This window comes from Cupressus sempervirens, chromosome 9 (genome assembly GCF_028749045.1).
Source record: "Cupressus sempervirens isolate cs-2001-9-10 chromosome 9, ASM2874904v1, whole genome shotgun sequence".
In the NCBI taxonomy this organism is placed as follows: domain Eukaryota; kingdom Viridiplantae; phylum Streptophyta; class Pinopsida; order Cupressales; family Cupressaceae; genus Cupressus; species Cupressus sempervirens.
This window is the reverse complement of record NC_143126.1, coordinates 167,083,882-167,155,970: the sequence shown is the minus strand read 5'-3', so window position 1 is coordinate 167,155,970 and position 72,089 is coordinate 167,083,882. Positions and strand designations below refer to the sequence as shown.

The following is a 72,089-nucleotide window of genomic DNA, read 5'->3' as shown; positions in this document are numbered from 1 at the left end:
CTTAAATTCCCTCATGATGGAAATATTATTACTATTAATCATTTCCTTTATAAACCATTGCATCCTAGAGATTGTGGTGAGATTGACTTTTATTGTCCATCTCATCCTGAAAAACCACCTGCTCATCTTGATCATCTTTATAGAAACTATCAACAACATAAAGTAGCCAAGATCATGGAACTTACTCTTCCTAAGGGTTGTTCACCTGTACTTGTCTTGCCTACTCCATCTGCTCCTTCTACTTTTGAATCTATTCATTTACCTACTAAACATGAACCCGTTGATCTTCCTTCCTTGGAACCTATGATAGTTGATTCTAATCCCTCTATTGTGTCTCATAAGACTATTTGTAATCAACATGATTATTAGCATCGCAAGAACCATCAAGCTAAAGCTAAGGCTAAAGCTTGGTCTATTACTTCGCATCCTACATCTTCTTCTTAACCTTTACCTTCCTTTGATCAAACCATGTGTGAGTCTTTGGAGGAAGCTAAATAAAGTAACACTGTGCATATGGATAAACATGATGGTTTATGTTCATATTTTAGATTCTATTAATCTAGATATGGAAGGTACTTTAGATGATGAAAATGTTAGTAGTGAGAAATTAATTGATATGGATAATAATTTTCCTAACATGCTTTCTACGCAACTTAAAATCACTCCTAGTAATGAGCATAATGATATTCAAAGTCCTTGGTTGAAACTTGTTGTGATTACTACTATAATGTATGGTGTTCCTTTCGCGAACCATCATCCTTCCCCTAGTATTTCATGTGGACAATGTGAAATGCTTGATGTGGACTTCATTCATTATGGTAGTCTTTGTGTTTTTGTGTCATTTTTTCCCAGACGATCCTTGTTGCTTCATTAAGCTCAAGAGGATAAAGTAATCACCCTATCAGATACATTCTTCTATTTGCATCTCTTTTCTTCTATATGTTGTTAAATGATATGTCATCCTTGTGCTATTATTTGTACCAATGATCTTGTATAGTCTTCTTGGTTGCTTATGATATGGTAGCATTGATTATTTTTGGTCTTCATGTTATTGGTCGAAAAAAACTCTTCTTTGTATCTCTTATGTGTTTTTTCCTCCATTGTATCGTATTCCTACCTCCTTTGGGGAATGATGATATTTTCATACTTGATATAATATTACATGTTATCATATAATCTTATTGACCCCAAAGTTAGTAGATTCCTTTGTGCTCTTTCTTTTTTATATGTGTTCATTTCCCTTGATAAGTGTCTCTTTTTAGGGGCATGTCATAGTGGAAATGTTATTTAGTGGATGCATGTATGCTTTTGTTGAAGTCATTCCTCATTTTAAAATATTTTCAATCACTTTAACATGGGGGCATACACTCTACTCATCCTTTTTCCATGGAATAAAAATATGGATTCTATGTACAACTTGGAGTACTTCAACCTTTAGTGATTGTTATGATTTCTAAGGTATACCCAAATCTATGCATTTTTATTTCATTTTTACCCCTCTCTCACTTTTTCCTTCTAGTTTATGGGAATTATTGGCAGTTCATGTGAGCTTAGTCTCTTTTTGCATATCTCTCTAAACTATTGATAGTTTGGGAGGCTTGGTCCTTGTTTTTACCATTCTTTTGACTACTAATAGTCTAGGAAACTTGATCTTGTTTTCATCCCTTAATAACACACACATCCTTATGTCTAGGTTAGATTTTTATTTTTATTTTTGGGACATGGGTTTTCCTTGAAGTTGAATCACTCAATGGACTGACTAGCATGCCACACACACTTGCTAGACCATTTGGTTCATCTTTGACAAATTGACCAGCATGCCACACAGACTTGTTAGACTATTCGACACCATCCCCTTTTCTTTTGCAAAGACCTTTCCCTCTTTTCTTTTTTTTCTTGTGTGGTTCATAATAAGGCTCACAAACCTTAGTGGGAAAGTAAGTATGCCCCTTTTTGTAGAACTTATCTCTCTTATTTATGATTTTGAATGTGACAAAGACTCAAGTCTATTGGGGGCTTGATGAATTCTTTTCCTCCTAAACCATCATAAGACTTTCTCTTTTTCTCTTGATCTACCTTTACTATGAGTTTGAGGAAACTTGTACCTGGGCTAAAATTTGGGCTAAATGTACCATCTTAAAATGGATTCACTTTCCTTTTAAGAACTTTTAGCTCCCTCTTCATAATGCCTTCTTTGAACCATGGATATGCATGTGCTTGATCTCCTTTTCTCTTTTATTCTTCCTCTTTCCACCCTATTGCTTCAGGTATCTTCTCTCTCTTTTTGTCAATTTCCAAACCAGATATCTAGGACAAGGATGACTCGGGTCAACTTATTCTGGACTAGGTCAACCCAAGTTGCCCTAGTCCCTAGAGGTTTTGAGCCTCAGGATTTGAATGAAAGGCCTCAGGGGTTTAATTTGTTTTCGCATGTTCTCTTGTTAGCTTGTATTATTTTTCCACCTAAAAAACTCATATATAAGAAGCCTTGGAGGCTTCATCTTCATATCCCATTCATTCATTCACTCAAGAAATCTAAGATCTTGCTCTCAAGTGAATATTTTTTCTATTTTCATTCAATGGGTTCAAGTACTCAATATTTTCAAGCATTTAAGCAAGGAGATTTCTATCTAGCATTGAAGGATCCTTTATGAGAATTTCCTCTTCAAGATCTAGCTTATTATTGTCCATCAAGGGAGGAGATCTATATTGAAGCATTCATCTTCTTCTTCATTGATGCATTTTTATATCCATGGAACTATGATGGGATTATGGTAGATCCTTCGTATAGTGTGGAGATACCGTACATTCCTGAGTTAAGATCTACAGTATATTTACATACAAAATCCTAACTAACAAGGGTTTCAAGAAAGATGAATCCTAACATATATCTTGTCTTTTTGTCATTTACATTTATATTTATCATTTATAGTTCATTCTTTAACCCAGGGCTCAACCAAGGAAAGCCCTCACCAAAATCTAACCACAAACCCTCTTTTTTCTGTGTTAATTTACAAGATATCAATGAAAGGTTTGCAGATCTAGAACCTACTTTTGAGATTTTTCTAGAGAATTCAATTTTAGATCATTGGACTAAGTCAACCTAGTTATAGGATGTCTTCCCAAGATGACCTAGTCCTTCAATCTCCATTTTTGGAGAGATTTTTGGGTTTTGTTCCTTTTGTCATTTTATTCAGAGATTCTTAGATGGATATTCAAAAATAATTTTGAACAATGAGTTTTAGAGCTACAATACATCTTCCTCTATGCATTTCAAGGTGAATCTTTTATATATTATTTCCCTCCATATCTTTACCCTAGATCTATATCTTAATTGGGATAATTATATACACATAGCATCTATATTTACATTATTTAAGCAATTACTTCAATTTTACATTCACATTATCCTATCAAGGGCCAAATAGTATATTTACTTGTATTGCATTCCCCTTTATAATTAAAATTTAGTATTATCACCCTTCTTTTGGGTTCTAGCTAATCTAATTGGGATCATAAGTGGAATTGTATTTGGAAATTCTTATCTTCTCTTTTTATACATATTTGAATGGCTTTGTGGACCTCAGAATTGGGAGACCTTTAGTCCTATTAAAATGCTTCTATTTTCCCCCTAAATCAAAGTAACAATGCATAGAATTGAAAATGACTTAGAAAGCATACCTAGAGTCTAGAGCTAAATTAATCTAAACCATGCTCATAACATGTATTTTCTACCGCATCCAAGAAAAAACTATGTACAAGGAGGGCATATATATGCCTCCCTCCTTATCATGCCTATGTCAAATTGGCATGAGAAGGAAGAGAAAGAGGATACCTACTTACAAAACAAGGAAATATCCTTTTAACAACAATGTGGACTATATTCATAGAAAATATATGTGACTCTTACAATCTAAGAACATAGACAAATGTTAAAAAAAAGGTATATCACTTATTAAAAGAGGATCCTCAAAAGGGGAAAATCTTAATAACAAGACGTCCACCTAAGAGGAGTGTTTGATTAAGATAAAGTCTCTGAGAAGAAGGGAAGAATAATAATAGTACACCTATTATTCTCCCAATACATACATACATACATGCATACTTACACACACACACACACACACACACACACACACATATTTGAAATAGGGATCCTTGGATGAAGGATAACAATCTCCAAGCAAGGAAAAATGTTTATAGTGGACATAGCTTTACTTGATAAAGAATAAGTGATGACCTAGGACATGCACCTCTTCTAAAAGAGAGAATCCATAGACAAGACATAATTCTTCATAAAGAAATAACAATGTCACATAGTAAACAAGTTCTACATAAGCTTAAAGAAAGTAGATCCATAGAGAAAGAATATAAAAAGCTTCTCACCCCCCAAGCATGAGATAAGAAAATGAAATCTATGGTGGATTATATAGAAAAAGCTTGCAAGATAAAGGGTGAGTCGTAATCAAAAACTAATAGCCATGCACAAAATGCAAACACCCAATATCTAACAAGAATAATATAATTCTACAACGTAGAGGGGATAAAAGAAAGAAACATCATAGGATAATCAATTCTAAACAACATAAGATGATAGAAAAGAATATCACACATGAAGTAAGCTATAGATGATCACTAAATGAGAAGCATTAAAATCAAAGGCATGAAGAGACACTTGTTAGGGAAAAACCACAACCATGCATGTAGCAAAGTAATACACACCCATAGATAAGAATGTTCCATATAATAATACAAATTAATAGAGAAATTAAATAAAGAGATGAAAGGATATCAAGTTATGCCTACTTAGTTATCATATAAGAAACAGTTAAGGGATAACATATCCTAGAGAGAAAAGAGACAGAAAATCCAATATAAGCCCTAATAGAATACGAATTCATAAACAATATTGGATTCATTAAAGAAGGGAAGAAGGACACATTATGCTTCCATAAGTGTAAAGCAAGTTAGAAAAGCAAAATAATGGATCAAATAATATAAAGAGGAAATAGGGCCTTTCCCCAAAGTTAAGAGACAAGGGAAAAGATTATTATATTACTCACAAAGTAGGACAATGAGCCCCTAGAGAAAAAGCTAACAATGTCACAAACCAAAGATCAACATAATAGGCATGTAGATGTATCAAGTAAAATGATCATGAAAGAGATACCATTGACCATTGCAATTCATATGTAACATAAAATAAGAAAAATAAGAATAAAGCATAGAAGAAGATCTCTTAGATGCAATTATATGGAAAGGTAAACAGAAGCAATAAATATGTACATACTCAATACATAAAGGTATTCAAATTTGAGAATGTATGATGTTGGTGTGAAATCTAAATATACCCCAAGTGTAAAGGGTTTAGAAGAAACATATAGGAATGATATGAGTAGGATCTTTAGGATCTAAGGTTGGAGTGGTGAAAAGGAGGTCATAGTAACTAGTGTAATACCCGTAAATTGGCACGTTGGTATTCTTAAAAAAATTGGTTTATCAATATTGCTTAAGTCCTATTGTACTAGCCAGTTCTAATTTTGATAATCTCTACTCAACCTAAGTGTCAAATGTAGAAAATTATTAATCTATATTAATCACATAATTTTCTTAATTCCTATATATTAATTAAATTATCTAAATTAAACCTCTTAATTGAATTAATTTAATTATAACTCCTAAGTACTTTAATTTAATTAAATCTAACCCTTTAGCTAATACACATAAACAAGGTATTAAAATGATTTGGTTTAATTAAATATATGTCATGATTATTGAAATCAATTATTTAATTAATTAGAATATCTAATTATGACCACATGTTTGAATGGATCAATATCCTTTCCTATTTCATCTTACATGAAAAAGGAATTAATAATATTGATTAATTCAAATATGTCCTCATAATTGTTGAAACTAATTAATTAATTAATTAGAAAATCTAATTATGAGTACATATTTGAATGGATCATTGTTATCTCCTATTTCCTCTCATTCAACTCCATCAAAAATGGACTCATTATTATCTTCAATCAGGACTGTACACTCAGATCCATCTTGACCATTGATCAAATTCTAGGATTCTATATAAGAAACCTTCAACCTCTCATTTTGGAGGATGCACATGAAAAGTATCAAAATAATGCTAATTTGATTACTCAAGTGCCTTGCATTCAATTTCTTTCTTTCTTTCATATGCTCATCATTTAGATTAAAATGCATTCATCTAGTTATTACTTTCCATTGTTCTTAGATTAATTTCAATTTAATTTAGATTAATCTTTGTACCTTTACATTTGAAAAACATCAAAAACATAGATTAGATTGCATTTTCATTCTTTAAGATCCTTCATACTAGTTTGGTCTGGTTGTTGATCTCTTAATTTTGAGAGTGAATAGCAAAACCCCATCTAGTTAGAAGGCCATAGATTGCTTTGTTCAGTCATACCAAAAGGATAATCCAATGTTTATTTTGGGATGTTTCTAACATGTAAAGATCATGTTGAAGTGTGTGTGGATTTAGAGGCCCATAATTAGCACTCACATTTTTGGCACCCACTATGGGGTAGGAAAATCAATTTTTTGGCCTCATTTTTTAATTTTTTTTGACATTCTGACATTTCTATCTGTATAATTCAATGAATTCTCATATGATAAGATCAATCCTCACATGAAGAAATTGAATCTTTACATTCATCTCTATACTTTCTCACGTGAAAAAGTGTATGCTCACGTAAAAGAAGCAATTTCTCATGTAGCACACAGTACTTCCCAGTGTGGAACCCTACAAAGTCTTGCACAAAATTTGACACCAATAAAGGAAAACTTGTAATTTTTAATTATATTTTTCAAATTTATCTTTGATCTAACACTTGTTTCTGAAGCATCTATTTTTTATTTTTTATTTTTGAAGCAGCTTAATAGTGGTTAGCAAATTGATTGTCAAAGACACCTTGATACAAACATATAAATGGTACTAATGGTTTGATTACAGGACGTTCATTCAAAGATTCACTTGTCAAAGAATATATTCAAACCTACTCAAACAATGTGTCTATTTTAATGCTTTCTTACACACATAGTTTAATAGGGCTTGTGAACTTCATAGGGCTCTAGACAAAGGAATAGGGGAGTATGTTATTTACTACTTGGAAATGATACCCAAGAGTACATCAGAAACCTAGATGCCTTCGGAAGATGATACCCAAGGGTGGCAAGAAAGTTGGTGGTTCTCCCAAGCAAAGTGTTTTATGAAGAGATGATGATTTCCTTTTAGGAAAATCAAAATCTTGGAAAAAAACACATTGGGATTGATAAACTAACTCAATTATGAACATGTCCTGTGTGTTTGGTTAAGGTGATGAGGTAGAGGAGTATGCTCTTTTCCCTTTAGGAAAATCAAAAACTTTGACCCTTGAATCCAAGCTATAGTCTGAGTCAACCTTTAGAGGGCCTGTCAGAGTGATTCAACCTCCAAGAACAACCTAAGTGAGCACACACCTTTCGCCATTGATTCCAACTCACTCTAATAAAGAAGCTTTGTAGAGAAAAAGACTCCAAAGCCATGTTAATTTCCTCTTCTTAATTCTAATATTGCATATCAAGAAGAGGCTCTGTCTATTGCACTAGGCAACGCCACCCCCAGTCTTACTAGTCAAGTGTGTGCACATACAAATGTTGGTGTTGGTCATTGGCATCAACTTTTTTGTGAAGCCACTAGGGATTAATATGAACAGAATCTAAGTAAAAACTTTGTAGATAAATGTTACCCAGTTCACCTCCAAAAGGGGGTATAATCTTTATGCAAGAATGAGGAAGAATATATCCTGTAGATCCTCACTATAGGTATGTACCTAAACATTGGAAGGTGGTATATGCCCTTGACCCTTTCCACAAGGGTTCTTATTGAGCATATATGTTATTGAGTCCTTGGAATACACCAAAAACACAAGTGACCTCTAGTAGGGTGACATGACTATGTGAGGTGAATGCATGCACATAAGTTGTGAGACAAAGATTTTGTTGCCTCTACCATTTCTAGTTATAGGGATAAAAGAGTGTCTTTTTTGAGTCTACAAATTTTATAAATCATCCAAACAACAAAAAGGTCAAGACTCCCCTATCCTTGCAAGTTCCTTTGTCCTTGGTTGGATTGTTTATGGCTACTATTTGCATCTCTTGTCTAAAAAAAATTGTTTACTTACAAACCAACATGATGTCCATATTTGCCTAAAACTTACCAATATTGTCATTACTTTGTTTAGAACCTACCAAAATCATCACAATCTCTTCAAGTAAAGTCCAAACCTATCAATTTTGTCATTTCCTCACCTAGAGTTCTACAAAACTTCATGCTAGAAAACACCCTTAAGACTGTCAATTAGAATTTCCTTGAATAACTCTCTATATATCCTTGCATAGGTAGCTGAGAATCCTCATGTGAGATCACACCTAAACACTGAAATTATGGTTAAAAACTTGTCTTTATTGTCAATTTGTCAATTCCTCGTGTGGCTCTATCTAAATCTTTGCACTAGAAAACACTTTAAAAATTGTTGTTTTGAATCCTCATGTGGTTTATTGTATTTTCTCGCATGGCTCTATGTGAATCCTTGCATAAAATTTGTTCTTAAAACTATTGAAATTACTCTACCAAAGGTGTTTCCTTACCTAGTTATCAGTATTTCATCACCTAAAAGTCAATTTTGTCACACAAATTTGTACAAATTTATCCAAAAATAGTGAGTTGTTTTGAGCTCCCTCATCAAAAATCAATCCAAGTATGATATGTATCTGAAAAAAATTAGTCATTCCTCTATCTACAATAGTGTACAACTTAGATTTCTTGCTTAGTTGATCACTTCTCTCACACGAACTAGTCTCCTTACTTGGTTGTCCTACTTTGCTCTATTGTATTTTTTATACCTTGTGTCATGATAGTCAAAACTCTCAGTTGTTCTATCCATTTCTTAGACTATTCATACATAGATATATGACACGTTTAATCACTTTGAGACAACATTCTAGTGTGATCCTTGTTCAAACTTTTTCTTAAGTCATTGTCTATGATTGTTGCCACAAGGAGTGGAAATGTGTTTACTCCCTATAGACCATGACATGGTAACATAGAGGTAGATATTATGGAAGAGGTCACTCCTAGGTTTACATAAGGTATGAATTTTTTGAAGGGTCCGCATGATCCCTTACACCTATTGGTTCACATAGTGCTTGAAGAATATTTCTATAAATTTGCAACAAACTAGGAATCCATTATATCAAGAACATCTGGATATTAACAAAACACCTACATCTTTGAATGGAATGGTTTAATTTTAGTTCTAAACATCTATACAACCGATACATACTAAAACCTTCTACACTCCTAAAATGGCTGGTCAAGATCAAGAAACATGAGACAATAATAGGAGACAATATCAACAAGACTACCAATGAAATGAAAGAATGAAAGAACCTTACAACTACATGAATGAGTGTAAGGATACTAAAGAGGTACCCCTAGAAGACATAGAGAAATGTTGTAAGGATAAAAACTTTCAAAAAATGATGGAGATCTTGCTCATTAAAATATTTTTTCAAACTTGCTCAAGAAGGAGGAAAACTACCTCAACATTTTAATGTTGGAACAATTGTCACTCAAGAAGAAGAAATGAAAACATCCAAGTTACAAAAAAAACTTTAGGCCATGCAAGAGAAATTGGCCCAAATGATGCATGACAAGGATAAACACACTAAAACATACATGTTAGACGCCATTTTTCTATTTCCTTTCACCAAGGATTTGAATATGCCTCATTTTCCTAGAGGAGTTGAGTTACCCAAATACGAAAAATACTTAACAACATCCAATCCCCAATATTATTTGAGGGATTTTGGTGTTTTATCTATGGAATTCATGCACAATCAAATATATCTCATGTGTTTTTTTCCATGGAGTCTAGTTGGTCAATCCATGGAATGGTTTTCAAGATTGCCTACTAGTATTAAAACATTTGATGAGATTGCTAAAATGTTTATTTAGCAATACTCACATAATATAAAAAATCGAGTCAACATATGTGATTGGTGTAACCTTAAACAATACATTTGAGAACCTTTCCTAATGTTTATCCAAAGATGGCAACAATTGTATACCAAATACTCATGAAAAATCCCTAAAACAGAAAAACTTGATATCTTCATGGATAATCTTTTACCAAATTTTGGGTATAGAATACAACGTAAAGGTCCACACGCCTTTGAAGATATGATTACACAAGCTATCTAAATAGAGGATTTTATGGTCAAAAAGGGCAAAATAACCCTTCAAAAAGACATCAATCAAGGGTCTACCTCTAGTAAGGATAAATCTAAGTCTGTAAACAAGAATTGACAGGTAGTACATGATGGAGTAGTAGATAATATTACTCCCAAATCCTCTAAGATGGCTTTCAACCTCATAGACAATATCAATGCATCTAAAACTATTGAGAAATCTACTCCCGATAACAAGATATGTGGGAACAAAACAAAGAACTCATCTTGGGTTACTTGACCCAAATGTGAGTACACACCTCTTGGTGAACCTCTAGATGTGGTCTATAAAATCTTTCTTCAAAATTAGATCATTACTCCATTGGATAATTCTCGTCCTTATGATCTATAGCCATGACCCACATAGTGGAATGAGAATGCATTTTTTGAATACCATCAGAACAAGGGTCACAAAACAAACAATTGTATCAACTTATGTCACAAAGTTTAGGACCTAATTGATGATGGTGAAATCATTGTGGGTGGACATAATAAGAATTCTAACCACAAATCTTTCAAGGAGCCATTTCCACATTATGACAAGGGAGAAAACTCTAAATAGAAAACCAATAACAAGGTCAACTATACATACACCAATAATGATAATGCGGTCAACATGGTTGAACCCTTGGACTCTGAACATTGTGATGTTATCACAATTAAAGGAAAATATGACAATACAAAACCGAAGATTCCATTTGTCTTAAGAAGTACTCCATCTCTTACATCTAATCAAGAATAGTCACAATCTTGTGCCAATATTGTTACGTGTTCTCATGCCAAGATAGTACTTAAATGCCCTGTGCCTTCTTCTCCTGAGGTAGATCAACATAAAGACAAACCTATTGCTGGTCCATCTGGAAAAGGTACAAAAATTGCAGCATCCTCCACAGTTACCAACTATAGTATCCTTGACCAATTGCAATGGACAAACACTCAAATAACAATCTTTGAATTACTTAAAATCTCACTTGCTCATAGGTAGATTCTTGAAAAATCCCTCAATGAGGCAAGTGTACCTCAAGATCTTGATCTTGAAAAGTTTCAATCTATGGTGGGTCACTTGACCTCACCTCATTATTTATGATTTTCTTTAGAGGATGATAATTCATTGAGTCATCCTCATAACTAACCACTGCACATTGAAGTTATGATACATCAAAAATGTGTCTATCGCATGCTCATCAATAATGGATCTAGTTTAAACATATGTTCTACTACTTTACTCAAAAATTGGGCTATTCTAAAGAGTCTATTGATCCTCGTTGCAAAATAACCATCAAGGCATATGATGAAGTCTAACTTAAATCCTTAGGTCTTATTGTGTTTCCACTTCAAGTTGGTCTAGTAGAAAGGTATGTTACTTTTCAAGTCCTTAACATTCCATTAGCATAGAATATCTTGTTAGGGAGACCATAGATACATGAAATGGAAGTTGTACCTTTAATGTACCATCAATGCGTCAAGTTTCCATTCCAAAGCTCTGAAGTTACTATACCTACTAATACTAGTTACACCTATAACATGCTAGAATTTGCTAAAAGCTTTGTACCTATTAATAGAGAATCTATGGATCATCTTGTCAATAAACTAAAAACAAAATGGAGAATTCACTCAAGTTGACACAAAATGACATGGGTGAGTATGACATTGGACCTCTACATCTCTTCCTAAATCTCCTCATCATTATGGGAGATGATCTGAAGTGAAGAGACCTATTGTGCTATTACCTTAGACTAAATTCAATGGTGCCTTTGTCAAAGCTATTATACCTCTAGAAGAGGAAGATGAAAATAGAGCCATCTCTACATGGTTATATAAAGAGGAAATTCCAACTGATCTCATAGATCAATCTCATGAGATCACTCCCAAAAAGTATGGTCTAGGTCTTAAGCTAATGAAATGATTTGGTTACAAAGGCAATGGTCCAACTGGATGTAATAGCAATGGCTTGATTGATCCTATTAAAGTAATATCTAGAAGACCTCAGGACACAACAGACCTAGGTTTCAAGAAGATTCCCTTTCATCTAGGGATTAATAAATTCATACCAGAATTTGAAAGTTTTTCTAAATGTGAGTCACAAACTGATACAGATAATCATGAGGAAATCTTTGATGATGAGGATACTTTTCCTTGTCCAATTCATTTAGATCTTGCTAAGTTCTTCACAAAACCAGATGACTTTGTACCATATGTTAGTATTGTTGATGTTGACAGTGATTCTTCTGAATGTACTACTGATACTCCCTATATTCAACAAGAACAAGGAGATTCCATTCATGTTGTCATTGTTGAATGACTTTGTAAAAATCAAAATGATAATGAAAGTGGAGAATGGGTTCCCATCACTATTGGGGAATTTTACAATCTGACTCTATGTAGCATAGGTTCTTGAGAATATGAATTTGATTCTCTCTCAGAAGCAACTTCAAACAAGGATGTAGATCAAGTCTATGCATATGAAAATTAGCTTGAAATAGGTAAACAATCTATGGTTCGGTTAGATGAGTCTCATCCTACTAGTGTTAATGAGTCTTAAATTAATGTCATTAGAGCTCAAAGGCGTTCCTATACACCTTTGGACGAAATCACTTTAGGTCTCAAATTACTTGTTCAAGAATTTGATGACTATACCATGAATGCCATCAAACTTTCCACATCTCTTTCACTCACTTATCTCAAGTTAATAGACTAGAATTCCAATACTACATCTAGTGAAATCCCTACATTCCACAATGACATGCTCTTGCTTGCTATTTACATGTTGTTGAATTGGTAACATCTTCCACTAGTGAATAGAGTACCAATATGATTGAAGCTAATATCAAATATCTCAATCACACAATTAAAAGAGAAAGAACTAGACGGTCTAATGGTGAAAATCACATTGTGGTATTATCGAAACCCAAAATTGTAAATACAAAAGATGTATCCAAAGGTGAAAACCTCTCTAAGGCATCTAAGGATGAGATATTTGATGTGCTTCCAAGTCATTTTAAGGAAAGCTCATTAGTATTGATAGAGAAAACATAACTAATGAACTTGGGAACAGTGGAACATCCTCATATAATACACATTGCACAATCTTTATCTATAGAAGAAAAAGAGAAATTTATTGCCTTCTTTCGAGAAAAAAAGATTAATTTTGCATGGACTTACTCAGATATGCCAGGCTTAGATCCTGACCTCATAATGCATCATTTATCTATTGCACCAAGAGTAAAACTTGTCAAATAGAAGCTCAAGAAAATGCATACTCATGTGGCATTACTTGTTAAAGTTGAAGGAGAAAAGCTTTTAAAGGTTGGCTTCATTTGTGCTATTGATTATGTTGAATGGATCTCAAACATTGTTTCAGTCTCCAAACATGATAAGTCTATCAGAGTTTGTACAAATTTTCAAGATATAAACTTAGCATGTCCAAAAGATGACTTTCCACTACCCAATATTGATATGATAGTGGAAATGACAACATGATATGAAATATACTCACTCATGGATGATTTTTCTAGTTATAATCAAATTACAATTGCACCAGAAGACTAGGAGAAGACTGCTTTCACTTGTGCATGGGGTACCTTCTATTGGAATGTGATGCCATTTGGTCTAAAAAATGTTGGTGCCATATATCAAAGGGAAGTTATAACAATCTTCCATGATATAATGCATAAAATAATGGAAGACTATGTTGATGACACCTTGGTCAAGAGTACACAATGCAACACTCATCTCCAAGATGTGGAACCAATCCAAGATTGTATAGAAAAAATTAGTCTCTGATTAAATCCCAAGAAATGTACATTTGGTGTCACATCTAGGAAGTTACTTGGCTATATTGAATCTGAAAAAGGAATCGAGGTGGACCCAGAAAAAGTACAAGTAGTAATCGAAATGCCTCCACCCCATAATATTAGTCAAATGATAGTGTTGCAAGGAAGACTTCAATCCATTTGCAAATTCATTTCACAATTGGAGGATAGGTCATAGCCTTTTACGAAGACTCTACATAAAGGTGTAAAATATGACTAGAAGAAATATTGTGATCATGGTTTAACACAGATAAAATAATATCTTGCCAATCTACCAATCATGTGCCTCCTATTTATGGAAAGCCTCTCATTTTGTATATCTCAACAATAGAGTCATCTTATACAACAATAGAGTCATCTCTTGGTATCTTGCTAGCTCAAGAGGACAATGAAAACAAGGAATGAGATATCTATTATCTCAGTCACACATTGATTTCTTTTGAAATGAACTATAGCATTATTGAAAAAGATTGCTTGGCAAACATCTTTTCTTCTCAAAGTTTGAGGCACTACATGCTTACTCACACTACACAACTAGTTACCAAAATTGATCCATTGTAGTATTTAGTTACCAGGGCAACTCTAACAAGAATGTTAGCTAAATGGATCATGATACTAAGTGAGTTTGATATCACATATGCTGAAAGAAACGCTATTAAAGGATAGGCAATTATTTTTGAATTAGTAGAAGCACAAATGCAAAGTCTTCTAAAACTAAATATTGAATTCCCTAATGAATCTATTTTAATGCTAACACATCAAACATGGGTGATGTTCTTTGATGGTTCCTTCACACAATAAGGATCTAGTGTTGGGCTATTATTCATAACAGCACAGAAATATCCATTGCTTAAGGCATACAAGATTTTGTTTCCATGTACAAATAATATTGCAGAATATGAAGCCCTAATCAATAGCGTGAAGACTGTAGTTGAATGGAGGGTAGATGAATTTAATATCTTTGGTGATTCACAACTAGTAATCAATCAAGTCAAAGATTTTTATCAGATAAAGGATAAGGATTTGATGCCTTATAAATGAATGGTTGATGATTTAAAAAAACACTTTTCTCATGTCACTTTTCAACAAGCTCCTTAAGCAGATAATAAGGTGTCTGATGCAATGGATACTCTTGCTTCCATGGTACAGATGCCTGAGAATGATTTTTGAAATGAATTTTTGGTGGAGATGTTACCCTACCCTACTTATAATTCACCTGAATCCTAGATGATATTTTCTATCATAGGACATGATTTGTCCCACTACCATCATATCTATTCTTACCTTTGCAATCAAATAATTCTAGATAATCTAACTTAGAATGAAAAACATCACCTAATCCATAGTGCATCATGATATGTCATTATTGTTCACAACTTTTTTAGGAGATGCCTTGAAAAAACACTCCTTAGGTGTCTAGAACCCAATGATTCTAAACATGCATCAATCAATGTACACAAAGGCATTTGCAGATCTCACTCTAATGGCTTGACACTAGCTCGTAAACTTATAAGAGTTGGTTACTATTGGCCAAATCTTGAGCAAGAGGTAATTAAATATGCCAAGTCTTGCAAATAGTGCCAACTCCATGGAAATCTAATTCATGATCCAACCAAGGAGCTAATTCAATTTATCACATTTTGGCCATTTCAACAATGGGCCTTTGATCTAGTAGGTTAGATTCATCCATCTTCTTCTAATGGACACAAGTTTATTATCACAGTTACAGACTACTTCACCAAATGGATGGAAGTAGTCCCTCTTTATAAGGCTAATGGTAAAATGGTAGCTTTATTCATTCTTGATTACATCATATGCAGGTATGGTGTACCATCCTCCATCATTAATGACAATGGGAGATAGTTTAAAAACAAGGATCTCAAAGGGTTGTGCTCAAAGTTTAAAATCAAGCATCACTGGTCTTCTATTTATTACCACCAGGGTGATGAACAAGAAGAAGAATCCAACAAGGCTATCCTTGAGATCTTACATCACATAGTCAACAAATCTGGAAGGCATTGGCACCTTTAGATTAATCTAGCTTTATGGGCTTACAAAACTAGCATCAAAACTCCAATGGGAACAACACCCTTTGCTTTGGTAGATGGAGCAAATGTTGTGCTTCCTATTGTGGTCGAGATTCCTACTTTGAGAATCTCTCTAAAAGGCCTCATTAATGATGATGATTATAGAATATCTCAACTTCAAGAGCTAGAATTGCTAAATGAATGTCGACAAGTGGTGTAGGATTATTTGCGAGTTTATCAAAAGTGTATATCTAAAAGCTACAATAAGAAATTCAAACCATGTGACTTCCAAGTGGTTGATCTTGTCCTAAGGGAAAACCCTAAGAATCAACAATAACAAATACATAAAGGTAAATTTGAGCCTAACTGGCTTGGTCCATACATAGTTACTGCAATCTTTGGATCTAGTGCTTATAAACTTTCAACAACTAAGGGAGAATCATTCAAAGAGTCAATCAACATTGTTCATTTGAAGTAGTTCTATAGTTGGCATGCTTTCAAAAAATCTTTGTACATACTTAAATGTCCTAAAAAAAGATATTATCTTGGTGAAAACCTAGCAATAGGTGCCTTCATAATACCGAAAAAAAAATCAAATATTCAAAAACTCAAAATAAATTTAAAAAAATCAAAAATTCAAAAATGAAAAACAAGAAAAGTATCACTGATGAAAACCTAGCAAACAAGCATCATGGTAGCAAAAATAGAATTTATGCCAAGAAGGTGAAAACCTAGTAAACAGGCGCCTCTTGTTTCAAATGCTACATCTTGCAGGGCATATTATGGGTCTTGTATAGTTGCTTTCCTACTTTAGTTTGCTACTTTCACTCATGCATCCATGGATTCAATATATCATAGTCTTGGAGGCAACACCCTAGAGTGTCATAGAAGATCTCTTAAGCTTAAGTGACCAGTTGTTCTAACTGCATCTGTCTATTGTCTCTTACTTTACTATTAAGATTCCTCTCAAAGAAGATCTCTTTCACGTCAATCACCATTTGTTCTAACTGTGTTTGTCTATTGTCACTTACTTTACTATTGAGATTTCTCTCATAGAAGATCTCTTTTTCTTCAGTCACCAGTTGTTCTAACTGCATCTATCTACAGTTTCCTACTTTACTATTGAGATCTCTTGAAGAAGAAGATCTCTCTCGCATTAGTCACTAGTTGTTCTAACTACATCTATCTACTATCGCTTAGTTTCCTTTCAAGATTTTTCTCAATGATGATTTCTCTATGACGTTAGTCACCAGCTATCCTAACTAAGTCTATTTAATGTCATCCTCCTACTAAGGAGATTTCTTACACATATGTTCTGAACATCGACACTTGACATCAATCCAATAACATGGACACTAAAATGGAAACATTGACACTATTTATCTTATGTTGAGCTTTTCTTTGTTTGTTTGGCTTTTGCTTTATCATTTTCCTTTGAACAACTTGAGGATGTCTCTTTTGACAAGAGAAGTGAGGACTGGGGGCATGATCTTTTTTTTCCTTTATGCTTGTTAGTTTGGTTCCAATGATCTGAAGTATACATATAAAAGGGGTGTCCACTATAAGATCTTCTATCTCGTATCAGATGGTCTTGTGTATCTTGACTCATTTTATATGGATACTTTTGTGAGGCCAGTTTTTCTCCTTATCTATTTGATCAAATTCTCTATGCTACAATAAATATTGATACTTGTCTTGCTAAGTGAACATATGGGTCACTACAAGTCTACTTAACACATTTATGTCTTAGGTTACAAATGCAAGGGTTGTTGCAAACAAAATATTTACTGAATACTTATCATAAGAAGGATCTCTTGTGTATTTGGTGTGTTTTCATGCAAGAAACATTTTGGTCATCCTAGTGTTTATGCTATGATGCTTACGTTAACTTGTTACATTAAAAGGGACAAATGTTCTGGTCATTTTGGCTTCTTGTGCCTTAATGCTTACATTTAATCTTGACAAAACTAAGACACATGTCATATTCATATTCTTATGATTGCAATGTCAGTGTGAGTTGTATGACATTTGTGAGTCTAAATAAACACTCGATGATGATAATTTTATGAGTTCAATAACCAGAACTAGGGATACATCTAGCATAGGGTTGCATTTCATACTCCACTTGCATAAGAGTACATTTCAATTACTACTTTACTTGCATCTTTTGACATGAGAGGTTGTTGGTTTCTTCAAAGTATCATGCTTATTCTTGACTACACAAGCATTCAAATCCTTGGTTTGTCCTTTTGACTTTCACAAGATATCGGTCATTAACAACAAAATTGAAATCTGCATGAGATGTTAGTTCATTCACATTTTGCATTTCATATACATATTTTCATATTCATCTCATCTACACTACATTTATACATCATTTCAATTTACATTCATCATAATCATATCACTGACATCTCATGTATGAAAAACTATAAGAGAAAAAGTGACACATGCAAAGGTACTCAAATCAAAAGATCTCATATATATATAAAGTGCCCTAGTGGCACTTCCTCGTGTGATTTTCCCTAGCGGCTCGCATGAAAAATTGGGTTCTCGTGTGAGGATGTCAATAGCATTGATTCAAAAATGTGTAAAAACATGTAAAAAATTAATCAAAATGCATAAAAATTTCAATGCAAGGAATGATTGTTGACTACTCACCAGAGGTCCATAGTCCATTGGCTGGCTCTATCACCTAGAATGCTCAAAATGATGACTCTACATTGGGATCACCATTTTCACCTCAAAGCTCTTTTCTTCACAAAAGACAAAATGCACAAATGATTTTAAATTTACCTTTTAGGCCCTTATATAGATTTTGACCTCATTTTTCAAAGTGCTTTGATTGACATGAAAATTACCCTGTTAGCTAATTTGGTTGCTCCAAACTCATTTTTGAGATCAAATTTGAAGTCTGATACACTTAAACAACTAAAAAACACACTTTAAATTTTTGGGATTGATGCAATTGAACACTTATGCAGTTCCATTTATTGATACTTTGTGACTTTGAGAATATTTTTAATTGACACATTACTTCAACTTTTTCAATTTTTTTGAAAAAGTCAACTCTACTCAATCTTGGTCAATTCTAATCAACCATGGTCAACCAGATCTTCAAATTTCTTCAAAATCAACTTCATTCTAATGTGTCATCTTTTTACTTTGATCCTGAAGGGGGCAGGATGATGATTACATCATTTTTCCTATTCGCTAGGGGCATCTCATCACTTGGGGCATCTTTGTTCCCCCTATCTGGCATCATATGTTATTCAACCGATCAGTCTTATAACAATCCTTGTCATAGTTTGATGGACAGGTATTGGGGTATTCTAACCCTGACTCCTGAGGATTAAACCTCATTCTAGGAATAATTCTACGACTCATGTTTAGGTCTTGTTAACTTTTTTTATGGACTAGTATTCAAGTGTTCTATCTGAACTCTAGAGGATTAAACTCTATTCTGGAGATAGCTCTAAACTCTTGCTTTCAATCTCTACTTAATGGATAGGTATTAGGGCAATCTAACCTTGACACTTGAGGATTAAGCCTCATTCTATGGATACTCCTATGAATCGTGATTAATCTTGTCATCTTCTAATGGACAGGTATCAGGGCAATCTAACCTTGACTTCTGAGAATTGAATCTCATTCTAAGAACAATTATATGAAGTTTGATCATTTGTGTTCTTTCATATTGGTATCTAGGTGTTCTATCTAGATTCCTTAAGGTTAAGCTTTGTTCTAGAGATAACCTTAAAAATCTCATCAATTGGTTTCTGTGTCATCAATCTTAGAACCATAACAGCTTTTGGTCTATATTTTAGACTTCTAATTTCTTTGAATAAACGTGTTTCTTGTACATTTATTCAAAGAGGGGAAAATGTAATACCCCTAAATTGGCACATTGGTATTCTGAACCAATTTTGGTTTATCAATATTACTTAAGTCCTATTGTACCAAGCATTTCTAATTTTGATAATCTCTACTCAACCTAAGTGCCAAATGCAAAAAATCATCAATCTATATTAATCACTTACTTTTCTTAATTCCTATTTATTAATTGAATTAGATAAATTTAACCTCTTAATTGAATTAATTTAATTATAACTCCTAAGTATTTTAATTAGATTAAATATACCCCTTTAGCTAATACACATAAAGAAGGAATTAAAATACTTTGGTTTAATTAAATATATATCATGATTATTGAAATTAATTATTTAATTAATTAGAATATCTAATTATGACCACATGTTTGAATGGATCAATATCCTTTCCTATTTCATCTTACATGAAAAAGGAATTAATAATATTGATTAATTCAAATATGTCCTCATAATTGTTGAAACTAATTATTTAATTAATTATAAAAGCTAGTTATGAGCACATATTTGAATAGATCATTGTTATCTCCCATTTCCTCTCATTCAACTCCATCAAAAATGGAGGACTCAATCTTATCTTCAATCAGGATCGTACACTCAGATCGATCTTGACTGTTGATCAAATTCCAGGATTCTATATAAGAAACCTTCAACCTCTCATTTTGGAGGATGCACATGAAAAGTATCAAAATAATGCTAATTTGATTACTCAAGTGCCTCGCATTCAAATTTTTTCTTTCTTTCATATGCTCATCATTTCGACTAAAATTCATTCATTTAGTTATTACTTTCCATTGTTCGTAGATTAATTTCATTTTCATTTAGATTAATATTTGTATCTTTGCATTTGAAAAAACATAAAAAACATAGATTAGATTGCATTTGTATTCTTTAAAATCCTTCATACTAGTTTGGTTTGGTTGTTGATCTCTCAATTCTGAGAGTGAATAGAAAAACCCCTTCTAGTTAGAAGGCAATAGATCACTTTGTTTAGTCATACTGAATGGACAATCTCATGTTTATTTTGGGATGTTTTTGACATGTAAAGATCATGTTGAAGTGTGTGTGGATTTAGAGGCCCATAATAAGCACTCACAACTAGCATGTTCAACAAGATCTAAATTGATTTGAAATGTGTCTTGAAAGGAAGTGGAAGAAGAATCAAGGGTGTGGTCCTCTATCACTAAAGGACTCTTAGGAGAAGGACAAAAAAAACTCATCAAGGCCTCATTTATAGAAGGAATATCAGTTAAATGCATAGAAAAAGCTTGATCAATAGGAGTGATAACCATGAAATCATCCAAAGGTTCCTAATGAGGAAGACAGTAATTCATATCTATGTCTAATGGTTCATCCCAAATAGTAGAAGCATCTAAGGAGGGAAGAGAACTTGTATTAAAGGAAGAACAGTCATGGTTAAAAAAGGTTTCAAGAAGGAGGGAGTAATAAATATTCCTATTAAAGGGCTCATCCCAAATAGAATCACTATCAAGGGTAGGAACATCATGAATCACTAGAGGTTGATCAACATTGTCTTAAAAAGATTACCCGTTAAAGGGGAATAAGAATCAATGCAAGGGAAAACTAAGTTTTCATCGTATGCATGAAATAGAGCATCTTGAATATCATGAATGAAACTTGAAAGAAAGATAACAAACCCATTGAAGTTAGATGCAATCTAACAATGAACTAGATGCCATTTTTTTTATTTTCAAAATACAAATATACAAAATGCAATCTATATGTAAAAAATGCAAAAGGAGATCTAAATACCACCAATTCAAATAATATTATACAAAGTAGATCTAGATACACCAAAAAGTAATATAATTGTAAATATGAACAAAGGAGACAAGTCTAACACCATAAAAGAAAGAGCTTGCATAGTCGGGTTCACCAAAATGTGCAATAAAGTTGAACACACAATGAAATGCAAGAATCTAACTCCAAAATCAACCAAGAGATGTAAGCAAGTCGGGTTCATCAAAATGTGTAGGGGAAAAGTGAAGAAATCATCCTAACACATTTAGAAGGGGTAAGACCAAGATCCACCCCTTTGATTAGGTTATATCGATACAAAAGGAAGTACCAATGCAAAACCCTAATGCCAAAGAGATGAATAACTTGAAGTTTAATTCCCTCTCATCTCCACCTTAAGAGAGTTGATGTGAGAAGATATGAAACATAGAGCTGAGATATAAAGATATGATAAAAGGATAAAGAATATAGAAATGAAGGAAAGGAAGATGAAATACCTTGTGAAATACAAATCTGAAAACAAGCTATCAAATGACCTCAGAAAGAGTTTATTCTCACAATATTGACTAAAACTATGCTACAAACAAAACCCAAAAATCATTTAGTCGTCAGCAGGGGTGAAATGGGGCATCACGGGTGCAGTGCAACCCTAATGAAATATGTGTGACATTGGTTCTGATTTCATATAACTAATAAACGACAAAAAGGGTATCCATATTTGAAACTTATTTTTCAATTTGAGATCTAAAATCTATTAAAAAAAGGATTTGTTTATTTGTTATTTGGGGGTTCTGCCTCAACTAAACCCCAGTTTATGAATTAACCTTGAATTGAAATAATTGAAATGGATTGCTAGCAAAGTAGTGATAGATCTAACATGAAGCAATGAAAATCTATGAATATGATTTTGAATTTGGAATATAATCAAGTATGTAGATTCAATAGCTTTGACTTGACTTCAAAATTCTATAAAGGAAATCAAAGTAACATCAAAACCTTCATGTATGAATATGCTTGAAATCTTGCATAGGAATGAATGTGGATAAATGTAGATTTTGAAAGGATGGATGTAGAAGATACAAAAAAAGGATCTTGGATGTATGAAGGGAGATCTTGAATGTTGAAATGATAGATCTTGCATAGACTCCTTCAATATCTTGAATGCATGAATCCTTGATCTTCAATGGAGAGATTATTTGAACTCCTTTAATGCATAAAGAATGCTTGAGAACTTGAGGGCTTGAGAGTGTGAGATTGAATTTGTGAATGCATGAGGTGAAAATGAGGAAATGGAAGGGCTTATATAGAGATGAAAATTGAATAACTCTCGCAGGCCAACTATCATACAAGTTAACACCTAAACATCCTAGAACAAGGGACCTAGAGAGGGAGGCCAAAATAGGGCCTTGTCAGGGGTGCACTCTACCCCTAATTGGCCCATCATGGGTACAGTGCTCCCCTAAAGCATCAAGACTACATTACACCCCTGATGGTCAAGCGTACAAACCTCATGGACAATCTGAGGACCCCAAAATAGGTCTCAAGATTAAGAAATAATGTTCAAATTCTGAGGAAATCTCATTCAATGCTAGAAGTAGATTGCAAGTGGATAGGTTGACAAAAATGAAGGACCTAGGGGAAATAGACCCTACCCTGAGCTTAACACCATAAAAATAGGAGCTTTAAAGAGTATCTATTAAGTTTAACCCTAATTCCACCTAGGAGAAAGGATAAAAAAGGGAAGAAGAGATGAAAGAGAGAGGGAGATTGATGATATCACATTAAATAGGTGCTAAACCTTCATTAAATTTGAGTGCTTCCAATTTAAGATGGTACATTCTTAAACATCTTGAATTTCTCAAAAGCTTTAGATTTACATCTATGAAATGCAACCTGCATTATTCTAATGAAATCATCAACAAGAATCATGAAATATCTTTCACCATAAAAAGCTTTAATCTTTATAGGACCACTCAAATCTATATGTACAATCTCCAAATTTGTTGAAGTAGTGAACTTCTTGCTTGGAAATGAATTGCTTTTCTATTTTTCCAACACACACTCTTTGCACATAATGTTAGAAGTTTTCACAGTCTTAGGTAAATCTCTAATGGAAAATGTAGTACTGACCTTCATAATGTTATCAACGTTGATATGAAAAAATCTCTTATGTCATAACCAACTATCATCCACTTTAGCAACTAAACATGTCATTTCAGTAGGGTTCAACTGAAATTCATTACCTATTGTTCTTGTACCAGTACCTGTTAATGTGTCATTCTTCCCCTTGATAATGCAAGTCTTTTCTGTAAACTACAACTTATATCCCTTGTCAACTAGTTATCCAACACTCAAAAGATTATGTTTCAGCCATCCACAAAGCAAACATCATCAATGTTAGTCTTTCCATCAAGTGTAATAGATCCTTTTCCTTTTATGTGACATGTTGCATTATTACCAACTCTAACTACTCCACCATCATAACTATTAAATTCCACAAATTTTTTCATATCACCAGTCATATGATGGGAACAACCACTATAAATAATCCAATCAAACTTTTTTTCTCAAGTTGTAAAACTAATTATTTTTCTTCATTTAATTCTTCCTTTGTTTATTTTTCAGTGATTTCTTCTTTTATAGAAACAAATCCTATTTCTACATCCTCGTCATGACTATCATCTATAAATATAACCATCTTAAAATCAGGTTCACCATCCTCAATTACATAAAAGTAATCCTTAGGTATTCTTGACTTGTAAGGTTTCTTCGACTTAAACTTCTTTTCTCTCTTAGAAAATTTAGAAGAATAATGACCAAGTTCTTTACATGTCCAACAAACAATAATTTTGTTAACTCTAGGTTCTTTCTTCATAAGTAGGGAAAGTCATTATTCAATCTTCTTATCTTCAACCTCTTTTGCATGGTTGCTACTAGCATAATCTCCACTTGTACTTGCACTTCTTGTGAACACAGGTATGTCCTTCTATACACCAAAGGTTGTTTCTACCCTAGGAAATTCTTTGTTTTGTTTAATACATAATTCAAATTCCTGCAATCATGCAAAAATATGCTCCTTTGTAAAGTTTGGTGTGTAGGGAATAACTTGTTCAATCATTTGTGACCTTTGTTAATAAGTAGGTGTCAACGTCTTCAAAATTTTCTACCCAATTTCATCTTTTGTCTTAGATCCAACACAACTTTTGATTCCAACAACAATCTTTGATATTCTAGAAAAATAGCCTCTTATAGATTCATCTTCCTCTCCATATTATGTTTTAGGAAGAGCTGACAATAGAGCTTCTCTGGAAGGCATGTTCTGCATGAATAGGTTTAATTCACTTTCTTCACTGGAGTCAAGCTTGTCTTCTTTTATCACCTCCTTTTTATTTAATTTCACTAGCCAATATTTAGACCCATGCACAGCAGGTGATTCTCCATATTTTTCTTCCAACTATCATAATTGATTTCGTCAAGCTTTGGACTTTCTTTTCTGAAATAAAAAGCCATCGATCTCCTCAAGTTAATATTTTCCTTCAAGGACCTGATTCTCTAATACCAATTCTTATAAATTAAAGTCTGAGAAGATAACTGAGAGAGGTGGTTGAATCAATTATGTAATTAAAACAACTCTCAATATCTTTATTAATTCTAATACATGTAAACAATAGATGCAATTACCATATACAGATAACCATGCACAATAACACCAAAAATGTTAATTAAGGAAAACCCTAGTGGGAATGATGCCCACAAGATGATGTACTAATATAAAATTTCCTTGTGAAAGGATAGACCCTATTAGGAGTTAATGAAATATAATCAGTACATAGAGACCCTATTAGCAGACTTTGAATCCCTGTTAGGAGATTCTGACCCTGTTAGGAGTTAAAAGGAGGGCAACTAAACTCACTATCCAAATAGCCTCAAAAAAGGTCTTCATTAAACAATCTTCTGGATAAGCATATCCAAGATCTCTGAACTGGAAAAACAAAACTTCTTTGCCAATACAGTTCCTTTTAAGTTCATAATCAATCCTCATCAATCACTTCTCTAACTTTAGCCAAGTTTGCATAACCAAACATTACAATAAATATGACTGCATATGATCTCACTGATCAAAAATCACACTCTACTACAAGGAAATGACCTTTCCTTTATACCAAGTCCTAAAGAAGAGTATTGAGTCATCCCAAAGGCTTTCCCAATTTACAATAATAATATAGGACATCAATAAGATATAACAATACACATTACATCACAATTAAACTCTGTCTTTAATGATATCAACAATAGTCATCTCACGGGAAATAATACTTTAAACAGTCTTCAATTAGTCAGCTCAAACTGCATATTTGATTCCATTGTCTTAACCATACCATCTCCAACATGTCTTTGATCTTTCTCCAAACTCGCTTAACTAGATTCTATCTATGTCAAAACATACAATTGATTTACTAGCAACTGCTTTCTAGAAACTATCTTTGAAAGCTACCTTCAAAAAACATAGTATAACTCTATCATGTCTTCATATTTCCTTACGCACACTTAACTATAGTATACTTACACATCACTAAACATATATCTAGGAGTGCAAAACATAAGTCATTGATCGTTGACCACACCAAACAAATATTCCTCTATAGCTCAAGTAATTTGTATAGAATAAAACATACGTTGACATCAATAATAAACTCTGGCATGCATGCAACACATAACCACTTAATCATGTCTCCAGCAATGCTAATATACTATGCCATAGGGATACCATCAGAGTTCATGCTAACACAACACACTCAACATATTAAATTACACAACTTAGTCAAATAGTATGGGAACAATGCATCCAACATCAAGTTCTTCGACTCATTAGAAATTAGAATTTTGGTGTCCTTCAAGGTCTCCAACCTCTTATCCCAATTTTGTTTTAAAATGGTTCTTAGTTGTAATTTGTCTTTTATGTGTATATTTGGTCTTTATCTATAGAACCTTTTGTATCTTTGACTTTGTTCATGATTCGTTTAAGCTACTACTACATTATGAGGTCATATGTATTATGTATTGTATAATCGTCTTCTATTCTCTTGCAGTTCCCTTTGACCTGTTATTCTTTATGTTGTAAAATACATTTTTCTCAATGTAAAGAAAGAAGATTAAATGCACTAGATAAGTTATGATTCATTTAACTAAGAATAAAGGAAATGCATATAATTTCCAAAAGAAAAGAAAATTGACACCAAATTTTGTAAACAAAAGATATGGAGGCATTTTTTTCATATATGAGGTATTTAACTAAATACATAGACAAAATTGTCAAGATTTTTTTTTGCTTGATTTGAACAAAATTTAAAAATTTATAGATGTAGTGAAAATAAAATAGGGCCCATATTTTAAAATTTTAAACTTCAATTTTACTACAAAAACATGGAATAAAAAATCGAAGGTTCCTTCGTCTAATGATAAAGTTGAAAGGTTCTTATTCAGTTCACAAAGCATCAAATTGTATTGATTGTAAGGTTTCAATATCATAAGAAATGAGATTGGTATCATATCCAAGATAAATTTCATAGAATGGTTTTTCTCAATCTTTAGCTCTTCGGCAAGAAATAATTAACATTAGACTTGTACTTATGTATCTAATAAATAAACCATAAAAACAACAACAAACTCAACTACATAACAACAATTTTAAAAAAACAATAGTTTCTTCCAATATTCAATACGCAACTAAAACAATCATATTTATTATCTTCTTCAAAAACACATAAATACTTGTGATTGTAAAGGAAGCAAAATCCATATCATAATTTCTCTTTATTAGGTATTTTGAATTTACCTCACATGGAATTGGTTGGTGACTTTGCATAAACTTATGCATGATGTGATATGACACCAATAATTTTTAAATGTCCATCAATTACATTACTAGTGGATCCCACGAATGTTTTGTACTCTATTTATAAAAGACTCATATGTAGAGTGAGTTGTCTTTTAAGTACTATAGAAAAATGAGTAAGATGAGCAAACATTATTGAAACACAAGAAGAATATCTAATATGAGATTGTTCTAGATAGTTTTTGAGGTTGTCCCCTCTCTTCTTAAGTTTTATTGTTGAATAGAAAGGCAAGTGACATGAAATATCACAGTCTTGCCATATAAAATTCCTCCATGCACTCCAAAGTACAAAAGATATCATCTTTTTCTTGCTAGTGGCAATCAAACCACTTGCTAATTCTTCACATGTTTTGTCTTTTAAAATATAATGGGCCCAAGACATTACGGTAGGTAATGGTAGGCTTTGAGTTAAAGGAAATGGGCATTTCTAGTGATATTTATAAATAAGATAAAAATAATTTGTAGAAAGAAAAATAATAATAATAATATTTTGCAAATTAATGATTTTAAAAAGTTGTTAATTAATGCAAAAATATAATATTAACAAATGATTATTTCATTTCATTTTAAAGAAAGATGGTGAGCATTCAAGAACATTATACGTGTGGTGAACGTTGGGAAAAGGTGTTACAAGTTGTGTATATATAAAGTGGTGTATATACATAATACAACGCGCTTGTCCTAACACTTCCATATGAATGATACTTAGAACAAATGTCCACTAGTAAGTACGTTTGTCTTAAGTCTTAGGACCAATAATATGGGCTTAAAACTTGCAAGTAGCACAAGATCATATTAGAGGCTATTATTCTAAGTAGAGTGAAAATTCAATCATTCTCTTTTCAAAATTGTGGAAAGGTAATTAATTCATTTTGGTTAAAGGATTCTTAGTATAATTTCAATAAAAATTATAATAGTAATTAATTAATTTAATATTATATATATTTTAAGTTATCTTTGAAATATACAATAAGTTACTTTAGATTAATTTCTACTCTATAAAATGTTTATAAGAAAACTTGTTGAAGGGAGAGCATTTAGTGGTTACATATTTTTTTATTTTTGTATTTCATTAAATTGTAGGTAGTGACTTTAGTGAGACAAATTCTTAGTATAATTTATTTGATATGTTTACAATTTGAATCTAACGTTATGCGTCCATCCTATCGAATATACAAAAGTGTATCTTCAAATACAAAAATCACTTTCTTTCATTTATAAATCAAGCCTAAGAAAATAAATAATACATTTAAAAATCAAGATTAAAACTTTATATATATATATATATATAACCTAAACTCACACAAATTATAATCTAATTATTACATCTATTATATACTAATTGTAAGGGAATGTATATTTAAAATAAATAATAAGATGCAAACAATCAACACTATCATTAGATCTATACAGCTCACATACATGAAAAAGAATGATTTATTTATTTTTTAAAACACCCATCCCAATACCATTACACTTCGAAGGGAGTTTTGCATGATAAATTAAAGTATTTACAATTATTAATTTAGAATATCTAAGTAGTCAAGCTTATTTAAACTAAAGGAAGATACCCACATGGATCATGTCACGATTACTAGGTATTATAAAATTGTTGAGCTGCGAAGCCAATTTAAAATAAATACTCAATCCCATCAATTTGATTTGTTGTGGCTAGATAGAGAAATAATAAGTCTAACCAAATTATGGTAATGATTATAAATTGTAATATTATTTGGCATTTTATTATCACGGCTGACTTTTTATTTTTATTTTTAATATAGTCTTATCATTACATATATATTTCATTGGCAATCTTTATATTTTCTAGTTGATTGGATGAAACATTTATATAATCCATATTATGATGGACTTTGGTGCCATGTGATACTATATATATTTGGTTATTTTATTTTAATACTTCACAAATTTTATGGTCTCTAGCATTCACTTAAATAGTATTATATTTCACTTACGGATTGATTTTTCCAAGCTCCCTAAAAACGTTCAAGGGGCTTTGAGTATATATTGAGTTATAATATTATTGTATTGATTAAATATATATATTTTGATTTGACAATAGTGATATATTGTAGTTCTTATGATATTTATTTATTTATTTATGTATTTGTCATTATTTTCACCCAATCTATATTTGTTTTTATATATTGATATTAATTATTATTATTTTAAATAAAAGTGGACTAGCTACCATATATATATTTATAAATATTTTGATTTAAAGATTTATTCGAGAAAGAATCAAGAAAGAAAACTCAAAATCTTTATCATTACATATATTCGAAGAGAACTTCGACTTACGTTTTCCCAACTAAAAAGATGAAGTCATATACAAGCAAGGTTAGTAACCAGCAAGACTCAAAATGTTGTTTAGAAACCTAAAATGAGTAGCTCCACTTCTGACTATCATGCCTCCAAAACTCCAAATTCCAACAACAACTAATTATTCCTCCATATCTATAGTGTTCCCATGTGAATGGACCCAGGTGTCTTCCCAACCCTCAAGAGGACTAGAAGAAACCAAAGAGTTCCATCCGTCATTATTAGGTTGTCAATATTGAGTTAATTGATATGTTGAAGTTGTTGGCAACTCTTGCATAATCATTGATTGATTACCCACCAACGCGGGCAAATTAAGATCCGGATTAGGGGATGCAAAATGTGAAGAATCTAAACTAGTGATTGTATCCTGCAACAATTGTGAAGGATGAGAAGGCATGTTGGGGGTGCCCGGTAAATCAAGCAAGGCATTAATCGTTCTCTTGATCGAAGCCTCAAGCTCTTGGCCAAGAACTAGAGCCACGACTTGCAGAGTGTTTTTGAAGATCATGTAGCTATGCTTCCAGAGCCCTCTTGGCACTAGCATGTATCATCATATGCTCATGTGAGGTGAGTAGAAGATAATGAGGAAACAAACCCCCCACAAAAATATCTCCATTCCACAAATCATATTTTTGAATGACCCTCATAAGCTTATTGGCATCTACGACAGTAGGTCCTCATGAATCAAATTGCAGGAGATGCATTGCAGGCACTTTGCCAATGAGAAATCCAATTTGTCTCCAAAATTCAATGCACCTCAATGACAGGAATGAGTGATATAAATTTGAATTGTTATTTTTATAAGTGTAATTTTTATCTCTAATAATTTATTTTGGCATTTTGGCATTTTATATGATATTGGTAGATCTAAAATATTATATTTTTAAAATTTGAAAGGTTCTTAATGAGCCTACTATGGATCGAGTCTTATTGAGTGTACGACTTATCACTAGAATACAGAGGGAGAAGGGTATCTAAGGGGGAGAAGAATCAAAAAAAGAAGAGAGAAAATTACCAAATGGAGAATGAACTTGAAGCATTGCTTGCAAGAAGGTTATCAAGAAGTAGAGGTAAATACAAAGGTAAACTACCCCTAATTTGTTTCAAATGTAATGAGGTTGGTTGTTTGTTGCTAAGTGTCCTAACAAAAGTAAGAATGATAGAACTAACAAGAAATATTACAAGTACAAAAAGAACAAAGATTATAAAGACAAAGGGAAGAAATTGTGTTACATTGTCGAAGAAGAGTACACCAAGTCCAGTTCTGCTAATGAGAGAAGAAATAGATCGACTTTGGATTGTGCAAGAACATTGATGATTGAAAAATATGTTTTACATATATTCTAGAGAGAAGCAATTAGTATTGGTGTTTATACTCTCAACTGAGTTTAGTTGAAGACAGGAACATACAGGACACCCTATGAACTATGGTATGGTCACACATCAAATGTAAATTATTTCAAAAAAATTGGAAGTAGGTGTTATATTTACAAGGATGCAAGGAATGGTAAATTTGATTTTAAAGGAGATGAAGGTATATTCCTTGGTTATTCATCCAAGATAATAGCTTATAAATGTTTGTAAAAATTTACTAACAAGATGATTGAAAGTGCAAATGTAAGAATTGATGAGTTAGCAGAGAGGAATGATGTGGAAAGAAAGAAGGAACTTGAAGATTACAAAAAAGAATTGTATGTGTATGAAAAGGCACCTAATACACTACCTGAGTTACAACAGAGATCCATCAAACACTAGACAATATCACCCAAGTTACAAAATGCTTTACCTAAGCATCAGATAGTTCAACCCAAGCATGATGTTGACTTGAACTTCTATAGAGTGGAGAAAATGTTGACAATCAAAGAACTGAACCTGTATTGGAAAAACATGTGAGAAAGAATCACTCCCCTAAACACATTAGCAGAGATAGGAGTGTTGGAGTACAAACAAGAAGTAAGTAAAGAGACGATACCTGTTTGATTGTTGATTTTGAACCAGGAACAGTTAAGGCTGCTTTGGATAATGAGGATTGGATAAATGCTATTAATGAATAGATTGATCATATTGTGAAGAATAATACATGGACATTAGTACCGAGACCTAATGACAAGAATGTGATTGGAATTATATAGATTTTCAAAAACAAGCTGAATCAAAATGGAGAAGTGGTAAGAAATAAGGCAAGACTAGCTTGCAAAGGTTATGCACATGAAGAAGGAATATATTATGGAGAGGCTTTTGCACCTACGGTAAGACTAGAAGGAGTAAGAACATTGTTGGCTTATGTTACCTCCAAGAAGTTCAAAGTTTGTCAAATACATGTCAAATCTACATTTTTGAATGGAATACTTGAAGAAGAAGTATATATTGAACAACCTGGAGGATTCATTGAATCTGATCAGAGGAACATGGTTTACAAGTTGAACAAGGCATTGTATGGATTGAAACAAGCATTGAGAGCATGTTATGAAAGGTTACATTCTTATTTGATTAAATTTGGATTTTCTAGGGTAAGTGAAAATATAAATCTGAAATGTAAATCTGAAAGTATGGTGTTGATTGCTGAAATATTTGTGGATGACATTATATTTGGAGGAAATGACATGTTGTGTAAAAAAATTGTTGATCAAATGATTATAGAATTTGGGATGTCAATGTTTGGTGAGATTAAATTTTTCATTGGGTTACAAGTTCATCGAACAAGGAAAGGTATATATGTGACTCAATCTAAGTATGTGAGAGATATTGAAGAGTTTTGGGATGGATGAGTCTAAGCCAATCGGTACACCTATGGTGACTGTAGTGAAATTATCAAAAAATGACATTGTTGGAGAGGTAAATTAAATACAATATAGATCCATGATTAGTAAGTTACAGTATGTTGTACATAGTAGACCATGTATTGCAAATATTGTTGAAATTATAACAAGGTTTCATCTCATCCAAAGGAGACACACATGATTGTTGTGAAGAGAATATTCAGATATCTAAAAGGAACTAAAGATTATGGCCTATGTGTAATGTCCCCGTTTTGGTTGACATCATTTTGTGTGCCGAATCAGTCTATCACGGACTCTCGTAGACTGGTGGTTGTGATGAGAGGGTCATTTTGGCACTTATTTGAGGATTGGATGGCTTATTATGCTTTTGGAGATATTATTTTATCATTACTTTTTTATACGCTGCCTACATGTTATAATTTTAAGTTGAGTTGCACTTTTTATTTTATAAAGTTATTTAATTATAAAAGTGCATTATAATGAGTTTTTATAATGGATGTTTCTAGAAGTTCTTAGTAACTTCTTAGAAATGTGAATAAATAGAGGGCTTGGCCTCTCATTTGCATGGACGGGATTTGATAAGTCAACTACATTATCTTTGAGCATTTGTGGCACCATCCAGGTTTGCAAATATTCAGCATAATCCTTGAGAACGATACCTCTCAAGAGATTGCATAATTGAGGAAGTGAAAGACCTTCTGAAGGGTTGCACTTTGGAAGTGGTATTCAACCATTTCAAGTTGAGCTTAATTTGTATACTCAGACTACCTGAGGGTTTGATTTCTTCGAAAAAAGAAGAACCAAAAAAAAAGCAGGCTGAAAAAGCAAAGCAAAAAAGCAAATCCGAAAAAAAAGTAAGTAGAAAAGCACAAAATCGAAAAAGCAGTTTGAAAAAGCAGGTCTAAAAAATTAGCTCGAAAAAGCAGATACGAAAAAGAAGATCTGAAAAAGCATTTCAAGTTGAGCTTCATTGATTTTTCAAACTAGGATTGAAAGTGAACATCTCTGGAGTCATTTTGGTGAAAAGATTGCATCATATTTGTTAGAAGGGTTTTGTAAAGTCTGGGACAATATTTATACACAAATCTGATGTAGAACTGGTCATTTTCAAAGATCAGATTGGGAGCATATTTGGAGTCATAAATTCATCATACCTGGTTTGAAATTCAAGTTGCCAATTTCTTTGCATTCCTAAGACCTGGAAGATTCAGACTATGCTTGATTTAGCACCATTTGGAGAAGGAAACAATTTATACTAAAATCAAACATGGCTGTATAGGTACAACTATACTTGAAAACCGTACAATTGCTAGATTTGGGACAGATTAAGGTTGCAGCTTGATCACTGTATCTTCAGAATATAGACAACATTGTTGCATCATTCCCAAGTTCTTCTTTTAATTACAATTATCTGAATATATGTTGTATATGAGAGTTTAGTGGATAAAGTCACTGCTGTATATTCAAGATGCATTTCTAAATGTGAATTGTTGTTCATGTGATAAGAAAGACTATGAATTTTGTCTCTATTTGTACCCAGCTGCATAGGACATTGGTATATCTTGGATAGTGACACAAAAAGCATGTTTAATCCTTTGTAATCAGTCATGATAGTGCACTGTTAATTTAGTAGAAGACCATACATTACTAGTAATCTAAAGTTGTAATTGATTGTAAGAGCAGCAACATCTTAATTGAATGCGTATATATATATATATATATATATATATATATATATATATATATATATATATATATATATATATATATATATATATATATATATATATATATATATATATATATATATATATATATATATATATTGTGGCACTGTTTGGGTATCATGGAGTAGGGTGGAATTATAATTTAACAAATATTTCTTTCAGCATTTTATATCTCAGCAATGTAGTTGATTGCTTGCCAAGTGTTTGATGAAATTGCTTAGCACATATTCAGTACGTTACATTGCACAGTTCAGACTACATGCCAAGTGTTTGACGTAATTGCATAGTTCAGCGTTAGTAGTTTTTAGTGACCTTTGAGTAAGGGTCATTACACTATGGTATAAACAAGATGATGGCTTTAATCTTAAAGTCTACATAGATGTTGATTAGGCCGATAATGTTGATGATAGAAAAGACACAAGTGGTGGAGCTTTCTTTTTAGGAGAAAGAATGATAACATGGATAAGAAAGAAATAGAGTTGTATTTCACAATCTACTACTGAAGCTAAATATGTTGTTTTTACAATCAATTGTTCAAATATTGTACGGATTAAGAAAATGTTGGAAGGTATGTAAGAAGAGATAACCGAGCCTATTAATATTTATTATGATAACACAAGTGCAATAAATATTTCAAAATATTTGGCGATGCATGCAAAAACAAAGCACATATCAATCATGTATAATTATTTGAGAGAACAAGTTCAAGAGAAACAAGTGAGGCTTGAATCTGTGAAATCTAAAGAGAAAATTATAGGCATATTTACTAAACCATTACTTAAGGATGATTTTGAGTATATAAGAGGTAAATTGGGGATCATGCCCCTATTTAAAATTCATTAGGTGAAGATGCATATTGCATCAATTCATGTTTGTGGATTTGATGCAAGAGTTCACACTTGAGGAGTTTCCTGACATTGTGAAGAAGACAATGATAAAATTGATGTGTACTATATATGCAACATACAAGGATAATTATAAGGTTATATAAGTTTCAAATTGAGATTTATAGTGACCTTTGGCATTGTTGTCAAAGGGGGAGAATATCTATAGAATACAAAGGAAGAAGACTATCAAAGGGGGACAAGAATAAACAAAAGAGGAGATAAAAGTACCAAAGAGAAAATAAACATGAAGATGAAGCTGAACTGAGACAAAGATCATATCCTAAGGGAGAGGATAATGTTGAAGAAGATTTTTGTTGTTGAAGGTACATACCGAGTTATAGAGAACCTATTGGTGAAGTCAAAGAACTGCATAATTGTATTTTTGTCAATGCATACATTTGATTATCATATGTAATGTTTCATAATGTAAAATCATATGTTATGTGTTGCCATCAATTCCAAAGGAGGAGATTGGTAGCCTCAACTGGTAATGTAATTGGTAATACTATGAACAATTGCTATGTTGGCATTGATGTCAAGTCTTAGTTGGCTAGACATTATGCTAATTCAGTAGAGTGTCATATCAATATGATTGATGAAGAGGATTTCATTGATTAAGAAAATTTGAAGATAAGGAAGATAAGTATGATATTCAATGGGCACTTGAATGAGTTGGATAGTAATAAAGTAATGTTGGTTGGATTATTTTACAATCATGTAATATTGTAATGTATTGAGCTACACAAGTTAAACTGAATGAAAAGGTTAAAGAAGGTAGTATTCACCAAGTGACTATAGTGTTCATCGAGTATTTGGAAAAGTAAATCTATAAATTCAGTATTACCCGAGCAAGTATAGTATTGACCGAGTGCTATATTGCATGAAATGTTATGTTCATTGAGTAACAATTGTAAAAACAAGAATGCAAAGATGGACTCTAAGGCTGACTTTTGGTAGGATATTTAGAACGTTCAAGATGTTCAGAGGCACGAGTCAAAGTTTGTTACAAGATCAATGACTGGGAAAATTCAATGAAGATATGAGAATGGAAAAAGAAGAAGGATAATGATAGACGCAAAGTTCTATGAAAGTTCTATTTTCTGAGTGTCTAGATTCATTGTGTTTGGTATTACTCTAAGATCAACGATTATGATTAAGTAGAAATAATTGGAAGAATCTGGAAGCAGAGAGACTGCTATTTAAGGTGATGTTCAAGACATTTTTTGGTTGTTGATTGAAAGTTGATGAAGTTTTTTTTAATGAAAATTATTAAAGGAGTTTGATAAGAAGAATAGAGCCATGTGAACTAAGAAGAGTTGAAGAAGAACAAAGAGCGAAGGAGTGAATCAACCAGTCAAGAGCACAAGTAAAGAGATCATAGGATAGAGATCAGGAAGAGACCGAGCATAAAAGAGATATGAACAAGCAAGGCAGTGTTATACCTAAATAGATTAATTTATACTATTACTTTCTAATCATTGTAGTACAAAATATCATAAATTGAGTGGACCTAACAAGTATGTGAAATCCTATATGGTAACATACTGGTGTTTGTAAGTCCTTTAGAGAATTCCACTCTTTAGACAAGATTAAGGAGTGATAAGTTCTAGATGATCTTTTGGTGTAAATCCTCTAACAATGTCACATTAACAATGTGTATGTAAACCTTTAACAAGGTTGGCTCCTAGCAGAGCTCACTTTAGAAGAGTGAAAATTTTGGGTTGTTGGTTCCAGGTGGTTTTTCCCTTTACAAGTTATCCATGTTGAAAGTCTTGGTGTCAAATGTATTAATATTGTTATATTGCAAGTTAATTTTTATGTTATTTTTATTTTACCTCAACTTGGTAATAGCTAAGTTAATGGTTGGTAATAACTAATTTTTATTACTATCGGTAATTAAAACAGAATATTGAAATATAAGTTTAGATTAAAGTGATTGAGTGAGTTAAATATGAAGTTGAATGAGTATACCAAGTAATTTCTTATGATGTTTATGAAGTTTATTTGGTACTGAAATTGTTTGAAGGGATTGTAGGATAACTCAAGATAATTGACTCACCCCCTCCCCCGTAATCCTTGGCTCTTAGCCAAAGAGGTATAGTCATAAGGCTTGTGCTCCTATGTCAGGTAGCTAAACAAATTTTGTAGAGGACCTCCATCAAAAAATTGAAAAGTCAAGTACCATTCTATTCTTCTATTTGTTCAAACTTAGTATATATTTGTATAATGATTCATAATGTCTTGTGGGCATTTATTTGTTTTCCAATCATTTTTTTAAATCTTGAAACACTAAAGAGCATTTTTAGGAAAAATTATAATTTGGTGTTTTAAAATAAAAACATGGTGATCACTACAATTTATGTATGAGAGGATGATGTTCCTATTTGTCTTTCCACATTTAGAAGGAAGATGAATAAACTCAAGAAGGCTTAATTTTTGAATGGGTGCAATGATCTTTCACTTAATGGAAAATGGAGATAGTATAATGCATAAGTAGAGGTGAGATTTAGGACCTAACGGGGGAAAATGCTAACTTTTTGTACACATGGACTAGCAAAGATTATACAACCTAAATCTTTATTAAAAACAAAATCCAAAAACTACTGGTAACCTATAGATTTGATTTGATGTTGATCTGGAGAAACTATGTTGACTTTTTTTGGAAATAGAAGAGGAGTAACTAAGAGGGGAGGGGTGAATCAGTTACTACAAAAATAAATCTCAAATCCCTTAGATGTCAATACAAAATATAAACTCTATTGAAACTATTGTCACTCGGTTAACACACATGCACTCAATTAACAATAACAATATGTTGTAGCTCGGCAAGCACTATAATATCAACTATTATTTGGCAAATATTGAGCATGCAGATCTTAAGATATTAAGTGTGATTAATCTTATTAACTTAGTTTCATACACATAAAAGAAACAGCATGAACACAAGTAACACCAAGATTTAACATGGAAACCCAATTTGGGAAAACCACCAATTGCAACTAGTTACTATTTTTCACTCTTTTGAAGTGAGCCATGTTAGGAGCCAACCTTGTTAAAGGTTACAAAATACACTGTTAGGTGTGACCCTATTATAGGATCTAATCATCCTGTTAGGAGTGACTTTGTTAGAGGTCTTTAGACACTTCAATCTAGAAATGCCACCTTGTTAGAGGATTTACAAATAGTTGTTAGGCTAACTTTGTTAAAAGATTTAGTTCACTACTACAATGATTAGAGAGTAACAATGAAATGACCTGATTATTGATGCAACTGTATTGCTAATTTCAAATCCCATTTTTGGCTCAAATACTTGATCCTTCCTGATTAAATTATTCTTTGCAACCCAACAAGGACATTCTACTTATCCTTCCAAATTGCTTCCTCTTAACATCCTCTTATCCTCCACACATTCTCACACATTCAATCCTCATCTTGACCTTATATTTATATCATATACATTGTCAAGTCAGCTTGAATACAACTTGAAACAATAATTCTTCATCTCTGCAGTCGGCTAGAACCATCAAGTGAATCCATTAAACTCAATATTCGAAAACAAGAAAATACTTTTTTAGTTGACCCAACTTGGTAGAAACTAACACTGAAATGATTTTCCTGTGTTAACCAAGTGAACTTAGTTAACATTGTATCTTCGCAAACTTCCTTTGGTAACCGAGTGAGCTTGGTTAACATTGGTTCCATCCAACTTTTCCCTTGTTAACCAAGTGAGCTCAGTTAACACTTAACTTTTGTGAAATTCTCTTTAGAGCTCAAGTGAACTCGGTAGACACTGTCTTCTGAACTTGGCAAACACTGGAATTCTTGGTAGACATAGAAAATTATCTTCATTGCCTGAGTGAGCTCAGCATACAATGACTAGAAAATATATGACATTTTGTGTAACTTCAAAGATAATATACAATTGATCAATTGTTTTCAACAGACTTGTTTCTAGGACTAGGTCCACTAGGTTGTCTTATTCTCTTAACTTTCAACAATTTCAGTTGTAGACTATAATCGAGATCCAACACTTTTTAGATTTTATCCTAAATTGGGATCATATATTTCTACACACAAAAGGTGAGAAATTAAGGTTGTATAGAGGGGTTTGCCTCAGTCAAAGACAACCTAAACAATCACCCTTGAAATTGAAATGAAACATGCATAAAAGGTATGCATGCTAATAAAAATTAGAGGATATACCTCAAACATGAAGTCAACTATATCTTGATGGTATGTGATCATTAGTGTTGAAGCAATAGCTTGACTCCACAAAAGAGCATAAAAGGAAATCATGAAAGATGTGCCTCGTATAATGAATGTTGTAGTTTTATATAATTCTTAATATGGAGAGGGAGAATGACTTGAAATTTTTTTAATGGATGACTATGCCATGATCTTCTTCCTTGATGGTGGTCTCCTCTACTTGGCCTTCGTATGAGGGAGATAAGATTGCAAAAATAGAGAAGATTGACTTGGAAAAGCCTTGGAATGCTTGAGATGATTATGATCTTGATCTTTCTCATGAGATCTACTTATGATTGTGTGTTTAATTATTAATTCTTATCCAAACAAGGAGAATGAGTTTCTTATATATCCCTCATAAACATTTCAGAGCTCAAATCTCAAAGAAAGATGATGAGAGCTTTAATTTACCACTTAATTGTTAAGACCAAATCCTAATTTAGATTTTGAATAAAACATTAAGGAAAATTTGATCAATTTACTACTTTTTCCTGGAAAGAAGTTGGCTATGTTGACTTGTTCCTAGAATAAGCAGACTAGATTGAATTGTTCCCACTTAAAAGCATAAAAATCCAAGATTTCTAATTACAGTGAGAAAGTTGGAATGGAAAGAAGAACCAGGGTTGGAGCACCAAAAATCAATGTGAGATCCCATACATGCTAAAATGGGGGTAGGATAAATGAAGAATCTCATAGTGATGCAATTGTAGGATGGTACAGGTGCACAAAAAGGAACAATGAGTTGCATCACAATAAACAGTTGCATCTTTGTGTATTTTTTTTCACTATTTATTATGATCTTAAGTTCAATTCAATCAAGGGGTTCAAACATAATGAATTTTTCAAGGTATTTTCAATCCAAAAACATTTATCAAAGAGTAGATATTACAAAAAATCAAACCATGGAAGACTACACTACATAGGGATTCAAAATAACACGTAGATTAGATCTAATAGTGTACAAAGGTGATCCATATTCATAGATTAACTTCTATCCTCTAGAAAATTTGAGGATAATTCGCATACCTAGCTTTCACCTTTTTTTTTTGTTAGTTGTCTAAGTTTAAGTTTTTTTCTTGCATTAGATTGTTCTCTCCATCGTTGTTTGATAAGCTAAGCACATTATACTTTTTGCATTTGATTTCCTAAAATAATACCATTAATTTATTTATACCATTCCTAATTACACATTTTAATTAGTCAAGGTTAATCATGACTAAGTTTCTTGTAATTACTTAACTCACCTAGATTATACTTAAGATTATTATATTTTTATTTACTTATTTGGTGATACGATTAAATCTTAAAAAACCTTAGATCTTGTACCTTAATTATTTTTATAGTTTTGAATAATTGACTTATGATTTCATCCATATTTTAGATCTTCATAGGGTTTTTGTTCTTATATTAAATCTATCTCATTGTTATATCTCTACAAGGATTTATATATTACTCTTTGAGTACCTTTTTTCCCCAACCTACTTACCCTTTGAGAACTTATTAGGGCTTAATTTTTAGACCCAATTCATCACTCATAAATTTGATATCTAATTAGATATTATTTTTTACTTTTCTCTCTTTCTTAAATATTGTATTATATATCTAATTGACTCGAGAGCATCCTTAGGTAGTTGGCAATCTTGCATCACCAAAAACAAATAATTTGTGTTGATTTTTCATGTTGACTAGTTCAAAATATCGTGTGAGTTGTTCATCGATTATGTCTTCTAGTTTGTTCTATCTTGGCATCTTAAAGAAGACTTATCATAAATCATTTTTCTATGATCATGCATTCCATGGTTTTGTATCCTTGGAGTTCCAATTTGTTTATCCTCGTCTAGTGTGTTCTTCATAAGAACTTTAAGCATAATTGGAACTTTGATTATATGGTGATTTCTCTGGCATATGATGATATGTGGCTCTTCATGGTGACTTCTGGATCATATTTGGAACTATATCTTGGCTTGCGCACCCTCATATTCTTAGTTATTTGATCGCTCATCTTATCTTTGGGCTCAAACTTATTTGTGTAACACTTTTTTCCTATTATTGGTAAATTGAATCTTTCTAGGACAACTTGTTGAAGGTTGTATGTAAATGTGATGTAAATTTATGCCTTGAGGGAGGGGTTAAAAAAAAAAGAGTAGATCGTCAAAAGGAGGCTATCTTTGCGGATTATTTGATAGTAGTTTTAACTAAGGTTCAACCTAAAATAATTGATGTCAATTTGATGTAATGATATATATTATGATAATAAAAATATTTTGTTTCATTTGTATCTTTGTTTTTCTACTATGTAACTCATTTCTTCAAGGTTTGGACATCTCCACTGGGGATTCTCCAACCTTGAGTTGCATCAAGTAATAACAATGAAATTGTAGATCTTGCAGTTGTAATATTCTAGATTTGTGATTTGTGAAGCCTTATATCTCTTGGTTGTGAGGTGCTAGAGTGTGGTTACAACTTACAATTGTAGCAGACTTACACAAGTAGACAACACTCAAGAAATCATTGACTCATTACATACCTTGTTCATTTTTTGCTACTTCATTTTAGTATTAAAAACATCAAATAAATGGAAGATTAAAATTTTTGGACAATAGATCATTGAAAGTGAGGAAATTGGACCTTGTTAATCTAATCGTCAAAGCTGACGCAGTTGCACCAAGGATTGGATTGAAGGATGTTTCCTAGGAGGATTAACTTTAGAAGGTTGGAACACATGATGGATGAATTTATAACTAAAATGAGAGATGAGGTTCATAATATCTTGAATTGGATTGAGAAGGAATCCTGATATAGAGGGGAAATTTAAGGAGGTCATCAAAGATTTTGAAATTTTTGAAATAGATATCCCTAAAGAAGAACTATTGTTGAAGGCTATGACACAAATTGGTAGGAGTCATAGAATGGATGTTTCAAATTATTTGGTTCATTACATCATATTTAATTTATTGATAGGGTAAATGAACTTGAAGACTACTTTGAGCTTGAAGATGTTAAAGATCAACAAAGGGTTAGGTTAGAATATACTAAGTTGAAGGGTCATGCTATCTTATGATGGAAAGAGTTGTTGAAGAATAGGGAGGACCTAATGATGAACCTGAGAAATGTAGGTGGAAGATTATGGTTTCTAGACTTAAAGCCAAAATCATACCTGATAAATATGAATTGGACTTATTTAATAAGTTGCAAAAATTGACGCAAAAGAACTTGTCAGTAAAGGAGTACATTGAAGAGTTTTATAAGATGCAAATAAGATCTAGGCATTAGGAGTCATTAAAGGAAAATATGGCTAGTTATGTGAATGGATTTAGACTTAACATTCAAGAGGAATTGAGTATGTTAATAATTATTAAACTTAAGGATGCTTAAAAGTATGCCCTAAAAGAAGAAGATAAGTTAAGAAGAATACAAAGTAACCCTATGGGTAGGGATGAGTAAGTGGTAAATATGGATGAGGAGAAGAAAGAAATTGTAGTTGAATCAAAATATGATCAAATTTTTCCAAGGAAGAGGGTTGACAATAAGGTTTTCAAAGGCACCTACTTCAAGTGTGGGAAGGAGGGACACATAGATTTTCAATGAGAATCAAGTTGTGAAGAGAACCTAGTGGTACATGAGAATCAAATTGTGAATGAACCTGAGGTTGATATGGATAGGATAATATCTAATGCTTAGAATAATTATGTTGATTAAGCATGAAGGAAAACCAATTCAAAGAAGAATCTTATTTAGGACTATTTGTAAGTTTGGTGGAAAATGTTGTAAAGTTATTGTGGATGGTGGTAGTGTCAATAATATTGTATTAAAGGAGATGGCACATAAAAATGGATTGTAAGTACTGAGACACCCATGTCCTTATGAGGTAATTTTATTTGAAGATAATCATTGGGTGGAAGTTAGAGAGAATTTTTTGGTTACTTTAAATATTGGACCTTACAAGGATGAAGTGTTATGCGATGTGGTTAACATGAGCACTTGTAATGTTTGTCTTGGTGGACTTTAGCAATATGATAGAGGAGATATTCATGATTGGTGGAAAAGTATTGTTACTATTGAAAAGAATGGTTGGAAGTTTACCTTGATTCCTTTGGAGGATGATACGTTTAAGAGTGCAAGAAACTTGAGTGTTGTCAAGACCTAAAATTGGGATAATGCTGATCTCATAGAGAAGTTAATTATAGATGCAAATATAGAAGATAATCCTAATGGGATGATAAGAGTGCAACATATTCTTGTTAAGGTTAAGTTTGATTAGAAAGGTCTGAGCCTAAAACAACACCAAAAGCATAAAGATCATGTGGTAAAGAACAAAGGTAAGGGTAAGAAGACTATGAAATAAAATCAGTCAAGGATATGTGATGGAGTTAAGTTACCTGGTCCTTGAAGCAGTAATAGAATTGTTCATGTCACTAATGGTAGTAGGATTAAATACAACAACAATGGAATGGGTTTTGGTAGAGTAATAAGGCATCTAATGAAGAGGATATGTGTATTAAGAATAAGCATGGGATTTATGTTTTGAATCATGGTAGATCTTCGTAATTTCCTTCTTATGGAACATATTCTTGTCACCTAGGATGTATGATATAGAAGCATCCTTAGGTGGTTGGAAATATTGTATTTCCTAATTAAAGAATTTGGCTTTTTATTCATTTTGACTACTTCAAAAGATCATGTATGGGGTTCTTTGATCATGTGTTTTAGTTTGCATGATCTTGAAATCTTAACTATCATTATTCTATGATCACACATTTTATGGTTTCATATCCTTTGAGTTCCAATTCATTTATCGTTGAGTGGTTTTTTTTTTTGGAACTTGGAAAAATGATTGTGTGATGATTATTCTTGCATGTTTGTGACAATTATTGGATAATGTGTGGACCTATATCATGGCTTGCACACCCTTTTATGCTTAGTCTTTTTATCTCTCATCTTATCTTCAGAGCCATACCTATTTGTGTAACATATTTTCTGGTTATTAGGAAAATTGATTCTTTCTAGGATGACCTATTGAAGGTCTTTTATAAATGTGATTTAATATTATGCCTTGAGGGAGGGATCAAGAAAAAGAGTAGATCATCGAGAGGAGGTTATCTTTGGGCTTTGATTAATAGTAGCTCGATATGAAGTAACTTGTATTGGTTGAATTGGGAAGGCCTTATAGCCCATCATATTTGATATCTTATAATAATAAAAGTTTTTTGTTTCATTTGTATCTTTGTATTATTTTTGTGTGACTTAGTGTTGCAAGGTTTGAACATCTTCGTTGGGGATTCACCTGCCTTGAATTGCATCACTAATAAACATGTAATCTATTTTATTACCATTGTTGAGATAAACAAGGATGACTATAATTATTCTTAGGATGTCCATGTGTTGAATAATATAACAATTCACAATAAGATGTTTTTCATTAAATATGGGTTTATGAGATTGAATGAAAAACTAAATGGTTGAATCTTGATAAAATATCACATTACTTTTCACACTGTGAAAAAAAAACCTACTTGAGAAAGAGATTGTAAATGAAATTTTTACTTTGGGTCATGCTAAGAATTACATATAACTAGAGTATAATAGGTAATAATTTGATTCATGTGGAAGGTGACAATAGAAATAAAATCAATTAGATATATCTACTCTTTAATGAGGAAATGGAAGAAATGAATAAACTATGTGAGATGAATTCATTAACTAACCACTTTCAAACTAGCATTCAAACTACAAGAGGAAGAGGAGCTTCCAAACATAAATCTTAATGTAATCCAAGTTAGATTAGAAAAAACTAAATAGGTGAAGGGATGCTAATACTAAACCCAAGTTATATCAAGAAGTACACTAGCAATGAATCTTTCATGCAATTTTAATTGATTTAATATATGCAATATGAATGTATATTAAACTAATTTATTTAATGAGAAGAGTAAGATAGATCTAGGTGTTAAATATATGAAATCACTCAATTAAGATATGAAAATAGGTCTATGTTAAAAGGTGAAATGAATGATGAAAGACATATCTTGAAATGTGTAGAGGAATACACCTTTTCACTCTAAAACTTGTAGATCTAAAACTATGGTGGAAGTTCTAACTGTGAATCGACAATCATGAAAAAGAAACCCTATTTTTCTCAAACCTCCAATTTTATGTCGACTTGGTGGTAAAGTGTTTGAACACTTTATGGGAAGATGAAAATGTTCCTAGGACATTGTAACAAAATAAACCCAATTTCTTCTAAATGGTCTAAATGATAATTTTTATATTTGTAATCATAATTCATATATCCTGCTCCTTCACATGAGAACAATTAGTTTTGTTTGTTAGGGGAGAGCTTGCCTTGGTTAAGTCCTAGATTGAGGAATCAACCTTGAAATAAAATATAATGTAAATAATAAAAGGAAGCAAGATAAATGTAAATATTCACCTTGTCTAATGAAACCCTTGTCATTAAGGATTTTGCAATGCTTCCAATATGTTGTAGATGTTGAATTTAAAATGAAGAATGCAAGAAATCTCCACAAATTTAATTGATCTACTGAAACCATATCATGGGTCCATGGATGCAAATTCACACCAAAGAATAAGAAGAAGATGATGAATTCCACAATGTAGATCTCCTCCCTTGATGGCCAACAAAATGCTAGATCCTGAAGAGGACATGCTCATAATGGATCACTGACTCTTGAATGCTTGGAAAATTCTTGAAATGCCTTAGGAAAATCTACTTTCATGAGTGCTCAAAGTTGCTTCTTTATGTATTTTGATGTTCATGCTTAGAAGAGGTTGACTTGGATTGACCTATTCCATGGTTATCTCGAGAGGGGGTAACCCTGAGGTCTCAGAAACTACACTAATGAAAATGGAAGATGCAAGATAGAATAGGAGAAAGAGTCAATCGAGGACAAATCAATCCATGGTACATAAGATCACTAAAGGGTAGGACCTAAAAGGTCTTAAATGATGGGTGATTCCATCCTAAGATAGCACATTTAGCCCCCACTATAATTGAAGTATGAGTTACCTCATACTTGTGTAAAGTAGATCAAACAGAAAGAGTTGATTTCATCATGACTAAGGAGACAAAGAAGTCGTCAAGCCCCCAATAGACTCGAGTCTCCATCATAGACAACACCATAATAAAATAGATGTAATGAATAAGAGAAAAAAAGATAAAAAGTATAGTCAACTTTCCCAAATAAGGTTTGTGTTATGAATTGTGAACAACAAAAATTAGTTAGGATTAAATACTCTAGCAAGTTTGTGTGCCTGATAGCCAATCCAATGAAAACAAAAGGGGTAGGAAAAAATGGTCTAGTGGGTTTGTGTGCTCGATAATTAATCTTATAAAATTCTTACCTAGCAACAAATTTGCACCCCTATGATATAATACTCCTATACTATGAGAAGGGTTTGTGTATGTACTAGGATATGTCAAATGGTCTAGAAAGTGTGTGTGCAACATGCTAGTCAACCAATCCAAGACATGTGAAAAGAGGAAGATTAACTGGCCTTAGAAAGTCGTGTTATGATAGTGTACTCTATATGTTGTTTTTGAAGTGAAGAAAAATATATGAAAATAGGGGACCATTTATGCACCCCTCCCCACCCCACCCAAGATGAAAAAATAATTTCTTATTTTAACATCTTAAGGAAGTGATGAACAAGGATAAAATAATTTCACCATCAATATAGTACCCAAGAGCAGCAAGGAGTCCAATCCAAAGAAATTGTAACTCTTATGAGCCCATGGAATGAAAGAATGCAATGATACATACCGTGATATAAGTGAAAAAGAAGATACCTATGAAGGATTATGCACTATTATATGGCTCCAAAGTAGGCGAGTTATCTACCATGGAGACCTAATTGAAAATGATGTGAGATTGGATGTATCTTGATAAGAAAATAACACCTAACCAAGGGAAAAGTGGATCCTTGGGAGAATGAGAAAGATGAATATGATTCCCATGCCCCCCAAGTGTAGTAAAAAGAGAAAAGAAGACCTATTGTGATACTCACAAAGTGAACCATGTATGGAAATGAGCCCCCAAGAGGTAGGTCAACGATGCTACATGGTGTGTAGAAACAAAAGAGGAGCTTAGATGTTATTTACAGAAATTAGGATTGAATTAGATCTCATAATAAGGAGATATGTGAATAACCTCATTATCAACAATTTTTTTAATCTTGTCACATAAATCTTGACAATCATTAGTAGAGATATTTTGATAACTATGATACATGCAAAATAGAAGACTTGTAGGTTGATGACTATGTTTCTATTTGTGTTTGGGTTTAGTAATTACCTTAAGACAAAGAAATTTAGGCAAAACAATATCTTTATTCATAGGAGAAGATATGTTAGATGATGAAGGAGAGGATGTGGACAAAGAATTCGATTCAGAAATTTGTTTCAAACACCTAAATTATTATCAACAATGGTGTTGATAGCTTTTTGATTATAAGAATGCTCATGTCGCCCATTTCCTGAGGGCACTTTAACTGGTTGTCGTTAATGATGTCCACTCCTAGTGAATCCATGTCTTAGTAATAAATAATAACTAGGACCATAATGAGAAGATATATCATAAGGAGATACTGGATCTACCTTAGTCACTATGTTACCACAAGTAAGTTTGATAGATTCATCATAAGTGGAAGTAGAAATAAAGATATTAGAAAGAGGAGATGTTTTATATTTCATAAATGAAAGGTGTAAAACTCTATAATCTCCAATAAAGTTTGTTGTGAAATTTAAAGATCCCCAACCATGTTATGAAAGAATGCTTATAGAAGGAGGATCGTCATTAGATTCTTGATCTTGTTTTTCCTCAACATTCAAAAAACTATTTGGATTAGTATCCGCATTAATAGTGTACAACACATTTATGTAGATAAACTTAATCTTTTCATGAAGAACCAAAGGAATAACATGCATATTATGTAACCAAGTTCTACCCAAAAGAAGGTTGTAATTAAGAGGTCCAAACATAACATGTATGGGAGTATTCAAAATAACTAGACCTACTTTTATAGGTGAAATGATGATGCCTAAATTTTATTAGAAATATTATCAAATCCATGTATAAGAACATTTTCACTTTGAATATGTGAAGGATTGACTTTAATTACTTTGAATATGTCCATACTATAAACATTAAGCCTAAACTTATTATCAATTGAGGTTCTATGAATGAGGTTATCATTGATGAGGAAAACTACCATAAGCACATCATTGCAATATTGAATTTATTTAGGAAGCAAATTATCACAAGTAAACATAATATGAGGTGGGACTAAGGTAGAATTCATTCATTTCAAAAAGACATTGACATTATCTTGACTAGTAGATGCAATTAGAAGATCTTCTTGCAAGGCTTCATGATATTTAGTAGATGTTTGAAGGAGTCTTAAAAGAGAAGTTGTGGTGGGGGTGTTATGTTTAAGACCTTTTAGCTCCTCTTTAGCGTGTTTTCATTTCATATTCACACCTTAAGAACACACCTTAGTTCTTTTCTCCTCCTTCTCCTGGGTGAAACTAAGGTAGGACCTAAAAAATCCTAATTGATTTCCCTTCTTCAAAACACATTCACTACCTCAGGATTTAATCTGTGAGTATCATCTCTACTTAGGACCCAAAATCCTAGGTTGGATCTCAATATACAATACCTATTTCATCCCTGACCCTTGCTAGTCTAGAATTTGGAACAGGGACACCTTAAAGGTTGACCTTCTGGACTAGGTCAACCCAAGTCAACTTGTTCTAGACTAGGTCAACCCATGTTGACCTAGTCCAAAATAGGTCGACCCATGTTGGCCTAGTCTTGGATCTTTTGGTGATTCTAGGCTTGGCAACATTTAACTCGTCCAATAAAATCTCACTAGTGCAGTCAACCCTTGTGGAGTAATTTTGCGAATATTCTAAAAAAAACTACTATAAAAATGCATTCAAATCCTTATTTGTACATGAGAGAAGCAAGGGGAAAGCATGTGTGGACACCCTAATTCAACTTAGGGCAATTGCAAGGTAAAAACAAGGGTTGGTTTCTTATTCTTCATTGCAAAGCGAGTTCATTATTCTTCATCAAGCATTTAAAGGTGAATATATCAAACATGGAGTTGTGAAGGGATCTCGAAGATGGTTAAAGTACTTTAGCCTTAGGGGCTTGGTATTATTTCTACATCATGCTTCAGATTTGATTCTTTGCACCTTCATACATTTATGTACATGCACACCTACATGCTAAAGTTTCACTCATGGAGTAGATTCTTAGCATTTTTGCATATTTGTATTCTAGATCTACAAATATTGGATACACAAATACACATACACATAGACACATTTTTTCCTAATGGCTATTCATGGAGGTGGAGATCACCAAAACAGGGGGTTGACTAAGTCAACCCCTGTATAGCCACACACACACACAAATTTTCTTATAGAGTTGTAGGATATCAACAAAAGGTTTACAGATTTGGAACCTACATTTTGAGAGCTTTATGGAGAAGTTAGCTTTAGGTTGTTGAACTATGTCAACCTAGTTTTAGGATGTCCCTCCAAGTCAACTTGTTCTTTTAGTATCTATTTTTAGGGAGATTTCTAGGTTTTGTTCCTCTTGTCATTTTATTTCAAGACCTGTGGTCAGAAGTTAAGAAACAATTCAAATATGTGAGTTTCAAACATAAAGCACATCTTCCTCTTCACATTTAAAGGTGAGTACTTTACCTCTTATTCTCCCTCCTAGCACACATTTACTTTTAGATCTCTATTGGGCTATTGGTATATATCATATCTCTTGCCTACATTGCATGAAAGAGAACTTGCTAGCATACTTCCTTAATGAGTTTCTAGATTTTGTATTTGCATCCCTTTATCCTCTTTAGAGTTTCTACTAATCAAATTTAGGGCTTATTAAGAATTATTCTTGGAAGCTCCTCTTTCTCTCATATTGAATGGCTCAAGGAGAAAGTGTTGAGCTTGCCTAGTCTTGTGTGCATTGTTATCATTGGTGACGTTTCCTCGCTAAACACCCTTAATGAAGGAAATTCTTTCTTTAAGGACCAATCCTTATTTCAATGGGTTGACTAGCATAACAAAACATTCTAGACTTTTAATGCTTTCTTTGTATAAATTTCTCTTTATGTGGTCTATAGTAAGGAAATCTCTTACTAGGCTAGTAGTTGTCTCTCTCTCTCTCTCTCTCTCTCTCTCTCTCTCTCTCTCTCTCTCTCTCTCTCTCTCTCTATGATGCAAGAGCATATTGGGTTCATTATCAATCTTATATCAACAAAAAATAATAATTCTCTTTCTTTTATATTTTCAGTCTCCTAATTGTTTGGACAATATTTGTGTTATTGCTTTGTTTCATCTATAAGAATAGGTTTGTGGAGTAGACCTATTGTGCACATTACCTCTTTTATCATAATTGTTAATGCTTTTTGTTATTGTATTCTCATTTGTGCTCTTTCTCATTACATGTTCTTTATTGGCACCTTGTGTAGTATGTGGAAATTTTCTTGTGCAAAGTTCTTTTGTGTATGTGATCTTTCGTAACTTCTCATGTTGGTTCTTGGATCTTGTGTGGACCTATCTCCAGGCTCACATGTTCTCTTATGCAAAAGTATGTAGTCACCTATTTCTCCTTGAGGGATGGGACCTATATGTTGTAATACATTTCCTTTTTAGGATTGGTGATCTGCTAGTCGGCCCAAGTGTCTTGATGGTTATATCATGTAAAAAACCATGTTTTTGGAGAATAGTTATTGGAGGAGATAAGATCAAGAGGTTAAGATCTTAGAAAATTAATCTCACAAGTAAGAGTTTATATTTTAGTAGAAGGTTATAATTGGGTAGGCATTATGTATGACATGTTGTAATACATTTGCACTAGACATGCACTGAAACAATTGAATTTTGTTGTTTCCTCTCTATTTTTGTGTTGTGCTTCTGTGTGTTTACTCTCTCTTATTGGCAAGACATCTCCATTGGAGATTCTTCAAACCTATCCTATCTACCTAGAGAGAGAGAGAGAGAGAGAGGGGGGGGGGGGGGAGGAGGGAGTCACTTGGGAGCTTGATGTTTCTTTGTTTCCTTAACCTTGATAAGATTGTCCTTGTGCATTGATTTACTTTACTATGAACATGATATTTTATCATACTCTCATTAAAGTGGGGGTTAGATGTATACTCCTATGAAGTTCACATCCATGATTGGGTACTTTACTAGGATCTATTTGTTAATAAGAAAAGTCCACACCTCACAACTGAGAGGGGGGTGAGTCAATTGTGAATAATAACTCTGAACTTCAAACTTATTAAATTGATCACCAACAAATAATGTAGTAAGGCACAACAAAAAGAGATCCAACACCATAACACAATGATTTATGTTCTCAATGAAAACCTTGTTTAAGGAAAAAACTCCAATGGGGATGATACCCACTAGATCTTGTACTAATATATCAATATCAGAGTTAAAGTATCTAACCCTATTAGGAGTCATTATAATGCATTTAGTGAAATTATCCCTATTAAAGGATTTATCTCTGGTAAAGTACCCAAACCCCTATTGAAAGGTTCCCAACCCTATTAAGAGTTGATGAGAACAAAAGGCTAATTGCCTGAGTACACTACCCAAATGATGAAGATTAAGTTCACCTTCTATAAGACTCATCATCACAAATATGAAGGTTAAATCCAACTTCTAGACATAAGTATCCATTAAGCGTGAATTGACTAAACATCAACACACTTGCGTTTACAATTACTTTAAATTCCACTAGGAATAATAAATTCTACTCATACCTCTTCTAAAAGAATTTGACAATGTTTCAAGTTTGCTATGATATTCTAAAATCAAGGATAACATACATAATTATTCCATACATTTTGTTTGACTCTCCTCTTGGTCCTAGTTGGGGCATATTCCTTCTGAATGTGTAATTGTTGAAAAGGGAGGTAATTTTCCTGTCTTTTACATTGCTCCCCTTTTCTCATTATACACTTATGCTTGCCTTTTTGTCTTCCATTTATCCTAAGAAATAATGGATCATGTAATCTTGTTACTCTTCCATCACCCTTTATAACAAAGGATGTATTATATCTCCCAATTCTTTAAAATGGTTAACTTTTATAAAATCAAGGAGGTATGAGCTTTCGATAGACCTCTATAGAAAATTTTTTTTTTAATGAATAAGGGAAACACTTTGGTATGAGTCTTAGTCTTATTTGGATTCAATTCAGAAATAGTCTCCTTGTATTGTATCTTTCCTTTTAGAAATGTATGCACTCTTCAAGGAGATATGTTCCTTTATTTAGATCCATGTAGATGCTTCCTCAATGAGGATAATATTATACTTTATGTCTTGATTACTTCATGTATTCTATGTCCTTTCCAATAATGAAGGGTTTTTCATACATTGTATAAGTTTCTAGAAAGGTGATAGATCACTCATTCCAAAGAGTTCAAGGTGTTGTGAAACCTATCTAAGGAGGCTTTCAAAGTGTTTTAAAATATTTGAATTGGTGAATTGCCAACCCTAGCCTAGATTCTATTTTATGAAGGGTCTTTTTGTTTTCAAAATGTTAAAGAACACAGAGTCATCTTCAAAAATCCTAGGGAATGTTTCATAGGATGTACTAAGCCCCCCTCCTATGAAACTTTTCAATTTCTCTCACGTATGGGTAATCCTCTTAGGGATCAACATATACATATAGACACACATTCCTTATTTTTTCTATATCATTTTTCTAATTGTATTTGGCATTTTTTATTAGACCTTGTTTAAATTCATTTACATTCTCATGCTATCTTTTATAACTTGTTTCATTCTTTCCTTCTCTAACTTGGAAAATAGTCCACTTCCTTAATTATTAGCTCATTACATGTATCTTATTCTCATTTCTATTATGTTTTTTAACTATACTTGTTGAAGAATCCAACTACTTGGGCTATGTTATGTAAATTATAGACCATATCATACATGAAGCTCCCAAATGTACTAGTATAAGGCACAAGAATCATTCCATCCATCTCTTTGGATATTCATAGGATTAAGCTCACAAATACACTAGCATAAGATACAAGTCTCATTCCATCAATCTATTTAGATGTTGAATGATGAATGATATTATTCATTCAAAAAAAATTATTGGGGGAGGGGGGGTGGCGTTGGGTGGCAAACTAATTATCATAATTTTTCCCAATTTCAATTAATCTAGAGAAAACCTAAACCAATTAGATAATTAGAACATATATGTACATGAAATCACATGAAAACCATACACCAAAATTTACATGAAATCTCACAACAAGAAAAATCATAGAGAAGTTAATTCTCATGCATAAAAGGATTGGTTAGGGTGATTTTTACAGAGCCTCAATCTTGGGTTGCTTACCACAGGTAAGACTCAGTGCCCATGAGTAATAAGGCTCACTACCAATAGAAAAGACTTACTTTTAGAAGGAAAATAATGAAAGGAATCCATTGTTGAAATAATTATTACCAACAAATAGCACCAAAATAACCTCACTATCTTTTGCTTTCAATCACAATCTTCACAATATCGAAATTTATCCTTTTTTTCAAATTAATATCATCATTCATACCACCCAACATAATAATCTCTTACTCATACCAAGTCATGCCACATAAATTTCTAAGTTGACCATACATAATTATAAATAGGTCATCACAAAACATTCCCATTGTAGTAGGGAATTAAATGTAGACCACACATAATCTCTTCATTCAATTTAATATGTTACACATTCATCATTATATTCAAAACCAAGTAATGGGTTATACACATTACAATGCACACAATATCTCAAAGCACATTAACCACTTTTTAGATTGGTCAAGACCCAAATGAGTAAACCACACTATATTGCAAAAAGAAAGAAACTAGGAAAACACAACCAAAGATATATTAACTGTGTACATTATCAAGATCACGCTAATCTGAATCACCAAAACATCGAATCCTTATCGAAACAATCAAGATATGTTAACACCAATGACAACCATTAATGACAAGAAAAAAATAACAACATCAACATCACATCCCAACATGAAAATTCATTGGTTTGTAATCCTCCTTTCAAATCTAGGTGGACAATACCTTTGTGATCACCTTCTCTTGTAAGTGGGCCTCCTCAACAGTTAAGGTGGAGGTCCTTCGTCCCCCAAGATATCAAAAGTATTAAAATTCTTCTCCTCGTCTAGTTCATCCAAAAAAATTGGTCATTCTCAAGTGAATAATCCCTATCTTTGATGAGCTATTTGTATAAATAATTTCATACTCTTTTTTATAGTCACTTATTTGTAGAAATAGTCTTGATCTCCTTTAAGGTCACATTTTGACCATATGTTGTCTTGATTGCTACATGATTCTAAAGCTCATATCTCTTCACATTATTATTATAACCAATGGAGATAATTTTAAAAGTTTGAAGTTCTAACTTATAGCTCAAAGCTCCTTGGACACATGATCATGTTTTCACCCATTTAAAAAATCTAGAATAAAAACAATTCTTTTTAAATATAAAATAATATATAATATTTAGGACAAACTAAACTCAAACAATCCAACATTTATTGAGATTAAATTTGTAAATCCAAATAATATCCATAATTACAACTAAATTAGATCAATAAATATATAATCAAACCTATAATTAGAAATGTGAACCACAATAATAAATAAATAAATAAATCCTTACAAACTATTTGTTTAAAACTTCAAATATTACTTTTCCCTGAGACAGATCAATTTATATTATCCATTACAAATTTTTTTTACATATAAACTGTAACTAAATATCTTAACTAGTCATTTTTTTCATATAATTTATTTTAACACACATTCCACTCAATAACTCAACATCTTTATTTTCTTAAAATATTTGTTTATTATTACTATTTTATTTTATTCTATTAAATTTGTGAAAAGTAGTTTTTAAAATCTTTCTAAATGGACCTTTTGAAAAATATGTAACAAAATTTAAAATTATCTTTATGCATTTTAGTTACTAAATATGGTAAAGCTTAATATGTTTGAAAAAGTGTGATATTACATTTCGTAATCCACTAGTAGGTTTTAATGGGTGTTAAATTTGATGGTCACTTTGGTCTATTAAGTACTTTTTTCTTGACAACATTAGTTACAATTGTCTTTTGAATATTGATGTAATCTATAGTAGTAGGTTTTAATGGGTGTTAAATGTGATGGTCAATTTGGTCTATTATGTACTTTTTTCTTGACAATATTAGTTACAATTGTCTTTTGAATATTGATGTATAATTTATTTTAAAACGGGCTCTCTTTCTAAAATATCATGTTTCATATAGTATATTCTTCTAAATAAATTGGTTGTATTTTTATATGCTTAGAATTATATGCATATGATCTTCAAATTTAGTCTTTATAGCTTTGAACTTTTAACATTAAGTTTATCGGTTTACCATAATCTATAATAGTTCTTGTTCTTGTTTTTGGATTTAATTACGTGTGTTTATTGTATCAAAGTTTCGAGTTACTCTCTGATCCATCATGAAGATCTTACATAGTTCAAAGAGCAGAAATATTGCTATAAAAAGACACACAATCGAATCCAAAAATAACAAGAAGAAATTTTAACATTAACATTAAGTTTACCATTATTCCACAATGTATAATAGTTTGTGTTGTTGTTTCTGGACTTGATTGTGTGTCCTTATTGAATCAAAGTTTTGAGTCATGCTCTCTGATCTATCATTAACATATTAGAGTAGACATGCTGATATAAAGATAGTCAAATCCAAAAACAACAACAAGACTTTTTAACATTGCATATCTATCTGATTTTAATAAGATAATATTATCTGAAAGTGAATCCAATTATAACATGTTGTGATGATTCAACATTGAACAATATAATTTTGAAGTAAAATTCATCTTGGATATCATGAATGATTAGTATTATATTACTTTTTAAACAAGCGTTTCTCAAAACATAATAATTCATCTTCATGACCACATTGATTGACTCATCCTCCTCCCTCAAGAACCCTAAAAAACAATAGTGAAAAAATCCCATCTACCATCATTGACCCAACGAATTGAAACCTAACCTTCCACCTAATAGTGTGTGCCCTCCCAAGGAACAACCAAGTCTATTCATAGGAGAAATAACTACCTACAAGACCATGTTGAGAAGAAATCCAAGATTGCCTAGAGTACCATGCCTAGCCAATGGTGTTGTCATCCAAGCAAAGGATATGTCCCTAGCCCAAAAGGTAAACACACCAAACCAATAAATTGGCACACTTTTTGATAGAAAGACAAAGGAGTGCAATGAACCAAGGTTTGTTGATGAGTAGGAGCATGTTGGGGAGGGGCATCTAACAAAGTAGCCTAGGGAGGTGGGAATTGGATCATAGTATTGGTGATGGAGCCCAATATCCCATACACACACTACATATTTCATTCATTCATTGTCATTGGCTATCCCATTTGGTTGTGTGCAAATGAGGAGAAAATAGGCATGGAGCAAGCATATAGTTAGGGCATGGGTAAAGGACACTCACTTTCGTCCTTGTGGCCCCCAGTGGGCCCCTCCTACTCCCGTCTATGTAGAGATAGAGACAAAGTTATGACACCGGCGAGGAGAGAAAAACCGGCGCCGGCTGTCGGGATATTATTAAACACAAAGCCACGACGGCTGTCGGAAACCTCGCAGTTGCCGCCGGCAGGAAAGGGAAGGCTAGCGTGGTGGGGCCCATGGCCGCGCTCCAACGCGAATCCAGGTGCGGTATTGTCGGTCGGCGGAAAATAGTAAATAATATGTGACCCGCCGTCCGGTTAGCCGCCGTTTCCAAGATTCCCGAGCAGGAGACCGGGTTTGTGTCATTGACCTGGGTTAATTCAAACTTTTAACCCCGGGTCAAAATATATTGAGTTTGGGTTGGGTTCAGATTTGGTTCTTTTGGGATAACTTTCCCTACTAGGCATGGGGCTATGAGGTAAGTCTCCTCCAATCTATATGGCATCAAAGGACATTATAAAGGGGAATAATAGATTTTTCTAATTTTAGGCATTTGTCAAAGGTCATTTTGGGACAGGCTAATCTCAATTCAAAATGTACTAAAAACAAAACAAATTCAATTTTTTTTTTCATAGTTATTTTTTTCTAAATTTTTTGTTGTTTTCGATTAAATTATGCAAATCATGACAATCAAACGCTGAAATTTTCTCAAAAATTCATGATATTTTTTATCTTTTGAAAATTGGTCAACTATACAGTTTGGATGGAGGATAGCCATGTCTGGTCATTTTTGAATAGTGATTCTTATAATTTATAAGAAGATTTAAAGATAAAATTTAGTATCTCTTTGGTAAGCTATATATATTTTAGCTTGTTATTTATATATCTTATTTTCACATCGTTTGTAATCAATATTATGTAATTAGACATTTTAGTTTGCTATTTATACGTTGTCTCATTTTTGTACCATTTGTAATGAATATAATACAACTATACATTTCAGTTTGCTATTTAAAACTTGTCTCGTTCTTGCACCATTTTTGTATTATATGCAAACATAATATTGAAGGTCATTTATAATATTCATGTGTGGTATAAGAGGACGTTACAATTGGGCTATCTAATTAGGTTGAGGACATTGCAATTGGACTATTTGGTTCTTGCAATTTAAGATTGTTTTCTTTTAAAGGCATTTTGTCCAATTAAATATTTTTGATTCTTATTGATGAATATTTTGCATTCATATGTGAGTGTACAAATTCTCACATGGTATTGTAGGTCATTATAGTTTACATAAGGGCTTCTGGGCTTCTGAATCATGTAATTTTAGATTGTTTTTTTTTTGCGCATTTTGTAAAATTAAATATATCTAATTTTTATTGATGGACATTTTTGTATCCATATGAGTGTAATACCTGTCTGATATTGTAAGATATTCTAGTTTATAGATGCTACTAATAGATTTATGCAATTTTGAATTGTTTTTGTTTTCACACATTTCATCAAATTGAATGCCTTCAGTTTTTATTTTAACATACAATTTTGCATTAATATAAGTATAATACTCATGTGGTATCATAAGATATTAGAGGGGATTGTTTTGTTTCCACACTTTTTTTTCAAAGTAATGTTTCTAGTTGTCATCAATGAACATCTTTTGCATCCATATGTGAGTGTAATACCCACGTGGTATCATAGGACATTACAGTTTCTAGAGGGGACTATTTATTCCTACTATTTTAGATTGTTTTTATTTTCATGTATTTCATAAAATTTGATGCTTAATTTTTATTGATGAACATTTTTTTTATCCTTATGTGATTGTAATACCCACATATAATACATCATAATTTTGAGAAAATATCTAATTTTTAACACATTTTGTCAATAAGTTTTATTGATGATTTTCCCCCGATCTATACGAGTGTAATACTGTTATGATTTTAAAGAGGGGGCTACTCGATCCTAGAAATTTTAGAATATTTTGTTTTTCAAGCACTAAAGTTGTCAAATTAAATATAATTCATAATTTTAATTGATAAATATTTTTATGTTCAAATGTAAGTCTATACTTAGGTGATATCATGATACATTTTCTAAAGGAGTTACCCAATTTTTACAACTTTATATTATTTTGTTTTACAAACATGCTAATATCCATACAAATTGTACTAAAAGACAAGTATTTTTTAGACAAATCAATAACTATAAAAAATATACCGTATTTTTGCAGTTTTCTATGGATTTATAATAAGAGAGATGTAGATCATAAAGATCATATGCTGAAATCTTTGCAAAATTGTATTTTGTTTTCTACATTTTCAAAAGTGCATTATGTATGAAGGATAGTTGCACCACATTTAAATATTACAAACATATCAAATTAAATGCTTTTAGTTTTTATTAATAACCATTTTCTTTCGACAAAAACATCTCTTATACATAGATATCAACATCTCTCCATTTATCTCCATTTATATAGTGGATTATAGTGTTATGAAATAACATACATCTAAACTAGAAGTTCTTTCATCTAAACTAGAAGCATCTTTCAACTAATCTTTGAAATTTTGGCAAAATTTTATTTTGTTCTCTTATTTCAAAAGTGCAATAATTGTTACACATTTAAATATTATAAACATGTCAAATTAAATGCTTTTACTTTTTATCAACAACTATTTTTCTTTCACTAGAAACAACTTACTATACATAGATATCAACATCTATCCATTGATATAGTAGATTATAGTGTTATGAAATAGCATACATCTAAACTAGAAGCTTCTTTCATCTAATATGCTGAAATTCTCACAAAATTTTATTCTATCTCCTGCATTTTCAAAAGTGCAGTATGTATGAAGGATAATTGTAACACGGTTATATATTATGAATATATCAAATTAAATGCTTTTAGTTTTTATCGACAACCATTTTTATTTCGATGAAAACGACTCACCATACATTGATATTGGCATCTCTGCCTTTATCTAATGAATTATAGTATTATGAAATAACACACATCTAGCTTCTTTCAACTAATATGTTGAAATCGTCACAAATTTTTATTTTGTTTTCTACATTTTCAAAAGTGCATTATTATAAACATATCAACTAATGATTTTAGTTTTTATTGACACTCATTTTTCTTGTGATGGAAACATCTTAGTATATACATAGATATCTACATCTTTACCTTTATATAACGGATAATAGCATTATGAAGTAGCATACATCTAAACTAAAAGTTTCCTTCATCTAAATAACTACATATAAAAAATCAAATCCATAAATGTATTTCCATAATATATTTATTTTTGATGCGAGGCAACCAAGCGAAACACGAACTCGAAGGCCACCACATAGTCTTTCCATTTTTATTGATAAGGTTTTTTTCATTGACAACCATTTTACTCCCTCTAGATAGAAATCTTCCTAAGGACATAGAAAAAGAGTGGCGGGAGCTTGTGTCTGAAGCTAACCTTGGGTTAGTGTCCCGATAGATTTGAGCGAGCATTTGGCCATGAGGCGACGATCACGTGGCGGGCATTGAGCAGCCCATGCATGCGAGTGCGTAGTCGAGACATCTCGCCAAACATCCGCGCCGTTTAAAGCAATTAACTTTTTACCGGCGGTTTTCTGGGGAGCGGTAAGCGGTTTGGGCGTTGTTTGTTTGCTGGCCTTCTTATACTTGTGTGCCTGCAGCAGCAGTAGATGCAGCGGCAGATGATGGAGGAAGAAGATCTCAGCAGCAGTGTAGTTTTAGTTATAGTTATAGGGCAAAGCCCATCAGGTTCAGAAAACCAGAACGATGCCCGTTATCATTGATGACGACTTACATACTGACTTGAGTTGAGTGTTTTCTAAGGAAAGCAACCAGTTTTGCTTCTGCTTCTTTGTTTCTTTTCATAACTTCCCTGCCTATAGATCTCTTCTGTTGTTGTGGGGATTCCTTTGCAATGGATTTCTCGGCGGTTTGTCTGGACGGTGTTTTGGGAATGGGTAGTAGTAATAATAACAAGCATTGCCGTTCTGAGATGGATTTGGAGACCGCGACGTCGCGGGATCAAGACTGGAGGAGTGCACCGGCCAAGATGGCTCGTACTACTGAATCATACCTCATGAGAAGCGCTTCTATGATTTCTGATGCTTCCCATAATGCTTCTTCTGAGCTGATGGAATCTGCAGAGCAACAGGCCAGTAGGCTCATGCGAAGTGACTCCGTTGTTTCCCCTTATAACAAGTGTCTCACGAACTTGCCCTTTGGTGGGTACCAGTATTCCACGTCCACTAAGCCTTCAGGTACTGTGCTTAATTGCGGGTCAATTTGATTTCTCTTTTTCTTTTGATTTTGTTTTAGTTTTCTACGTGGGCTTTTCCGTTTCTTTTCTTGATTCTTTGATTTGGGTCGGGCTCAAAATGTGAGCTTGCTGTTTCGTGAGGGTCAAGTTGGAATCTTTAAATGGGTAGTGAAGTTTCACCGTTTCACATCAAATGTTGTGGCTGTGTCTGATTTAAGGTCTTTTTGATGCACTGTGGATGTTTTGAAATCTGTATAATCTCGCAGCAGTTTGATCACTTCGGTGGGCTTTCACTTTCAGTTTCACTTCAAACATATCGTACAGGCATGCATATATTTTGTTAAGAGCTTTTATAAACGGCGGTGTTGGATCAAAAGGCTCTGATTGAATGTAAATTTTCGTTTCTGGTCGCAAGTTTTTGTTCTTGTGAGAGATTTAGAAATTTTGTCACTTACTGGGCCATTCACTTGCCCTTTCAACATACGGTATGTGTATATATTTGATTAAGAGCTGTTGGAAGATTTGAATGAACGGTAATGACGGTTCTGGATCGATGGAGCTGAAATGTGAATTTTCGTTTCATGTTTCTGTTTTGATGAGAGGATAGGAAATTGTAACTAAAATGTAAATTTTCGTTTTCATGGGAGACTTAGAAATTTTAGCAGTTTGGTCACTTAATGGGTCATTCACTTTCACTTCCAACATACGGTCTGTGCATATATTTGATTAAGAGCTGTGAAGGATTTAAAAAAGCGGTAATGGTGGTTTTGGATCGAAGGAACTGAAATATAGATTTTGTTCAAAGTTTCTCAAGTTTTTGTTTTGATGAGATAATAGGAAATTGTAACTGGAATGCAAATTTTCGTTTCCGCTCTCAAGTTTTTGTTTTTATAGGAGATGTAGAAATTTGGTCACGCATACCGGGCCATTCACTTTCACTTCCAACATATTGTATGTCCATATATTTGATTAAGAGCTGTTGGCAGATTTGAGGAAAACGGTAATGGCGGTTCTGGATCGACGGAACTGAAATGTGGATTTTCGTTTTATGTTTTCTCAAGTTTCTGTTTTGATAACCCAATCGGAAATTGCGACCATTTTGTGCCCGGATTCTTGTAACAAAATCTGATCTTTGAGTACTATCATATGTGCAGGAATGGTGTCCGTTGGGGGCAACGGCATGCATGGGATATTTGGCGGTACAAGGATGAGCAGTCCGTTCACTGCGTCGCAATGGCAGGAGTTGGAGCACCAGGCCTTGATTTTCAAGTACATGATGGCCGGCGTGTCGGTACCGCCGGAGCTTCTGATTCCCATTCGTAAAAATCACACCTTGAACATGTTCTCCCCTCTCTCCTCACCATCCCCCGGATCCCTCCGCCCAAACTGTAAGTCCCGTCCCGTTCTGTTCCGTTTCACAACGCGTGAGATCAGATTGTGCAATTCTATAATGTCTGTCTTTCTTTGAGTGTGTGTTAATGGCGATCAAAAGATGATCTTTTTCTGTGGTGCAGTTGGGTGGAGTTCTTTCCATTTGGGTTTCGCCAACAATGCGGATCCGGAGCCCGGGAGGTGCCGGAGAACGGATGGGAAGAAGTGGCGTTGTTCCAGAGACGCCGTTCAAGACCAGAAGTATTGTGAGCGGCACATGAACAGAGGCCGTCACCGTTCAAGAAAGCCTGTGGAAGGCCAGACTGCTAACCAAGCTGCTAACGGCGCCGCCGCCAACAATGGCGGCGCTGCTAACAATTCATCCTCTGCAACGACGACAAGTCTGGCTGCTGCTCGTACCGTTGCAAATCCTGCTAATACAAATGCTTCTCACGGTGCTGTTAATGGCGGCGGTGGTAGCAATTTATCCTCTCTTGCAAATTTACGCCAGTCTCAACAACAGCACCACACCGGGCTTAAAAACTCCGCCTTTGCTTCATCCATGGATGCTTCCAATGCTTCCTTCCAAATTCCGCTCACCATCGACAGGTAAATCCAAAGAAAAACCCAAAACATTTGAGATTAACTTGTTTTGTTCTAGGTGCTTGAGATTATAGCTCTCTTGGCTTGTTTTACATCGTTACATTCTTCGATTCATCATGAAGTTTCAGTCGACTGTTCATCAATCCATCCATGGTGAAAAAAAAATGTCATTGAGTGTATCCAAACATTCAGTTTAAGCCTCAAACTCTTACAGTTGATCTAATAGACGGATTGCGGAAAATAAATCCCAACTATTCGTATGTTTTTGTTTGTCTTGAGGCTCACTCACTTAGACAATGTTTTCCATAAGAAGGCTTGTTTTATTAGATTGGTTTCATGGAGACAAGAATGTGTGTATTCGATGTGATAATGACCACCATAGTTAGTTTTATGGAAAAGTAGAAGTTCAATTTTTTGGTTCATAGAGACTGTTGAAATGATAATGGAAGAAAATGTTTTTGTTTCTCTCTGGCGTTTGTGGGCCTGAATATGTATTTGCTTCAGGTGCTGCCTCAATATGCTATTCCATTAGTGACGGTTTTTGTTTTGTTTTTGTGGTTGTTTCTTTCCTAACCCATTGGATCTTTGCTGACATGGGGGGGACCTTCTACTGTAGAATTGCTTCCAAAATAGGAAATTGGGAATTTTGAGAAAGCAAGTTTATATCAATTAAGAGAAGTCAAAATGAGAAAGCGACACAATATTTCTACGAGATCAGAAGATTAATTTGGTTTAGAGTCTATCTTCATCCATTATAATGTATCATGCAGTATGATCTAAAAAAGGTTAAAACTAGAATTTTTAAAGGAATTGAATTGAACAATAGAGACCCCACTACTTGTGTATTTGATGATTTCTGCTGTTAGGAAAGGAAAGGAACTGATTTAGCAATTTATAAGGGACTGTTTTCCAAGGTTATGCCAAGAAGATGGATGAAAATTTCAATCATTTCCTGTTCAGTTCCTGCAAATTTCTAGGACCACTGTTAGTTGAAAGGGACAATTCCCTATGACGCCTTGTAGAGCTGGGTATACTACTGTTACATGAAAGAGACCATTCCTGAAGAACCTGTCAATCCTGTACAAATGGGTGTACGTCCTTCTGTGTTTTAAAACTTGTTTCGAAGTCTTCTCCAAATCCCCTTAGACTTCAATAATCATGTCTGTAATCTCGAGACTTGTGAGAGCCATTGGAAAAAAAGTCTTCACATCGTGTTTTGTGGGCTTTATCGTTGCCTGTGCTGACAGCGGACCTCGAAAAGCTAACTCGCATACAATGCATTTATGAACCCCGTCATTGGCTAATCTTTACTTCCACAATATACTATTATGATCCGTTCTTCTATTCCGTTGGCAATGGACCTTTTGTACTCTCAAATTTCTTTGAAATTCGAAATTTGGATACACGAGATTAATTTTTATCAGATTTCCTAAAACCATTAACGCTTTTTCCATTACAATCAAATTTTTAAAATCCCAATTTTTTTTTTCTCCATTACAATCAAATCAGAAAACCCAAGAAAAAAGATAAAACATCTTTAGTGCTGTACGCTACTATGTGAAATCATGTCTCGTGCTTTTTAAAAAATTTCTCATAGATCTCGATAAAAGTTGTGATTTTGAAGAGTTTTTTGTTGTGGGCTTCAGCTGTCTGTGTTTGTGGGCTTTTACAGGTATCTGAACGGGATGAAAAGTGACATGTCTGGACAGTATTTTGAATCGACAAACAGCAGTCTTTACAACGAAAATGCATGGCGATCAAGAATGGTAACACCCACGTCAAAGAACACAAACAATCTGATAAGCTTTGAGACTCGATCTCTGGTGGAGGAGGCCCCAGACTTTGGGCTGGGCCAGATGAATCTCCTCCCTCTGACAAACCAACGTAGTGAACCTCAACAGCAAAGGCCAGCAGGCATAAGGCACTTCTTTGATGACTGGCCCACCACCACAACCACCACCACCACCGCCGCCACTGCTGCCGCCGCCACCACCACTGCCCGCGACCACCGCTCAGCTGCTCTATCATGGTCAGAGATAGAGCACTTGCGCACCGCAGCGGCCGCCTCCACCACCACCTCCACCTCCTCTGCCACCCAGCTCTCCATTTCCATCCCCTCTGATTTCTCTTCCCCCACTTCACCAAACAACAAGCTAACTCTCTCACCCCTCAAGCTCTCCACAGCTTGTTCCGATGACCCTCTAGTAATGGACATGGGTCTCGGCATGGGCATGGGGCTCGGCATCGAGTCTGAACACCATCCCCATGACTGCCAGCGGCAACAACACCACCACCACCATCACAACCAGCAGCACACAAGCTGGATTCCCATAACATGGGAGAGCTCAGTTGGTGGGCCACTAGCCGAGGTTCTTAATTCTACCACTGCCACCCCTAGTGCCAAAAACACTTCCTCCTCTGCACTTAATCTCATGATTGGTGATGGGTGGGACTGCAGCAGTAGCAGCCCTGGCCGTGGGGACACTTCGCCGACAGGCGTCTTGCAGAAGACTTTTGGTTCATTGTCTGATAGCAGTACAGGCAGTAGCCCTCGTGCTCTTAAGGGAGATTCAGGTGGCCTCTGTGATAATCTCAGGACTGTGGCATTTGTCACTGCGCCCTCTCAAATCTCCACCACTTAATCAGGTAAAAACTTTAATTTTATCAGATTTCTACAATCATTTAGTTTATCACTTAGATGCTTTTTAAAAATATGTTCACTTCAATACTTGTGGATTTGATTGTGTGTCTTCTTTTCATCAATATTTTGGATTACACTATTATATTCTGATAAAAGTGATTAGTGTAATCTTGAAATGTTGATGCAATGTAGTAAAAAAATTAATTTTATCAGATTTCTACAATCAATTAGTTTATAAGTAGGAGATAATTTCCACAGCTAGTCAAATTGTGATATGAATATCTAGATTTAACTGTGTGATTTTGAGTCAAACTCGATGACCCATATTTCATGAGTAGTGATTCAACATGAATCCATCTCTCATGAGAATAAATGGAACACTTAGCACTCATTGGATCTAGGTGATGCTCACAGGGGTGAAGCACCGGGACTTCCCGGGAGGTCACCCATCCCAGTACTACTCCAGCCTGAGCGCGCTTAACTACGGAGTTTCCTCCTTAGTTAAACCCAAAGCTTGCAAACCTTAGTTTGATGCCATATATTGGAGGACAATCCCAAGGAAGAAAAACCCGTTTCAAGTCGTATTCTTTGAGATTCTACTTTTTCTTTTCTTCTTCATTTTTCTGTCTCTTTCTCTATTTTTTCCTCTACGTCATTTAGGTGCTATTCTCTTTCTATTTCTAGAAAAAGATTATTTTGGTATCTCAATCGGGTTTGTTTTTCTACTTGCCTTGAATGGACACTCTTCTTTGCTTGGGAATGCAATTTACCAAATAAAGAATATGGTCCCCCAGCTGTTGATGCTCCAGTCATAATTATGCCCTTTATATTTGGGCAAGAAAATTCGATTCATTAATTACAGCAATAAGTTTTTCTATGGTAGGAAGGTCAAAACCATGTTGCATCAACTCCTAAATTTAGGTAATAGTTTCTTTTTATAAATATAATAATGTGATTTCTTTTTTAACAATTGAACATGAAGACTCTGAGTGTTAAAAAGTTAGACATTTGATTAATTTGATTATAATTCTATAAACAGAAGTCTATTCAAGTGGGCCTCTATGTACTTAGTTGAACAAGAAGTGGGCCTCTATGTACTTATTTAACTCAACCCTGTAGAAGTGTGTTGCATCAGCTATAAGTAGAAGTTAATTCAAATGGATCTCTATTTATTTTAACTCATATGTGTACTTGGATATACTAAATTTAGGTAACAATTTCTATCTTTATAAGTAGAAATCAATTGGAAGGAGTCTATTTTTTAACTAGTGTACTTAGATTAGAAAACAATACTTTTGAAGTATGATTTGAAATATTGAAATAGTGAACTTAGATTGAAAAACAATACTTTTAAAGTATGGTTTGAAATATTGAAAAGCTAGTCCAGAAACCAATTATTCAAATTCATGAACTCTGGACATGAAATGTCTTTTCCAAGTGTATACTTATGCTTAAGTGGATTTCAATATGTTTTTGAATTAAAACCAATATGGTTTTTGAATTAAAAGCAGCCAAAACTTAAGTAGATTTTAATACGTTCTTTCTTTGTCAAATATCTTATTGTTCTAACATATTCATTTGATAACAGGATGTCTCGAGAGTTATTTTAGCCAGTTGCTGTGGTTAGGACTCTACTGTAGTAAATTGCCATGGAAGATTTGAGACCATGCAAAGCTTATGTTGCTTGACAACTAAAGCTGATTGATCAGTTGACACAATGGCCATCACAATGAATTTATGAAATCTACCTTTCTTGTTAAACTGGATCATTCATGTATTCTGATCATCATCATGAACTGATTTGCTGATACACTTGGCCTGAAACAGTAATTGACAAGAGTATTGCTTTCTTTTGACTTGTGAGTTTATTTATTTGTATGAATTGTTGCCTTGTTAGAAAAAGAGAGGGAAAAAAAAGGAGAAAAACATGAAATCCATGAGCAGAAGCAGAAAGAAGGCAGTGTATGAATGTAGTGTTAATTGATCAATGTCAACTTACATGGCTCTCTGCAATCTGTGAATTCAATGCACTAAGACAAGCTCTGTTTGAAATTCTGTAATCTGTCAAAAAGACTCTATTTGTGGTACTTTCTTGATTGAATGAATGACAGATTAAATGAGATTCAATTTGTGTCTCTTGTGTCATAAAAGCTAGCAGTACTCTTGTTCTAAGAAAGGACTAAATACAGCTCACAAATTCTCATGGGTGGGCACTTGTCAACCATCAATTAATGAAGATATTCAAATACACAGTTGTTTGTCACGAGACTCTAAGTCTTGGGGGGAAGTTCGTAGGGCTTGCAATTAATAGATGTTGGCTATAACAGATGTGGCTTAATTTATGACTTGTAATGATGTTGTTTCTAATATACTTAACTTTACCGTAAAGTTAAAGTTAACTTTGGTAAGCTCATCTTCCTCCAGCGCTGAGTCCCCTAGTTAATGCGCTCAAAAACATTACTCTGCTAACGGTATCTCCTGAGTTTGTTGTTCATGTTTCTAAAGCTTCTACATTACTTTCACTCAAGTGTAGGAAGGCTATTTCTTCTATCTTGACAACGGGGTACTAAGTACAAATCATTTGTTGTTTTCTTTCCTACAGCAATCGTCATTTTCTTTTATGGATTTTCAATTTGCTATAAGTTTAACGTGCTTGTTAGATTGCAACACACATTATTTTCTTAATATTCATTATTTTTTTAATATTTACAAAAAAGACTAATAATATTGTTTTTCTCTTGTATACACCATGTTAACAATTACTGAAATGAAGATGTTAATTTTAATTTTTCGAAAAAATCATTAAAAAACAGCAAAAATGAATACGTTAATTTTAATTTTTTTTAAATCATAAAAATTCATCAATATCAAAAAAAATTCTAAGATAATCTTGTTTGGATCATGCTTCATTATCTATTATTCAAGTAAAATCTTAGTGAATCACTTTATATTGTCATGTAATTTAACAAATTATTTGTATTTAGAAGTGTAATATATTTTTTTTTTTATATGAACTAATATTCTACCAATGTTTTAAGTCATATTCCATAATAATTTAAGTCATATTCCATAATCTATTATTGAATTATTTTTATTTTCAATAATAAATTGTTAAAATATTGATATAAAACTTCATGTTATATCATTTAGATTACTTGTGTAGCATATATATATATATATATCAGATCTAGCAAAATATAATTTTTAAAACAAAATTTTACAAATTTTTAGTTGTTTTTTACAATAAATCATTCATAAAGAATTCGTGTAGAAAATGTGGCAAAAATATATCTTAGTTAATATAGTCCATAGTTATAGTCCATGTGCCTATAGTATAGTCCACGTGTCCAAAACAAGTACATTTCTTTAAACAAAATTAATAAGTGCATTTTGTCATTCTTTAAACAAAAATAACAATTACATTATGTCAAAAGAATAATAGTGTCCAATGTAATTATTTTAAATCATTATTTTATAATCTCAACCCAACATTAGAATAAAAATTTCTACTAATGCATCTTAGTTATAATTTATGTTTCTAAGTTTCTTTAAATTAAAAGATTTAAACCAGCTACACTACTTTCACTCTATAGAGTGTAGGGAAGAACATATCCTCTTGAGATGTTATATCATTTAGATTACTTGTGTAGCATATATATATATATGATCTAACAAAATATAATTTTTTAAACAAAAATTTACAAATTTTTAGCTATTTTCTACAATAAATCATTCATAAAGAATTCGTGTAGAAAATGTGGCAAAAATACATCTTAGTTAATATAGTCCATGTGTCCATAGTATAGTCCATGTGTCAAAAACAAGTACATTTCTTTAAACCAAATTAATAAGTGCATTTTGTCAAAAGAATAATAGTGTCCAATATAACTATTTTAAATCATTATTTTATAATCTCAACCCAACATTAGAATAAAAATTTCTACTAATGCATCTTAGTTATAATTTATGTTTCTAAGTTTCTTTAAATTAAAAGATTTAAACCAGCTACACTACTTTCACTCTATGGAGTGTAGGGAAGAACATATCCTCTATGAGATTGTCAATTTTGACAATAGAATACTAAATACAATACTTTGTTTTTTTTTCCCTAAATGAATTATTTAGATTAGATAGATACCGAACTTAATTAGTTTTGGTAGATATCCAATCTATAATCAAGTAAACATTGACTTTAACTTGTTTGGGCAATAAGATCATTTTGTAGTATTACTACATTTTTTTTTTTATACTTCTTACATTCATAATTAACAATTATTGAAATACTAGATGTTTCTAAGTTTAATTCATTATGCAATGATATTGCTAAGAATGAATTTTAATTTTAATTCATTATGCAATGATATTGTTAAAATGATATTGTTTTGTTCTTTTGCATTCACTACTTACAACAATTGAAATTATAGATGTTTCTTATTTTAATTCAATGTGCAATTTTGGAAGACTATAAAGCTTTCATATTATGTGAAGATTTATTTTTTAAGTAAGAGTTGTTATATATAAATATTTTAGATTATATTAGAGGAATTTCTAAATATAAAAATTAATAATTCTTATATCAACATTTTGGATGATCTATGATCTATTATTCCATCATTGCTTTGGATCATACTAATAATCTATTCATATATCAACATTTTAAGTCATGCTACAAAGATTGCTAAGTTTTTTTTACATCAATCATTTTGAATAATATTACTTTGAATAGTATTAGATCATTGTTTTCAATTGTACTTTATGATCTACTATATAATCAAGGGACATTTTTGTATAAGTATTGACAATGTTAGAGTTAGATGTAATACATAACATCTTTAAGTAAGTATTTGGTGATACTTTGAGATGACCACTTTTTGATATTCCGACATATAACATCTTTTGTAGCTACTGTCACTACTATTAAAAATCAAAACAATTGTTATAAACAAGTAAATTACATAAATAAATAACCGAAAAATTGTCACAATCTAATATCATGTTTGAAATGAACAAAATCAGCTATGACAATCCATCCACTTCTCCTATAATGAAAAATTGTGTTGTATTTACAAAATGAAAAGACAATATCTATTAAGAATGACAATGACAAATTGTTTGTATTTTCACAAGGAAAGTATAATGTCTATCAAGAATGTTGGTTGGTTAAAGAGGAGACAGGCATCTGATTATTGAAAACTCCAAATAAATGGCAAATGACGTCCATGCAAGAGAAGGCAAATCAATGTCATGCTGGTGGTGATTATTGTCAAAGGGAGCAGCTGGCATGATGTGAAAAACATGTGAGTTGGTACATTTTTGTTAGCTTCTTATGCTTCTCGTCCTATCAGACAATGCACTTACTAATTGGAGCCCCCACTTTCCCATCTTGCCAAAGTACCACCATTCTCCATTCAGAAATTGTCTGCCAATGGTAGCTGGCTGATTTTGAACTACAACCACCAACAGCTATTTCATATCATTGTTTTGATTTTCCTGTGCTCTGATAAAGTGTGTTTTGATTGAGGAAAGGTATAATCAAAGTGATGTTTTAAGTCTGACAGACTTCAAATTTATGCGGATTATTATTTAGATGTTCTACATTATCTGTAACATGATAGTTTCGGGATTAAAAAAATGTGTTCTATAAATTTTTACAACCCTCATAATTTGGACTTGTACTTGCAAGCACTATTCAGTTCGTTCTTACTATATTGGATATATGTAATAAAAACTCTTATTTATGTCTGATGATTTATAAAGGTCTAGGTTTATAATTAAAACGATTGGAATTGTATGTATAAGGTAAATAAATTATATGGGATATTAAAGAAAGGTTGATAATTTAAGAGTATATATATATATAATTAAATTGATATGGATTGAATGTGGAAGTGAATTTAATTATTTCATTTCTTTAGTTTGAACTTTATAGGTTGTCTATTGAAAAAATTCTAAACATTACGAGGAGAGCATATC

General features: G+C 32.8%; 1 protein-coding gene across 1 annotated transcript; it reads left to right on the top strand.

The window, feature by feature from the left end:
• The first annotated feature begins 60,912 nt into the window (after nt 1-60,912).
• LOC149538031 (growth-regulating factor 6-like) lies at nt 60,913-68,249 on the top strand. The gene is made up of 5 exons (XM_089799426.1): nt 60,913-61,502; nt 62,656-62,889; nt 63,016-63,481; nt 65,148-66,121; nt 67,705-68,249. The coding sequence occupies exons 1-4, from the start codon at nt 61,160-61,162 to the stop codon at nt 66,115-66,117; spliced, it is 2,013 nt and encodes a 670-aa protein (XP_089655552.1). The 5' UTR covers nt 60,913-61,159; the 3' UTR covers nt 66,118-66,121; nt 67,705-68,249.
• Nucleotides 68,250-72,089: the final 3,840 nt, after the last annotated feature.

Coding starts and splice junctions, on each gene's coding strand:
- LOC149538031 (XM_089799426.1), top strand. CDS start 61,160: ATGGATTTCTCGGCGGTTTGTCTGGACGGTGTTTTGGGAATGGGTAGT. Junction 62,890..63,015: donor CGGATCCCTCCGCCCAAACT/GTAAGTCCCGTC, acceptor TCTGTGGTGCAG/TTGGGTGGAGTTCTTTCCAT. Junction 63,482..65,147: donor ATTCCGCTCACCATCGACAG/GTAAATCCAAAG, acceptor GGGCTTTTACAG/GTATCTGAACGGGATGAAAA.